Source organism: Melopsittacus undulatus, chromosome 3 (assembly GCF_012275295.1).
Source record: "Melopsittacus undulatus isolate bMelUnd1 chromosome 3, bMelUnd1.mat.Z, whole genome shotgun sequence".
NCBI lineage: Eukaryota > Metazoa > Chordata > Aves > Psittaciformes > Psittaculidae > Melopsittacus > Melopsittacus undulatus.
This window is the reverse complement of record NC_047529.1, coordinates 49840779-49912609: the sequence shown is the minus strand read 5'-3', so window position 1 is coordinate 49912609 and position 71831 is coordinate 49840779. Positions and strand designations below refer to the sequence as shown.

General features: G+C 40.0%; 3 protein-coding genes across 5 annotated transcripts in view; 1 reads left to right on the top strand and 2 right to left on the bottom strand.

The window, feature by feature from the left end:
* The window catches only part of SMIM8 (small integral membrane protein 8), a 2789-nt gene extending 39 nt beyond the window's left edge, over positions 1–2750 (bottom strand). Inside the window, exons 1-3 of one of the 3 annotated variants that reach the window (XM_005153126.3) lie at positions 2683–2750; positions 1586–1727; positions 1–600 (exon numbers count right to left, since the gene is read on the bottom strand). The exon at positions 1–600 is cut by the window's left edge and continues 39 nt beyond it. In XM_005153126.3, coding sequence (XP_005153183.1) covers positions 442–600; positions 1586–1705 — 279 coding nt within the window. In that variant the 5' untranslated portion in view covers positions 1706–1727; positions 2683–2750 and the 3' untranslated portion in view covers positions 1–441. The other 2 variants (XM_031052702.2, XM_031052703.2) reach the window with 2 other exon arrangements.
* A 12935-nt stretch (positions 2751–15685) lies between these two features.
* On the top strand, positions 15686–22737 carry GJB7 (gap junction protein beta 7). The gene is made up of 2 exons (XM_005153127.4): positions 15686–16396; positions 21839–22737. The coding sequence occupies exons 1-2, from the start codon at positions 15686–15688 to the stop codon at positions 21950–21952; spliced, it is 825 nt and encodes a 274-aa protein (XP_005153184.2). The 3' UTR covers positions 21953–22737.
* On the bottom strand, positions 22616–59265 carry ZNF292 (zinc finger protein 292). The gene is made up of 8 exons (XM_005153128.3): positions 58961–59265; positions 43830–43984; positions 43216–43294; positions 41762–41897; positions 36320–36522; positions 33362–33498; positions 31862–32003; positions 22616–30267 (listed from the first exon to the last, which is right to left on the bottom strand). Exons 1-8 carry the CDS (start codon positions 59120–59122, stop codon positions 23056–23058), a joined length of 8226 nt encoding a protein of 2741 aa, XP_005153185.3. The 5' UTR covers positions 59123–59265; the 3' UTR covers positions 22616–23055.
* Between the last annotated feature and the right edge of the window lie 12566 nt (positions 59266–71831).

Genomic DNA, 71831 nt, shown 5'->3' with positions numbered 1-71831 from the left:
AATGATCGCTTTATCAGATCTTTCTTGCCTTAAAATTATTTCACCTGTCAACTTTCAACAGATCAACTTTTTCTTTTCACACACAATGCATTACACTTCTGTTTAAAAATTAAGACAAAACCCTGTTTTCAAAGAGAGAAATGAGGTGAACTATAATGTGCATTTCTAAGGCATTTACTAGTCTTGACTGCATGTCCGAGGTAATTTCATGTCTTCAGACAGGCTGTGGAGTTTGCAGACAACAGTTCTTAAAGTCACTTTTATGTTCACATGTATCTCAATTGCAATTCATTTGTATAGGTACGGCATTTTACAAAGGAACTTAAACTGGATTGAACAGCAAGAGAGACATTTATCCATTATTTCAAGGGACAGAGAAATAAAAATAGTAGTTGCCTGGCAAAGTTCTGTTATTGATTTGCTGATTTCCTTCTTATGTTCTCAGTCCCACTTGGAAGTCTTCCTCCTCATATACGTGGACCCCTCACTGTCGACTGCTTCATAGAGGTCCTTTTTATTCTCTATTGTTGCATGCAAATAACCAAGGTAGGCCACACAGAGGGTAATTGCTATGAGCCCAAATGCCATCACAGGCTTGTTCTGACAAGAAAAAAAATAATTAGTATCTGTCTTTAGTCAAAACATTTCTTTGTTCAACACAAACATTATTCTGTCTTGGCTAAGAAAGTGAACAGTAAATAGCTATGATATCTCCAAGAATTATTGTTGCTTTCTAGCAGACTCATCTAAATGACTTTGATTAGCAGTAAGAAGGGAGACGAAATTTTCTGACAGGAAAAGGAATTCCCTTTGAAAAAGAAGCCTCTCTGGAGGAAGAAGATGGCATTGTCCAGTGCTGTGTCTTTTGCTGGTCACAGTGCTGCTTAAGCATGAATAAACAGGCCAAAACCTATCACTAAAGGTAACTAAATGCAAACTTCTAATTCATCTGAACATGCTACTGAGACAAGCAACTTGGTTTAGTGGAAGGTGTCCCTGCTCCATGGCAGGAGGGTGGAACTAGATCCCTTCCAACCCAAAATAGTCTGTGATTCTGTGTAAAAACACAGAATGTGTTATCACAGAATCTGCTTCTATTACATGCATAACATTTCATCCAGTCTTGCTGGGTTCCACAAGTGCAAATAAAACCTGAGTCTCCTCAACTTAATTATAAAAGCAACAAAAATAAAAAATATTGAAAAGGTATCAAAAATCCACCCCCCACCCCCCCACCAGAAAGCCTGCACTTTGTTTTGTTCCCTTTTAAACATTAAAGGGGACTCCTATTACTTAGCCTGTCAAATTACATGGGTAGTATGTCTGTAGACAGTCTTTCTGTTAGTAACTTGGCTAGGTATAAAAGGATTAGACAGTATAGCAGTGAAATAAAAGCTGGAATAAACAATGTAGTGTCCTGGGCTTGTGACAACCAGAGTGAAATAAAGTAAAAATATTTCTAGCTACATTACTGAGTGCTTTGCATAACAGACAGTTAAATAATGCGCACAGAATAGCAATGACAACTTTACAGCAACCGTGACTCTCCAAGCCTGTTTAGTTACCCTCAGAATGAGCCTCTTACAGGTTTAATGAAAAGCTCTGGGTTCACAGCTCGGAAGAGCATAGTTGTTTGAACACTTCTCAATCCTGGTTTTCTCCCTTTGGGTGTTTCGCTTGCATTTGGAGAGTTGGTGGAAGACATTTTAATTAATGTTGAATACTTCCTAAAAACAGAGTAAAAAGTAGATGTCATTATTATAAAAAAATCCGAACTACATTCACCAAGTATAAGCTCACACTCAGGATGTGTTCTTACAGCATGAGTTTTACTTTGTATATATGTATTAATGACTGCCTTTGGCGTTACCAACATTCCCAGCTTAAGCACACTGATTTTCAATCTTGATATCCTGATAATTGGAGTTTTTGCTTGCCTTTGCCTAATGTTTTAGTTACCCATAGATCATGTAGTACTGGCTAAAAAAGACAAAGGCAGCAAACACTCCTCCTTTCTTCTTTAAACTTTACGTGTGACAGGACAGCCCACACTCCCCTGTAGTGCAGTTACTCCGTCCACCCCATCCCCCCCCCCTCCACCAGCAGCTCTAGGACTCAGGTTTCACTTTTACACACAAGGTGCTCTGCAGGATGCCACCTGAGCGAAGGTGAACAAAACATACCCCTGGCTAACCCCGCTTACCGAGGAGCAGAGAAAAAGTGATGCTACGGACCCCTGTCCCGTAGCTCACACAAGCAGAGCACAGCCGGGGACTTACGGGCAGGATTCACAAACTCAACTCAGCAAGGCCCCGGGCACCGCATGGAGGGCAGGGCAGCGTGGAGGTCGGCTAAACATGACCACACGGGCACAGGGCACTGTCAGTCACCGCCAGCACACACGCGAACCCCAGCAGCCCAACAGCTCAGCCAGGCTCCGGACAGCACAGCGAGAGTAAGGACAGAAAGCTCTGCCAGGAAGGTCAGGGGGCTTTACGCCGCGGACGAATGGGCGAATGTCTCAGAAGAAAACCCCGGCTGGGCCGCCGAGGACACAAACACAAGACCAGACCACCGCCATGCTCCGCACGGCCCTCAGGAGGGGGAGGGTGACGGAAATCTCCCCGCAGACAGCGAGTGCTGTCCCACGCAACCCCTCACATCTTCCGCACCACAACTCACCCCTACCGCCGTCGGGGCCTCCCGAAGGGCGGGGGAACGGCATAGGACCCTGCGCCTGCGCACTTGTGCCTCCCCTCTGCGTTCCGCCCCGCCCCGCCCCGCCTCACCCCGCCCCTCTCCTGAGATGGCTGACCGGGGACGGGACGGGGGAGAGTGTTCTTCCCGGTCTGCCCCGCTGAGGAGTGTTCCAGAGGGTAAACCTGGGGTTGGGGCTCGGTCGCAAGACTTGTAGAATCACAGAATCACCTAGGTTGGAAAAGATAAGATCATCAAGTCCAACCATTACCTCAGGACTGTTGAGACCAACACTAAACCATGTCGTTGAGGGCCTCATCTACACAGTTTGTGGACACTTCCGAGGACGGTGATTCCAGCACTGCCCTGGGCAGCCTGTTCCAATGCCTGACCACCCTCTCTGTGAAGACATTTTTCCTGATATCCAATCTAAACCTCCTCTGGTGCAGCTTAAGGCTGTTACATCTTGTTGTATTGCTTGTTGCTTGGGAGAAGAGACTGACCCCCACCTTGCTTACAGCTTTCTTTCAGGTAGTTTTAGGGAGTGAGAAGGTATCTCAGCCTATTCTCCAAGCTCAGGCATCTGGAAACTCATGGTTATGTAAATGCCACTGCATCTGTGTTTTGTATTGATTCTAATGAGTAAAATCAATTACCTGGAGTCCAAAGGAAATGAAGCCCATGCAATAATATCTGCCTGCTCCTGCCTCCCTGTCTCTGCCGACTTCTATGCCATCAGGCAATTCCAGATTCCTTAGAAAGAAGAGTATGAATTTGAATTTTTGGAAAATCCAATACCTGGAGGGTAGGGAGAGACCCAGAGCAGTGCTCCTCTAGGTAATAGGCAGGCAGAGCTGAGTTGTGTTGGGCAGTATCACAGCAATTCAGCTGCAGCTGTCTGGTGGATTCATACATACGTAGTTCTGGACTCACCAACCGCAGTGCATGCTTCTTTGGATCTGGATGGTGTGTGAAGGGACGTTGGTGAAGCATCTGATTATTGCTGCTGTGGAGGCAGCGGGGGACAAACATAAATGTAGAGGTATTTTCTGTGTGTAAATATCACAAAGTGAGAAAAATAGGGAAGTAAATTTTCGTGTCAAGAGAGGACTGAGTGGTATGTCTGGGTTTTGTGTCAACATTTAATTCACAACATATCTGTTAATCTGGTAGCTATTGTTTTGGCAGCATATGCCACGCAGCTGATTTTGTTTGGAAACCTTTGAGTAGAAAGTAACTTCTTGAGTGAAGGTTGCTGCTCTGGTTTGTTTTCATGTTTGTGTAACTGAAAGAAGGCAAGACAAGGCTTTTGCATGAGCTTTGGTTTTTGGCAAGGTAGCTTAGTTTTCTTGAGGGAAGTGTGAGTTTTTTACAGTACTGTAGATGTTCCACGTACAGTTCCCAAGTAATTGACATATTGTGTATGGGAATACAAAACATTTTCATGACTACACTGAGAAGTGCTCTCGCTTACCAGCACATGCACCTTCTTCCCAGCAGCTGTCATTAACTGACCCCATCCATGTAGCTAAAATTTCTGACCCAAGGTCAGCCATGGTCATGGCACTGTTTTCCAGGTCATGGTAGGATGAGTTTTATACCAGAACACATTTGCTTGATAGTGGTGGCAAGGTTTGTCAGGTTGCTGCTAGTTCTCTAGCATTTCCCATCTTTCTTATGAGAGGTAAGCCCCAGGCATCGTTGATGGAGGAAGAAATCACACACTACAAAGAACACCACTGTCTGGAGAAAAAATGTTCTCCATACGAAGAGTTGCAGGATAAGGCTTTATGCATAGAAAAAGAAGCAGAGAGGGATGTGGAAGCAGGGTTGGATTTGAATGTGAATGCTGGTACTTGGTATATGTTGAGCAGGTTCTGGCTAACCATATAACTTCCAAGAAAAGCTTGGACTGTTTGGTGTTTCTAGTTGTGCTTTATGACTGTGGGAAAGTGTCTTATTTTATCTTTAATGTGAATATTATGTTGCTGTCATCTGACCCAACAGGATGTTGAAATCCTCAATCTGCCAAGGCTTATGAAGTAGTCAGGCATCTTTTAACAGAAGAGACTTTATAAAAGGGTAGAATTGTAAACACGTGTGGTATTTCTGAGTCACCTGTCCTCTTAATATCTGTGTACCTCTCCTGAAAAGTAACCACAAAAAAAATCTCCTTTTACAAACCTGAGGTTGTTACTGAGATTTGTTTTCCTTTTAAAGAAATTCCTTTGGGATTCTGCATTTGGTATTGTGCTGTATGCATTCATGGCCATTCAGAACTTCTTAGTAGTTTCTGCTTCTCTGGAGGCTCACATCCCCTTATTGTTTGAGCTGCACAAGAGCCTCCACTGGGGAACGAGGAAGCCTGATGCTGTGTTCCACAGGTGTCTTTAGCATGTGATAGCCTGATGCAGCTGAGGAGCAGAGTGTGCTTCTGCATTTAGCCAATTCACCTCACAGCTCCTCCTTATCTCAAATACTGCACAAGAGCAGAGCTTCACATTGTTTTCAAAATACACATAGAATGCCTCAAGCTACTGGTAAGCATATCCCTATGTTAGAGAGACAGTTACATAGCTGTTGTGAACAGAAAAAATAGGCTTTGCATTGACACTGGGACTTCAGCACTGCTTTGAATTGTAGTGAGGACAGTTTCCATCATGTGGTTCTTAGGGTTTTCATACATTAATCAGAGTCACAGAATGGGTTAGGTTTGGAAGAGACATTAAAGCTCATCTAGTTCCAGCCTCACTGCCATGGGCAGGGACACCTCACACTAGACCAGGTTGCTCAAAGCCCCGTCCAACCTGGCCTTGAACACTGCCAGGGACGGGGCAGCCACAACTGCTCTGGGCAACCCATGCCAACATCTCACCAGCCTCACAATAAAGAACTTCTTCACAGTATCTAGTTTAAATCCACCCTCTGTCAGTTTAAAGCCCTTTGTCCTATCACTACATGCCCTTGTACACTGTGAGTTTCACAACATTTTAATTAGATTTGTCAGTTGGGAATTTTTTGTCCTGAACAAGTCTGGGGGAGAAGGGAAAGCAAAAATTGGGAAGTACTTCCTGCACCTTGCTCATAGCTAATGGGGAGAGCACTGAAGCATGTGGAACAGTACTACCATATTTAGAACATAATTGCAGAAGAAGAAACAAACATCTCCAGCTAGGCAGAGGTGGCACTGAGAGCTTTCAGTGTTGTTGCTCAGCTTAAGTCAGTCTCAAGAGCCCTTACGATGCTTGCAGCTGCTGTTGCTCATTTGTATCATTCCATTGAAAGGCAGCAGAGCATACAGACAGCAGCATGTAGTGGCTGGAACCCTACCACTGACAGTTTTAAGGCAATTATAATTTAAAAAATGAAAATCTGTTAGAGTGAATCTTCTGTGTTTCGTAACATTGTGTGTATGTCTTCTATAGCACTTGTTAGCCACCTGTGCCTGTGAGAGACAAATCACACAGCCATGTGTTACAGGAAAAGATTAGAGCAATTGTTATTCTTCAAATACTGATAAGGCTTACAAATCTTTTTAAACTGAATTTATTATGGGAGGAAAAAGGCACTTTGCTTGGTTCTACTTTAATTAATGGATGGGCAAATTGTTTCCGACTGGGAACAGAATAATATCAACCCCCAAAGCATCCCTCTTGGAAAGAAAAAGCTAGTTTCTATTCAAAATGAAGAGCAGAGAAACACATGCAACACTGAATTTTCTCACTACAACAATACACAGCCTCTAAGACACTTTGGAGTTGGGTTTAAAGACCAACTTGAACTAATCTAAGACTGCACCTCCAAAAATGAGGGGTTAAGGGGAGACGTGTTTTCACTTGTGGACCTTCCATGAGGACTCAGAATCGCTCAGATTTGGCATATACCAGTTTTGCTCCCTGGTCCAGCTGAAAACTAACATTGCTAGAAAACTGAAAAGAGCAAAGTTTATGTTTTCAGTTGGCTGTGTGAGGCAATCTGGTGTAAGCAGCGCAGTACAGTTGGAAGTGGGGACACAGACCACAACTAACCTCTGCCTACAATACTGGATTTTTCAATCAGCTTAATCTGTGGTCAGTTAAAATCCTTCAGCTAGCCCCCTCTCTGATCTAGCACCCTTCAGACCTCAGGCAGGGAATACAGCTGCTGGGAGGACTCTGGAGGGTAGGAATTTTGCAGGAGATTTAACTCTGTAGTAAGTGACTCTGATGGAGTAATCTTGATGTCTTCATATTCTCTACACCTCACAGTCATCTTTCAATGTATAAATACCACCACGTAATGAAATACACTGGAGAGTGGCAGTGTCTAATGTTTATATACTAGATACAGTAAGGATATAACTGAGTGTCATAAAGATGCTTAAACAGCTTTGGTATTTAAGTGATTGGATTGTAACCACGCAGTTCCAATTATTAAAAAATGAGCTGTTGGGACTTTTTTGTTTTCCGTCTCTGAAGGACAGTTACAATTGCTCAGGTGCCTTTAATCCCATAATGAACTTTAGATCTGAAGTTGAATTTTAGCTTTCCCAGTACTACAGGTCATCACAGTATTTCTACAGTGATTTGGCCTTTGAATTGCTGATGTGAACTGAACGTCATTCAGCTGACTGTGGCTGTTGTCAGGCATTCAGCAGCAGTGCTGGGAGGAAGGTGCCTTCCTGGTAGCTCCATCTGGCAGGCAGCTGGGAGGCTCTGCAGTCCCTGCAGTCCAGCTCCAGCTCTGACACCTTCACTCACCCTCTGGAGGCATCAACTTCTCTGGGGACAGTACCAAGGTCCTGTTTCAGGCAGATGTTAGGCTGTGTGATACCCTCCTCTCCATAAAACTACTGAAGATTTGCATATAATTCCCAGCTAAAAACCACAGTAAGTTAAAGCTAAATAAAGTATACTGTGAATAAATTGTACCATGAAAAATTCATTTGAGGCAAGGAGTTCAGTCTTTCTGCTTTTTTGGTAACATCACTCAGTGTAAAGCTACATCTCAGGTAAAAATGACTGCAAAATGTTGATGGTAAAATGCACAAGGCAGGAGAGAAACTTATTCCATTGCTCAGTTATTAAAAATTCTGTGCTTTCTGGTGGGGAGTGGCTCACCTGCTTAGTGCAATGTGGGAATTGATTAGCATGTACAGCAGTGAAAATACAATTTAATAGCAAAATCCAGGCTTTACAGATTTCTATTTAATATAAAAGACCTGTCTGAACATTTGTGTAACGTATTGTTAGGAGTACTGTGTGCCTGAAAGAATATTGTCTTTAGCAGACAATTTACTTGCTGAAGAGAACCTGAGATACAGATCTGATGTAAAATGTCAAAGAGCAAACCTGGTGGGAGTTTATGCTCCTAATTATATGATTTCAGAAGGTTACAGTAATTCCATACAGCGTTTTCTAGTTTTTCACATGGAAAATGTTCTTCTGAAAAAACACATAGAAGCCACACTTTGAAGGGGTGCTAAGGGTCAAGAAGCATTTCATAAAGACCCTTCTTGCTGTTTTGATATTGCTGTAAAGTTAGTATCAAAGGGAGAGCATAAGTTGAATGAGATGAAAATTAGTAATGAAGCAGTATCTGAAATGGGGAGCTAGCAGGATCCTCCAGGTCATTCCTGTAAGAATGGTGTATGAAAGGCAGGCTCTTTGCAGGGCATCTTCTGCATGTCTTCATGGAAGATTGCCATGGTCAAGTGACTTCTTGACTTGCAAGTGCACAGGCTACATATGTCTCATACAGGGTCACTGATCATTAAGTTCTGTACTGTGAGGGTGATGAGGCAATGGAACAGGCTGTCCAGAGAAGTCCTGGCTGCCCCATCCCTGGCAGTGTTCAAGGCCAGGTTGGACGGGGCTTTGAGCAACCTGGTCTAGTGGAAGGTGTCCCTGCCCATGGCAGACAGGTTGGAACTGGGTAATCTTTAAGTTCCCTTCCAACCTACACCATTCTAGGATTCTGTGATTCTATAATCACTGCCCACTGCTTTGGATGCCACAACACATATATGTTCAGGTTGTGCTGTCACTAACATGAAAGCACGAAGTGTGCAGCATTAGACCTCATGCCAGTGAGTGCTCAAAAGATGCAGGCAAAGTCTGTGACTTTAAACAAATATTGTAGTTTCCTCATATCTTTCTGGTGATACAAGACATGTTATGGTTCTAGTTTGAACAGTGTGCCAGGAGAGATGATCAGGTTTCACTCATTTAGTTTGTATTACCTAGGAGACTAGCAGTTTCCATTTTCAAGGCTTAAAGCAGTAACTCCCTTTCTTGGAAATGAGTCACTGATTGTTAATGCCACTAGAAGGCTTTGGTCTAGGTGTAATCATTCAGTGAAGCACAGGTAAGTTAGAGTTTCTTGTTATAAAATACAGTTTTACCAAATGAAAAGTTGTTTTTCTAATGTCAAAGAGGCTTTAGAATAGTCTCATGAAATGTCCCGTCAGCCAGCATAAACCACAGATATAATCCTCTTTTAATTGCACTACTGCAATGCTTTATAACTAATAAGGAGTCACAAACTGTAAATGTGGCCAGTGACAGTCAGTTGTTCAAGTGTAAATCTTCTGATTTTGTCAATTCATTTTTTTATGAGCTGACTGAAGTGTTACGACAGTAGCCTGAATGGAGCAGTAATACTTCTTAGTGTTGAAAGTAATTTGCTGCAGAGGGAGTTTGTGCTTACAGTAGGAGAGCATGGGAGAGATGGGTGATTGGTTTGGCACAGAGGTGATAAGAAATTCAGTAGCAGTTGTGTAGTCAAAATACAGACATCATGACTTAAAAAAATAATAATTTTGGCTACTTCTGAGTTTATTTTTTTTGTTGTTTTTAATTACACAGTTTACCAAAGCAACAAAGCAAACTGTGTCTGCTCTCTCTTAAAACCCATTCATTGCTGTGGAGGAGAGACCACAGCAATTAGCAGCTGGCAAAGCATCTCATTCAGCAGCAGCTGGGTTATTAAGTGGTGTTTGTGGTTTCCCTAAATACAAAACAATGTGGGATTTTGCCATCACTGGCTATAAAAATGAATGCCAAGTGTACTTAAGGATATGAAGCCTACTGAAGATGTAGTTTATAAGTGATGTTTTCAGATAAATGAATGCTTGGCACCTAAGATTCCAAAGCCCAGAAAGGAAGGAGATTTATCACAAGCCACTGCAGAAGTCTATGAGAAAGTCAGGTGTAAAACCCAAACAAGCAAGCTCTGGTCTAGTGCTAGATGACCAGCTAAACCCTCTGCCATCTAGGTTTTTTTCTTTGCCTTCCTGTAGTCAGTTGTCAAATAAATACCTAAGCTGATGTTTTTACACACCACATGTATATTTTAAACACTATTGAATTGTCTGTGGAATTCTACTTTTAGTATCATCAAACCCATTTATCTTCCAGTGTACCAAACAGCTTATTTCTTGCTCCAAGGAGCTGGAAGATAATAATAGGCATGAAACAGTGAGAAGTTATAATCAGTAAGCTAAGGAAGAGGAAAGCAAGGGACAAAGCTATGAGATACCATGGGTCTTTTCTTGGCTTTGCCTCTGATGTGCTGAGTGATGCTGGATAAAGCACATCACCTCTCCAGTGGACATCTCCTCCACAGCACATGTTCTCTCTGTCTAGATTGTTGATGTTTTGAGGAGAGAACTCAATTTCTTATTAGCGTTAACAAAGGGTTCAAACTTAAATGAGGAAGTTTAAATTGGATATAAGGAAGAAGTTCTTTACTGTGAGGGTGGTGAGTCACTGGAATGGGTTGCCCAGGGAAGTTGTGAATGCTCCATCCCTGATGGTGTTCAAGGCCAGGTTGGACAGAGCCTTGGGTGACGTGGTTTAGTGGGAGGTGTCCCTGCTCATGGCCGGGGGGTTGGAACTAGATGATCTTAAGGTCCTTTCCAACCCTAACTATTCTATGATTTTATGATTAGTGACTTGCAGCAAGTTTTTCAGTTCCTATCACATATTTGAATAGCTGCTGCACATGTGGTTTGGTAGAGTGACTTTGAATGGAGTTATACTGAACCTTGGTGTTCCCAGGAGATTTCCAGCTCCCTCTTCTGTAGCAGAACACTGGAGTAGATGCACCAGTGTGGGGGCTAGTGGAGCTTCCATCAGTGTAAGAACAGACTGAACTGTCAGGAACAGTATATGCACAATGAAGCCTTATTAGAGTCAGAGAATGAAGCAAGTCAGTATTTCTCAGCCTGTGGACTTTACACCTCTGGCAGTCAGTAAGAAAGCAGTGGGCAGTTCATGAAACAAGCACGAAGACTCATCAACCATAAAATGGATGATGAGCCTTTTATCAGCAAACAAAGAAAATAAGGGGAAAATGAAGTTACTAAATGAACATCTGAAGTTAAGCTTCATTATTTGTTTGGTCATGGTTTATGGAAACCATTATGCCAATGATTTTATTTTATTTTTTATTTTCCTCATAACATTGAGATGATTCTTGGTGTGTAAAAAAAAGTGCTGCAATGGTGTTTTGGTTAAATTGTAGCAAAAATGGAGAGGATGAACTCTCAAGATTGTTACCAGCTCTGCTTTTTTATGATCCTATATCCTTCCCTGTGATTTTGCTACTTCTGTTCTCCACTTTAGCATTTTTGCTACTACTCACAGTTCTCTTTCTTCCCATCAAAAAAATCAAACAACAAAAAAGGGTAAGTTGTAGGTGCAGCAAAATACAGAAAAAGAAAGTTTTTCTGTCTCTCAGCCTATGAGGGTAATTTGGCTTGCTTGTACAGAATGCATAGATCCACCATTTCCAGGCTTGTCTTCTTTCTGTTAGTGCTCACTGTTCCATTTCCCATAATACCACACCTTCTTCCTGTAACTAGCTGCTCTCTAAGCTCTGAGCTGCCTGCCCTCTTTGTGCCCCTAACACTTTGGATTCTTTCCCCACTTCCTCTCTACTTGATCAGTTTGTTCTTGCATTTTCTTTTTTTTTTGTCCCCGTTCTCCTCTGCATAAAGATCCTTTTTCTGTTTTTAGAGTAATGACATTAGCAGAGCTGATGGAAAGTTAGGTGAATTAATTCTCTGAGCATTACATTGTTCAATGGATGCGTTACTCAATGCACATTAGCCAACCTCCCGCAGACCTCACTGAATGACAGAAATGATTATTTGAAGAATATATTCAACAACAATATCATTGTTCAAACAGTTCACTCAACAAATTACACTCAGCACACACAAATGGTGCATTCAGGTTGCTCTCTTTGCTCAGCAGAGCACATGTGTAGCCTTAAGTGTTGAAACTGAGTCACTGAAATGTTTGAGGGAAATAGGGGTGTGGAGGCTTTCTGGTCATTTGTGTCTCTAGTGAGCAAGACAGAGTGTGTGTGTATGTGTGGTTGGTAGTGGGGAGTTTAAGTCACATCTGGGGAATAAATGATGTATGTGAGGAGGAAGAGAGATCACCTGCCCTTTTTCCTGATGATAGCAGAAGCAGCACAGGCCCTTGTTTTCACACTTATCTTCAGCTTTTGTCCAAGTTGAGGTGTATGTGTGTGGGAGCAGGGGTTGAAGTAAATCTAACATTCAAATTTTTGTTGAGCACTCGGAGCAAATAATCTTTCTTTTACTGTTTAAGACTTTCTGATGCCTGTTTTGTAATTTCCAATACAGGCTAAGTTTTTTTTGTGGTCTTTATGTCCACTGTGCCAAATAGATACCCCTTTCACCTGTTTGTGGCATTTTTAAACCTTTGAGTCATTTCACTGTTAGGCTCAATATTGGCCATTACTGTCCTGGGTTTAGCAGTAGCAGTCATTCCTTTCTCCTTCTTAGTAGCTGGTGCAGTGCTGTGTTTTTTGACTTTCAGCCTGGGAACAGTGCTGATAACACTGATGTTTTTAGTTGCTGCTCAAATGTTTAGTCTGACCAAGGACTTTGTGAGTCCCATGCTCTTCCATGGAGGAGGGGAAGCTGGGAGGAAGCAGAGACAGGACACCTGTCCAAAACTAGCCAAAGAGATATTCTATACCACAGCATGTCATGCCTGGAATGTTACTGGGAGTTATCTGTGAGGGCTGTTTCACTGCTCAGTCAGGCTTGGTATCGACAGGTGGTGTTGTATGCTCTTCCCTTGTTATTTCCCTTATCATTGTAATTATTGGTGGTAGCAGTAGTGGTTTGTGTTATACTTTAGTTACTGGATTGCTCCTATCTCAAACTGTGGGAGTTACATTCTTTCAGTCCTCCTCCCCATCCCTCTGGGAGCCTGGGGGTGGGTGGGAAGAGAGCTGGGGGAAGGAGTGAGCATAAAGGCTGCATGGTTCAGATTTTTACAGCCTGGGCTTAAACCACAACACATTACCTTGATGCAACTTGATGTAATCTACATTTTCCACAATCTACTCAATTGCTCTAGCCGGCTTCCCTTCCTGACTCTCTTCCATTCATTCTGCACAAAACACATCTCCTCTGAATGCAAAGCTTGAGATCTCCCTTTGGCTTCAAGAATGTGGATCACATTTTCTCCTCTCTTGTTGTTACCTTAATCAGAATATAATTTTGCTGAAGTGCCATGCCCTGACGCTGCTCTTGGCATCTGTTTCCATGTGTACTGCTGCTTCTAGAAATGTTACAAAACCTCATACTACTGTTGTCTGTTTCTTACTGCTCAGTTGTGTGCTTACTTGAAGATTTCTCTTTTTTGTCCTCTGAATCCTCACCTTCCTCTGAACTTCATATAGCCCATATAATGTCTTTGTCTTCTCTAGCCTCAGCTAATATAACTTTTCATTAGTCTGTACTTGTGCTGTGCCATGATGGCAATTTTCTCAGCCTGTTGAGTAACTCAATATCTTTGAAATTATTTTTTTTTCTTGTATCATGTGTTCTTTGCAGTTCTTCAGTGAATTAATTGCATTTTCAAAGTTCAGTCTTCATTAATCTGGATAACATTTACTCTAATACCCTTCGTATGTCACATCTTGTGCATCTGTTCTGACTTGTTCAGTTGGAGGCTCAGAACTGGTGAAATTCTAGTCATGGATTGATAGATGATGTTAGGCTTTTTACATTAGGAAGGATGGTGCAACTCTTATGGCCATTAGCAAAAGCTCACTCACAGCTATGCTTTTTCCTATGGAATAACAATATTCAGTCTTCCCTTCTATTGTGCTTGTGAATCCTAGGAAAGGCCTTTTGAGGTTTTCCTTCAAACCTCCTCCAGAGGTCAGCTCATCCACAAGATGCATTCACACATGTTAATATTAATACTCACTGATGAGAATGTTTTGTTTCCTTGCCTGTACTTTATTACATAGCAGTATCTTTATGCTTTGAGACTGATGTATTGACTTACCTAGAAAGCATTAAAGCCCTAGTGATGATGTCTTAAAGAGCTTGATTTAAACTTCTGCTTGAGCTCTGATTGCAGACATAGAGGACAGAAATAGTTCTTTAATGACAAAGTCACCATCCTGCAAAACATATTTAAAAGCATATAAGCATATTTCTGATAGAATATAAGCCAACTGATATTCCCATTATTCTTTTTTACCTGCAGCATAAAGGAGTAACTTGGTAACCATTCTTTGTGAAAACATCTTTTTTCAACATCCTTCAACATAGATCAGTGAAATACTTGTTTCTGCAGCTGTCCCTCAGCTCTCCAAGTAAGTCAACAGCTCTAATGGTAGCAAAGCAGGAATACTCAAACAGGCAAATAACTTTGCTTTCTGGCAGAAGTCTGGCCATAAGCAGAAGTCATGATGGGCTGCAAAATCAAGGGACAGCAAAAGAAGTACTGAGCTTTCCATCTCTGACCTTTGTGGTGCTGTGGCCTGTTTACTACTTGTGCTCAGACTTACCAGTTGAACTTGCTCATCCTTCAGTGCCAACTGCAGCTACAGCAACAGCATTGGGATTTGCATGTGCCACTGCAGCCTCAAAGGGGTACATTTTCTCTCCTACTAGGCAGAACTTGCAGGAGCAGTAGATGGGATGAGGAAGTTAAAAGATAGAAGACACAAATCTGGAATCTGAGATTTGCACATCTGGATCTCAGATTTCCCTCCTCATGTCTCCCAGCCATTCTGTGTCCTGGGAAGACATCTACTTTTTGTTCTTAGAAAACAAAGGAGCTTCATATCCTCAAAGATCCACATAGACCTTCAGTGCGGGGCCTGGTGGGAAGGTGACTGTATGCTCTTGGTAATTATGTCAGGGCTTTTTTTGACATTGAGGAGAGTCTGCCTACCAGTGGCTCCTTAGACTGCTTTTCCAAAAGAAGTGTTGCAGAGTTAGGATAAAGACTTGTATGGAAAATAAACTATTAAAAAAATCTTTTTTTTTTGAAGGAAATCTTAGTGCATTTCTTACATGATAAGAAATGCAACAAATAAAATCCAGTGAAGCAGAACAGAATTTAAAATTAAATTTAAATTTAATTTAATTAAATTAAAAATAAAGTAAAATTAAAATAAAAAAACTGCACAAGTTTACCAGGAAGTTAGACCACAGACAAAAAGAAAACCATTTGCATTTGGTAGTCAACCTTTTGTGGGACACGTGGCTCCTATACTGAAATTTGAAAGTGAAATCTGATTTGGCTGTGGGTAGTATTTTGCATAACTACAGGGCTAAGCTGAGTACCTCAGTGGTAGAATGCTAGATTGAACTTGCTGGAGAAATCTCTGCCTGATGCTCAGGAGACCCCCAGGAAGAACAGACACATTTACTTTCAGAGGACAGTTTAATAGAAAGATCAGGCTTCAGCCTGATAGACAAAATCTATTTTAACAGCAAATGAGGTTTGTGTAATAGCCTCAGAAGGTTCAAATTATCAGAATTAAGAGCAGTTTGTTGTTGTTGGTTTCCTTTTTAAAAGCTTAATCATTCTAAATTGCTTCAGCTACTGCTTATGTTTCACCTTGAATGAACATCTCATTTTTCTTTGCCCAAGAGGAAGCTTCTCTCTGATCTTGTGTTTCTTCAGTACAGCATTTCCTTCTTTCCTTGAGCAGAAAAATGACCTGGGGATTCCTACGTGATCTGTTGAGTGGAGTGAATAAATATTCAACAGGAATTGGAAGAATTTGGGTAGCAGTTGTGTTCATATTCCGCTTGCTGGTTTACGTTGCAGCTGCAGAAAACATCTGGAAACATGAACATGATGAATTTGAATGCAATATCAAGCAGCCTGGTTGTGAAAATGTTTGCTTTGACCATTTTTTCCCCGTCTCCCACATCAGACTTTGGGCTTTGCAATTAATCATGGTCTCTACCCCTTCGCTCTTGGTTGTTTTTCATGTTGCTTACCGAGAGAACAGAGAGAAACGCCACAACCAGAAACTTTATAAAAGTGCAGGAGAGAGAGATGGTGGATTGCTGTGCACTTACCTTGTCAGCCTTATCTTAAAAACAGGATTTGAAATAGTTTTTCTTGTTCTGTTTTATAAATTGTACAATGGATTCAAAGTACCACGTATCGTGAAATGTGACATAAGACCATGTCCCAATACTGTAGACTGTTATATTTCCAAACCTACAGAGAAGATGATTTTCCTGTATTTTCTGGTGGCAACTTCCTGCCTGTGCATTGTATTAAATCTAAGTGAATTAAGTTACCTCATTTTCAAATACTCTGTAAAATGCTATCTGAAGAGATACATAAAGAAACATCAAGACACAGAAAGTGATTGCCACAAATCAGAAACCATCATTCACAACAGAGCAGAAGCTGCAGGACGGTCCCATGACAGCTCCCCGTCCCTGCCTCTGAATATGCAAGATGAATGTGAAAAAAATTCCCTGTCAACTTGAAAGAAGGCTGGAGACCACTTCCTGCTGCACAAACTGTATTTGGCCAATTGCTTTTCCAATCCATGCTTTACAGAACTGAAAAGATAGATATGTAGGAAATACTTTTTGTCTGTTAATTCCCCCTGACTTGAGAAGATAAATTCAGTTGCATTGTGCATATCATATGTAGAATCATATAAATCTTTTCATGGTGAAACAAGAGGTATAGAAATCTGAAAACTCCATGAAGCTTCAATATAAATGCAGATGCTTATGATAAATCACACCTAAACAGTTGCTCAATGAGCTGTGTTTTGAATATTACACAGGATTGCTTTGGTACAAGCAAAAAGAGGCTTTTTATATGGAGAGCTGGAAAAACTTGGGATTGATGAAGGCACTGAACAGTAAGAGGATATACAGCATTGGTTGAGTGGGTGGCTCTGACAGTGGTTGAAATAGTGAGTATAAGGCACTGGCATATGATGGCTGCTGGTGTCTGGAAGTGAGCTGGGTGGGCACAAGCCCATTCCACTGAACTACTGTAAAACATCTCAAAATAAAAAGAAAGAAAATAAGAAGTGGCAGACACATCTAGTTTAGCCCATGGTGATGAAGACAGGCCTGGTTATTAAGTTATTTGTGGAGTACTTCCTTCTGGAGGTATTTGAACCCTTTACAGTTTGTAGGGCATTTATCATCAGAGCGTGTACTGTGAGAAAAGGTACTTGCTCAAACTTGCACAGGCAGCATGTACCAGAGTTAACTCCTGGTCACCTGCACCAAGCAGCTTCTCAGTAATTTGACTTCTGCTCCATGGCTGTGGCATTTAATGGAAAAAGATCATTCCCAGTTCCCCAGGATCTGACTGGTGAAATGTAGCCTACACAACATGGCAAGCCAGGAGTCCTGGCATTCAGTAGCAATGTCTTCTAGGATCTAGTCTTCTGTTGAACCCAGACTTCTGAGATAATAAAGCTGGCACCTAAAAAGACATGTTTCAGGGTAGCTGAAATACATTTCCGTTGCTGGAATGAAAGACCTCTGGACATACCTCAGTACTGAGTCTGATCAAAATACACCTTTTAGAGAAAATCACTATCTGCAGTAAGCGGAGCTGCCTTAATGCTGAACTGATGTTATTGTTCATGCCAGGATAGAGAAGGAAACAGTAGTAGAAGCATGTAAACTAGTTATTTTTTCACTCAACACCCTCCCCCCCCCCATCTTTGCTTAAAAAGCATTACTTTTATGAGTCCTCAGGTAGCAGTTACAGAATTAACTTCAAGAACTAATGAATAAACTATGCACTATTTTTTTTCCCCCCAAAATAATAAACCTGCTTTTACAAAAGGTAAAAATACATTTGCTGCCCAGAGCTTGACAGGAGCAGCCTCAGGTACCAGCTTGCCAGCTTGTGGCCAGTTAAAGTTTTACATCTCGAGTGTTGCTCAGTCAGCGTGTGTATGGAGACTGTGCTTTACAGCACTCAGAATGTGTTCTGTTAAATCTCTAGTAGACAGAATATGGCTCATGGCAGAAGTGCAGCTAGAAACTCTTGTGCAGTGACTGGATAAGCACCTCCCCCCCCCCCCCCCCACATGAAGCACATGAAGCAAAACCACTGCCCCTCAACCCTGTATAACTGGGACAGCCACAGGTGGAGAATAAACCCCAGATTATCTTGACCTTTTTGTACCCTAATGCCTCATTTTTTTTTAAAGGGCAACACTAACCAAGTAAAAAATGCTTCCATAGTGACTGCTTTTTTCATTATTGAGGACAGATTTTAAGACAGCACATGAATGAAAAAGTATTTAGTCTTTTTTTTTTTTTTTAAAAAAACCCAAGGTTTATTTGAGAGAAAACAGAAGCAAACACAGTTTAGCCAATACAGGTTTCTGGTTAAATTTGTGCATTAGCTGCTGTCTGATATTGAAGTATACTAAGTCAGGGCTTGAAGGATTTTACAGCATCCCCTAAAGCTCTGTGGCTGGTGGAACTTCTCGCTTGGTTCCCAGATGTTCCTGTAAAACAAGAACTTTAATTCTTTGGAATGTTTAGGTTTTATTTCTATCTTTGACAGCCATGAAATGATAAATAAATTCCAAAAATCAACATTTCAAGTCTTGGTTGATACTTCAAGTTTTGACAAAGCCAGCATCTTACATAAGAAATAGTCTGAAAAATTATTATGGACTAACTCTGTGTGACGCTGATTTACCCACAGAAACCAAGCGGCATGTCCTACAAAATTAGAGTGTTTGATAGAGCTACTAAATAAATAAGCATCACACAAGGTGGCTCTGCCAGATGTTACTTAACTTGAGAGAACAGAAACACACTCACCTACTTTCTAAGCCCTTGCACTTGTCCAACATTTGATCTTCTAACGGCTCTTTCCCTTCCACAGCCTCTTCCCTGCCTTTATACTCCTTTGTGCTCCACTTTCACTCTCCCATCCATCCCTGAAGTCGTTTGCTCTTATGTTTTTGGTTCAAATAAGATTGTAGTCTCGGTCCCTAGCCTAAAGTTTTAAGGGCTTTTTTGTGTTTTCATATTCCAAATCAGTAACAACTAAAATCAATTCAAGTGCTATTTAAAGTGTGAAAGCACAGTCTCCTCAAGGACATAGCAATTGGTAGGAAACTGATCTGAGCCCATGCAATTGCTCCATGCACATTCATACAGAAAAATTTATGCTCATACTTCAAAATATTTTTGCAAACATTAAAAGATCCAAGTCTTATACAGGTACAGAATCATAGAATGGTTTGGGTTGGAAAGGACTGTCATTTCTCTAGTTCCAACCCCCTACCATGGCAGGAATGCCTCACACTAGATCATGTCGCCCAAGGCTCTGTCCAATCTGGCCTTGAGCACTGCCAGGGATGAAGCATTTGCCACTTCTTTGGGCAACCTATTCCAGTGCCTCACCACCCTCACAGTGAAGAAGCTCTTCCTTTTATCTAACCTGAACTCCCCGTTTAAGTGATCTCCTTGCCCTGTGACAGGAGAAAATATTTCCCTATTTGCTGGTTGTTTCTTCTCTCCATTTCCATCTCCAGCACCTCCAGCCCAATTTCCCATCTCTTCAACAGATCATCTCTACACCAAGGCTCCAGACAGGGGTGAGAAAGACAAAACCAGGAGCTTCTCTAGCCTGGGAGGAGGCTAAACCTGGGGATATAACTTGTCTCTGCCCACAGAGGTGAAAGCCCCAACCAATTCTTTGTCACAGGAACTAACTGTAAGAATATACCCAACTACTTTTCCTCACCTGGACCGATGACTGCAGCATTACAAACATCACTCCCTTAACTGTCCAACAGCCGCAGGCAGGACATCCCAGCAGAATGCTCTAGGACCAACAGTCCCCCCCATCCTGCTAAGAATGACCACCCCAAAACATGTGAGGACAAACCCACTGCTCTTACACTGACTCAGGGCTCAGACAATATCAGATTCCTTTAAAAACAGAGTTAACCAGAAGAGAGGCTGACTGCTAGTTTAGAGGTGTCTTTCAATCACAAACCTATGTGCTCTGTGCTCTGCATCCAGACACCCCAAATTGGTCACTTCCCCATCACCAACACCAACTGGTTTAGTCAGCACATTCCCGATGGTGACAAAGGGTTTAAAAGAAAGCACCTTTGCTCAATGGCACCACAGTTCATGGGTGGTGCGTCTGGAAGACTGAGACATAGAGGAGGGAGAGAAGACAGAGAAAGGCTGGGTGGCAGAGCAGGGGTGCGGTTCCTGACTTTGGAGGAGCAGTCATTTCAGGCACACTGCTGCAGCTGTACTGGGATGTTTTATACATCACTCCAGGTAAAATACCTAAATGCAAATACCAGACTTGCTTCCTCAGGTAACTCTGTAGGTGGCTTTACCGAACTACAGTGCTCTCTGCAGTCCATGATATCTTAAATCAGACCCTGCCTTTAGTCCCCCACTTTAACATGCTTTTTTAAAACCCTACCATACTGGCTTACTTTTTGGACACGTTGTCAGTACCCACTTAAAAGGGAGTGTGCTGTGGAGGGCACTGACTCTGCTGGTGCAGCACCCTCTTTAGTTGGATTAATTGGGATAAGAATGAGACAACAGTAAAAATTTTATTCTCAGAAATTCAGACCCAAGTTAGAAATGATTTCCTGGATATTTATAACATTGGCATTATTCCCCTCCCCCCCCCCCTTTTTTTAATAGCATTCTAGTATAGCACCATGTAGCTAAATAGTAGTATGCTGTTCTCAGCCTAAAAACTGCAACTGATAACAGTATCTATCACTGAGAATGTCAATGTTGAAACTATTTTATTTACACAACACAACGTTCTCCTAAAAAAAGTGAGGTCTGTCAACAGCGACTGCAGTGCCTGTGTACATCTGAAAACAAGAGATTTTGGGCAAGCTGTGTGGATCCTCTCCAGAGGAGCTCCTCTGACCTCTTCTTCACAGAATACAATCACAGAAGATTCACCTTCCTGCAGAAGAGATCTCCCCTGCAGCCTGTATCAGACAGCAACTCCATCCAGGGAGACTATGTGGTCTCTCATAAGTAAAACATGACATCATGCACTTATAACAATTTCTCATAGAGTTAAACCACAAGGATTTGGTATGGTTTTACCCCTCAGACCGCACCTTTGATTTACTCATTTGGCAGAATTACCAGTGTAGCCCCTCAGGAGGGATTGGAAGTGAGAGAAGCCAAACGGGTTCCGTTCAAATGGAAGCAGAGGCTTTCTGTGAAGGTATGCAATTTAGCACCAGATAGCAAACCAAGGGCTATGCCAAGCTGAAATGCTGTTGCCTTTCTGCTTTTTCACACATAATCCTCACCCTCATGACAAGTCACTTCATTTGGTTGTAGGAATGTGCCCTCTGCATTGATATTCAAGTAAACTGCCAAAGATTCCAGGTGAATAGCTTGAGAGCAATCAAGTGTAGCATTTAATGCAAAGCTTTACATGGCAAGACGCGTTTATAGGAAAAAAAAAATCAAGCCAATCTCTCCCAAGATAGACTATTTTATATTACTGAAGGTAGGTCACATCCAGTATGAGAAGAATCCAAGAAAAATTTTTGGTACCACACAATCCAGCTGGCATGTCCCATCCAAGCTAAGTACAAACACATGTGAAAACCAACACTGAAGATTCCTGGGTACTGACAGGTCCCACCAATGCATTCACGCTTTTGGTTACTCAATAGACCGGATACCTGTCATTTCGGTTAGCAGCAGAAAAATATATGGAGAAATTGCTCCGATCCTGGGCACTACACGTGGCACCACTTCCAAGGCTCATTCCAGTGTGGAAAAGGGAAAGAGGTGGCGAGAGTGCTGCCAGGTACAGTCAGCAAGAGGCAGAAGAGAACCAAGGGAGCCCATGCCATCTATAGAGCACACCCACTGAGTTTGTCTGTAAGATCACACTTCCCTTTCAGAAAGTGCCTTATTTATTCAGTTTTTAATGGTATGGCATAAGGACTCCCCTATTTTATAGATAGATACCAAACTGGTATTATCAAAATAAACCATCTGTTTTATAAACCAATTATTTACAAAAACGGTTTCTGAAGCTTTTTGTTTTGTTTTTTTTTAACAAAAATTAAACTATACACCCATCTAAGTTACAGAAACAAAAATAAGCTTTATAAGATCACATGTATAAAATAAGAAATGAAATGTGTTTTTATTTAAGGCAATACTGGGCTACTTCACAAATCACCACCTCAAATATAGATACTGCTCCACACTACTAATTTTCTATAACATTCACGATGGATTCTTTAATACCAAATACTGTTTTAGATCTCCAATGTAGCAAACTATTTTTATTCACATTTCAATTTTTATTACGGAACCATAAATGCTTTGTATCCAATTAAAAGCAATGAAAAATGTAGCTATAAGAAAACTATTATATTTCTGTGTTAACTACATATGAATATCACCCATAGATCCTGGATGTTAAAATTTTTGAAAATGAGAGAGTGTCAGTATGTTTAACTTATGAAATGTGGTCGTATCCAGCTCCTCTCCTGTAAATAAATGCTTTATGCAAAATAAAACTGGATATGGCAGACTTAGCTAATTTTAGTTTAAAACTTCTTAATTTAAAATGACTAAAGAACAGTTTCAAAAACTTACTTAGTTACAAATTAAAATTCCAAATATAAATGTGTAATTTAATAGTTTAGACTTATAGACTGCTGGTGGCAGCAAATGATTTACAATAATAAATATATACTAAAAAGAAATGTATCTACAAATAATAAAGAGTACTGTTATACATGAACAATAACCTGGTGAAAGAGAACAATCACAGACAATTCACAAAGATTTAGTTCATGGAAAGGACAATCTGATATAAAGCTGAGGTTTTGATGGAATATATACAAAACTGAAGCAATTACTCTGTTCTTCAAGTCCCATAGGGATAAAAAAAAATAAGACACTTACATGACTCATATCATGTTTTTTGCTAGATTTAATCACTTCAAAATCAAAGGTCCACAGTTACTAACATGCTTGATGGCTTCCTATTCAAAATGTTATTACATGTCACAGTTAAACACATTAGTTTTTCAGTATTTTGACTCCCCTTCCTTGGGACCCTTCACAGTAACTTCTGCAGCTAAAACCTCCGGATTATCCTCCCAATGTCCTTCGGTCTTTCTCAACGTGACAACAGGTTTCATTTCCTGAAGCTGCCGCAACATGCACTCAGTGCAGTCTTTAAAAGTCTTCTCTAAAACAGTCCTTACATAAGTCTTGTCTAAAACAATCTTTACGTTGTCACCGCAGGGAAGCTGTGATGGGTTGGCAAATGGTATGAGGGTTTCATTTTCAGAGTATGACCAAGTGACATTATTACTTGCTACAGAGGTCTTCTCGTTGTGTTTTCGGGCATTTGAATGGGATCCCTTTTTGGTTCCGGCGCTGTAGCAGTCTCTTTCTGTGGTTTTCTTTTGCTTCACAGCAGACTCTTCAAGAAATTTGAGAAATGACGCTTCAAATCCCATTGGCTTAAAGGAGCTCCAGTCAAAAGCTGCAGGTTGCTCTTCGGCTGTCTGTATGGCTACAGCAGTCTCCTCCTCCCTGTGCGTGCTGCTCATGTCAGCGGGCGGCACTTCCTCAGGTTTCTCAACTTTCCTCCTCTTACTTTGAGATACATTTTTTTCTTTGTTTGCTCTTTTTAAGTTTATTTTTTGCTTTTCTGAGGGGCAGGAGTTGGTCTCTGGCAAGTCACTATTTACATTGGAAGAGATTTTTGCTTGACTTTCAGCACTTGAACAGTCCTCATTAATCAGTTTAGTAATGAATAGTTCTGTCAGTTCATCCACTTCGTCCTTTTCATCTTTTTCAGTTTCCTTTTGTGGTAATGTATTTGTGCTTGAATCATTATTGCTCACAATCAGACTTGGTTCAGGCTCTTTCACATCTCTTTTTTTATCAGTCTCCTCTTGCTCACAGGTGTCTTCCTTTACTGGCAAGACAGAGAGCTTTTTAGATACAATAAGAAGATTCCTATGTTGTGAAGTAAATGCTTTGGATAGCTTGTGGCATTTATAATGCCTTATTATGTTACTTTCGCTTGTAACTACAGATGAACATCCTTTTATCATACATGGATACTGAGTTATGAACCTGCTCGTACATTCCAACAAGGCATCATTTCTAGCCTTTATGGAATACACATGCTTGCCACGTTTCAGTGAATAACCCTGATTTTCTTCAACTTGAATTCCTTTCAAGTTTTTGTTGTCCAAGTTCAGGTTTTTCTTTAGTTTTGTTTTCCCTGACAGCTTGTTACATTCTTTTCCCGATCTGTTTTTTAGTACTCTCTGTTTGGACTTCAGTGGTTTCTCCTGATTTGCTTTGCTTGAATTGTTTTCCTGATCTGGTGTCAGCCTCCTTGGTCTTATTAGGTGATCTTTATGCCTGTCGTTATGTTTGTTAAAAATATGCCTCAAGAGGTTAGACCTAGTAGCATAAACACGGTCGCAGCCTTCACAGTCACATCTGAATACGCCATCATCTTCTACTTTGTTTGGCTTTATCTTAATGCCATGATCTGCCTCAAGATGTACAACATAGTTAAGATAAGCTGTAAATGAGGACTTACACTGAGACTGATCGCAGAAAAACCTTCCCATTTCTGGAGCTGGTTTCATGTTTCCAATTTGCTCTGGGGTCATGTTATGAAGCTTCATGTAATGTTGTATCAAGCCAGTAACTTCCTGGAAGATGTGAGAGCAGTCACTCACCTCACACCTGAACTCTCTGACAACAGGTTTGGTTTCCACCTCATCACGTTCCTCTCTGCCTGGCTCATTCTCCTCCTCCACTTCAGCAGAAAAGGCTGGGAGGTCCGATTTGTGCACAGCTTGGTAATGAAGGATTAGGTTTTGCTGTATTGTAAAAGCCGCGAAGCAGCCCTGATGGACACATCGATAGGGTCTGTAAGGGCTGTATCTAGTGGGAAACTCCAGAGACTTTGGCACAGGCTTCCTACGTTTTCTGTCCTCTTTTTCCTTCCTGTACCTCCTAACCTTGTGTAATTTGGCTTCTGCCTGTGTACTACCGAAAGAGACTGCATTATGTTGCTCTGGTAGAACAGAAATCACTTGGGGCAGTTTTTCCAGTCTTTCGGGAATGTTTTCTGGTAAAAGTTTTTCCAAGACTATTACAGGCTCTGTGACTTCCTTTGTCTGAGCTTCTTTGACCAATGGAGCTGCAGTTTTGGTTCCTATTGTTAGTGGATGCAAAGTTTTTATTTCAACAGGCCGTGGGGCTGTGTTTACTGTCTCATTTTGAGATCTTCTGCCATAAGGCCGTTTAATTTTTAATTTCACCATCTCCTCTGTTGTAAAATGATGTACAAGCTGACAGTGCGCTCGGAGATTAGAGTTTCTTGTGAAGGTTTTTGGACAGGTAGCTACAACACATTTGAATGGGGCATACTTCAGTTGATGCTTCTTAATTTCTAGTATCATTTCTGCAGTGTACTGATGAATCTTGCCATAGTGCTTAAATAACGCGTCCTTTGTCATAGCACTGTAACTGCAGCCTGGATCCTGACATACAAAAGGCTTATTAACTTTATCACTGAACTGAATGTTACTTGCCTCTGCAGACAGCTGGATGAGGGTTTTATTTTCAGTCGATACGACAGAAACTCCTGGTGCTAGCGTATCTGTTGGAGGACACTGGGAAACAGTCTGGGAAACTGGAATGGGTGGATCCGCATCTAGTTTCAGTTTTTGCAAGCGCTCTGTAATTTCCAGTATTTGAGTATCATCCTTTTGAGACATCTCAGATGGAGCAGAGCTACTCTTTGCAGCACTGACATTCCCCACATGCACGGCAAACTGTGGCAGTTTTACACTATGTGCAGAATCTCCTAAAGAAGCCTGTGTGTTATTTATTTGTGAGTTCTGTCCTGAGGCATCAACAGTATCCTGAATTTCAGTTTTCACCTCAAGTATGTCTGTATTCAAAGCAGTTTTAAGCATTTCCAGAGTTTTTTCAAAGTTCTGCAGAACACTGTCTTTTGAAATCTTCTTCTCTGAATTTGCTTGCACACAAGAATTTACAGCCACCATTTGGGAATCCCCATTTTCATTTTTTACTGTTAAAGGTGGGAGTGTTGTATGAGCCTCGAGATCTGTTTTGAAGTTCTCTTTGATACTGGTCATTAATAACTGATTGTCAACATTGTTGAGTTTCTGTGTGAGGTTTTCCACCACTTGAGAGCCACAACTGGCTAGCAAGTTGGACTGAAAAACTTCTCCCTGTATTTGCACATTTTCTTCAGTGCTTTTGTTTAGAAGTCCTACTGCTGTATTATTTACTGCTACTTTCGGTGATGTGTTGGGTGCAAGCAAGGGCATACTTTCTTTTTTCTTCTTCTTTGAAGCACTGGTTCCTTTCTTATTCATGTTGCTTGATCCTGGATCCATGGGACTACTAATAGCCGAAACTTGTGAACTGTCCACTGCAATGTTTTGCTCTGCTGGAACAGGATCCGAAAATAAGCCAGGATAGAAGTCTTCAAACCTGCTTAGCTTTGGGTCCCCTTTTGAGAAAACAGGCAAACGCCTACACACTATTTCTCTGGGTTTGGTGTTGAGAGTCCTGTTTTGGTCAGTTAGCAGGGTACTAGGGTTACTACAGGCTGGCTGCACCAGAGGAGATGTGGTTGAATTGGGGAGAACAGCTGCATTTATCTGAGTTGTAGCAGTGATGCAACTTGTTGGAACTACGTGTGGAAGCACTTCCGTGTTATCAAAGGTACTCGGGATGCCTGCGGTTTCCAAGGCTTGCTTTATAATCTGATTTCCTTCCTCATTCCCACTGGTATTAAAGTTAGTCACACCGGCCCGTGGAAACACAGTCTTCAATAAGGCCGTGGAATGATTTTCAGCAGCAAGTAACTGGAGGAATGATGGATCTTTAAAACACGTCTCTGGATTGAAGGCAGATTCCTGGGGTTTCTGCAAGTTTAATGAATTTGAGGAAAGAATCATGCTGGCAAGCAGAGACTGTCCATTGGCCTGCAGAGCTTCAGCAGAAATTTCTGATCCTTCAAGAGGTTTACAATAAGACCTCTTAGATAAGTGACCACCAAGTGATCTAGGATTAGTGAAAACTCTGAAACACCTACTACAGATAAATTTGCCATCCCTAATTATTGCTGGCCACTTGGCCCGCTTGTTATGTTTTGGCTTCCTTTCTTTCCCATTTAGGTTCCGGATACGATCTTTTTTTACCTTTTCTGAAGATGGATCTTGAGAGCTAGTTTCAATGAAGTTATTTTCATTACCCAGTCGTGAGGGAAATAGCTGAACAACAGTGTCCTCTTTTGTGAAAGCAGAGCTACCATTTCCTTCTAGTTGTAATGAAAAGTTATTTGTGTTATTTTCTACTTGAGAGAAGACTGAATTCGGAGGATTCTCTGCTGTCGATGGAAAGAGAGACATTGGACCATTTTCTGCAGGTAAAGGAAGAAAAGGATCGGAACCACCGTCAATATTCAGAGGCATAACTTTTTTTGCTAGATCATCCAGCTGGGAAGGTAAAGTTGCACCAGACAAATTTTCCATTTGTGAACACAAAACACTCTCAGGCTCACTTTTAATAGGAGCAGACAAACTTGAATTTATGACACTTCCCACTGAAGGCAACATAGGATTGGCCAAATTTTCTAGGTGGGTTGGGAAAAGTGCACTTGAGACATGTTGCACTTGACTGGAACCGGTGGGATTCAAGTTAGGTTTGTTCTGCGTAATTACAGCAGTACCACTGTGATTGGCCACTTTTGTGGGCACAAGATACACAATCTTCCCATCATTCGACACATTTTGCATACTGACAGATTTTCGTGGTTTCTTATTTTTATACTGCATTTTAAAAGCAACATATTCTTCCGGGTGTGCTGCTTTCATATGTTTGCCAACACTCTGTGATGAATTGTATGTTCGAGTACATCCTTCGACTGGACAATTGTATTTCCGAACTGGGGCTGCTGGTGATGCAGCTGGACCCAAAGAGCTATTTATGTTAGGCTGTGAAGGAATAAATGCAATACTTTCTAAGGTTTTTAAAGGCAGGTTATATAGATTAACTGAAGCCTTCATGCTGCCTTCAATTTCAAGTTTGGAAATGGGTACAGTGTTTCGATATCCTGCTTGATTCTGCACACTGAATGGATTTACAATGCTCACTTGTCTTTCTAAGCTCTTTGATTCAAGGGCTTCTGGTTTTATCGTGTCTGAGGTCACAGAAATATTTTGAATATTGTGAGTCTGACTGAGACAATCTCCTTCCTTTCTCTCCTGGAAAACTGGAAGACAAGGGTCAGCCAACGTGCACAACTGCTGGGTTTCAGGTTTAGTGGTCTCTACTCTGCTGGCAGCAGCAGCCAATTTACCTCTTTTTACAAAGTTATCTCGGATCTTCTGGTTAACAGCAGGCACCTTAATGCTGCTTGCTGGAATCACCACTTCTGCCTTCACTGAACCTGTAAGAGACTTCTCAAAACTAGCATTGTTAGGCAAGGAACTGCTTTGCTGCAGCACAATTGCTGATGCGTTTATACTTTCATTCCCTGACGGTTCTGCTTTGACTTCGTTCCACACAATGTTTTCTCCTTTGGTAAAACTACTTGGGTTGTCAGCTGGAGGAGATGTCAATTCCTCTTTAACAGCAACTCCATCAGTATTTTCATTAGTGTTAGCATGTTGTCTGAGATCAGGCTGGTTAGTCTGGCTTTCAGGCTGCTGCACTGCTTCAGGCTGCTGCACCACTTCAGGCTGCTTGCTGTGATCCTCAACATGCTTTTCCAGTTCGTTCTGAGAACGGTATACTTTTCCACAGGTTGTGACTTTGCATGTAAAGGTATTATAGTGTTGTGCTTCATGATCATAGAGTAAATAGGCTTCGGAGAACACTCTGCCACATTTAGGAAACATACACTTTGCTCTGAAGACTTGATGTTCTTTCCTATGCGTCAGCAGCTCAGCATAACTATTAAAACCAGCTTTGCATTTCATCTGAATGCAGATATAAGGCTTGCTGCCACAGTGCATTTGTAAGTGATCATTCAGATGAGTAACACTCACAAAATGTCGCCTACAGTACTGGCAAATCACTTTTTTGCTTTGCATTTCAAGAAAACGTTTCGCTTCTTCATTGTCTTTGTGTCCCTTTGCATGTGCTATAAGGTTTTTAAAATATTTAAAACCTTTTTTACAAAATGATACAGGGCAGGTGAATTCATTAACAGGGAGAGGCTTCTGAACTGGCACTATATCTGGTATGTAAGGTTTATCTTTGTCGTTGTTTTCATCATCTGAGCCATCGTTATCATTAAACACAATGAAGTCTGTTGAATAAAGACTGTTCTTCTTAATGGGTCGCTGCTCCTGTTTAGATACAGGATTGGTTTTCTGATTCTCGTTGGCAGTTGCTATTTTAGGAGGTCTTCCCAGTCTTTTCAGTGGTTTCATAGCAGCCAATCTCTCCTTGCTGGAATTTTTAACATGCAGAGTTACATGGGGAACAAAGTTTTCTTTAGAATCGAAATTTTCAGCACAAATAGGGCAACTGTAAATTCCATCTTTATAATGTTTTTGTGCATGCCTGACTATTCTATGTCCTAGGAATTCTTTGTCACACAAAACACAATACTGCATATAAGCTTGCCAGTTCCTAAATCTAGCTGATATGAACCCCCTCTCTCTGAGTTTTTTAATTTCTCTCTTCTTCTGCTTTTCATCTCCAATATCACTAAGAAGACTTGTAGCTTCATCAAAAGTGCCAGCAAGTCCATTCATAGAAGCTTCTTTAGTCTCTTCTTGGCAATCCTCAAGCTTCTCATAAACCTCACTGTCGTTTAGTTCATCTATTGATGACACGATGGACGCCTCCTCTCCCATAAGTGCCAGACACTGACGCTTCAGAGTTTTCCAGTCCCAGAATTCTGGATCAAAAGGCCACTGAGTTTTCAGTACAAGTAAGAGTTCACAGCGCAAAGAATTTGGTATTGGAAGATTCTCTTCATCATACTTCTGGTCAGGCTGATTGTATAGCATTTCAACAGCGTAATATGCATCCACAGTGGGTTCAAGAAGAAATTCACTCAGCTGACAAGCACGTTTGACCTCCAAATCATCTGGAAGCAGGCAGGAGATAGTCTTGCAAATAGATATCTTGACATCTGCATTTTCACTGGATTCCAAGCGCAATGCTTTCACACACAGTTCAATGCAGGTTGCAAGCCCAGCATTATCAATCTGCAAAGCAAAACTCATTTTAGTAAGTCAGCTTAGTATAACCCTTTCTATATTTCCAAATAAGAGACACTATTATTCAATGCTGAGTGTCAGAAAAGATGCCCCTGGAGTATATAATTATACTTTTTACTTTAAGAAACATCATGGTTTGTCTTTAGATACTATTCTTTAAGTTGCATAATTTGTCTTAATGCTACTAAAACAATGTGAAAGTTTGCATACAACTAAACCACAAAATAACTGTATGTTCTGTCTAGCTTAAGAACTTTAGGACTGTATGTTAGAAGTGTTCAGCTTTTATTGAAGCAATATTGAGCCTTTTCCATGAAACAAAGCCTGCCAGTTGTGTTGCAGTTATTTGAAATGAGCTTCTATGGAGCATTAAGTTAACACTGTGTAATAGTAAAAGTGCTACAGCTGAAGGAAGAGAAGCATGTGATCTTCATAAAGAAATCACTGAAAGTATAAAAGTTTATTTTTGTTTTTAAAGATCATGCCACTTCGAAGTCAACTGACCTCAACTAAATGAGCACATGGCTTCATTCCAACTGAAGTAATAAAGCACAGTTAAATGTTCCATCATTTAAGTGTTCCAAAGGTCATGTGGTCTTTTCTCATACCCTCAGGCAACATAAATTACATTTACATCCACTCTACAGTCCCTTTATGCTGCCAAGGATGTATAGAGAGACTGTGGTATACATCAGAATAAAGTCTGCTGAATTTATAAATGTACAAGTCCACTACCCACATGGTCTCCAATTTCAGCTATCAATGAAATGATCTACAGTTCACTAGAGAAACATCAGTATGGCACAGAGCAGACAGAGCTCTTAATATCGCAAGACTCTGTGACAGCTATTTTTCTCCCCCTCTGTAACTACAATTTAGCTCAGATCTTTGGAAAAAATACTTAGAAGCCCATGATTAGCCAGACCAGAACACTGCAAAAGGAAAAAAGCAATGTTTATTCTTAGAATATACAAAATTACAGAAACCTCCCAACAAAAAGCTTTCAGAAGAACTCAGGGTAGCTATAAACATTAAATAGTCCAACTACTAATGAGAGGAATTTAGGGAAATTAGACCACAACGTTAGCTGAGGTAGATTAACAGAGTTTTTAATACAGTGTTGGATCTATGTCCAGAAAAAGCAAGTATTTAATTTATAAAAACCAAATTGCATTCTTAAAGCGGCAATTCAAAAGGAGGTTTTTGATATTTTTAAAACTCTCTGTAATTTTCTTATATATTAATATACAGCCTTCATTTCCTCTCATAACATTTTTCTCTCAATTTTCTGTAATATCTGAGATATGGAAAATAATGAAGAGGAATGTTAGGATCAGCTCTTGTTTATCCCCCACCCCCCCTTTTTTTTTCCCAAAGGAATTAAGACATTTTTATGATTCTAAATGAATCAACTTATAGTTTACCTGCAGAAGGAAGTTACTATGGCCATTCCAGAAACCACTTAGGATTGCCCCAAAGCTGATGCTACACAAGAGACAGGATATCTTAGCAGCTTTCATAAATTTTCCTGATTACAGTTCCATTAACAGTGCCAAAAATATTCTTTCCAGAGTATCCTTACCTCTGAATTAATTACTTTAATCAGGAAGAAAATGTGATAAACAGTCTTAGTTAACACAGAAAGTTGACGACATCTCTCTAGATACACTTGAATAGAAGGCTCTACCCTTTGCTGCAGTTTACTCCAGAAAAGAGTCAGTTCCCTAGAACAAGAGAACAGTATTTCAGAGCCAGCAATGCAACCACTAATCTAAAAATGCACGGTTGAGGACAGTTTCTATTTTGTCTTTGGAAAAGGAAAAAAAAAATCTAAATTTATTCACATCTTATCATACAGATAAAAGTTTTTATTAATATGGCACACTAATAGTATCTAATTTTCAAAATTATTACAGTGACTCAATTCCAGAAGGACAGATCAGAATAGAATCAGTATTATCACAATTTACACTACATAATTTACAATGTATTATGTGGTCTTGAGAAAAGTCTTGCAAAGTAGTTTACTCTTCACTCTTCTGAATTCTTAGTAATTATAACAGCTTTAGGAGAATGGCTCTTCTCTGTGGAAGATACATTTTTCTTGAGCTGCTCTGCTTTAAGAACTGAATCTAACTATGATTTACCAAGAAATTAGCCCCCAAAGCCAAACTGTTACTGTTCATTCACTAATTCATTCCTCCTTAGGTGCAAATAGCCGGAAGTATTTAGTACCCCCAAAACTTTAGCAGCATCTGTTAAAGCAAAGTTCTGCATCACCAGATGTGCTCCTGCTACTGCACATAAAAGGGAGGTGCACAAACAAAGCAAATTCTTCAGGAATTGTACTGATCTCTAAGTAAAACCAAACTGTTAGTAGCTGGAAATTCAGACCCTAGTGGCTCAAGTACTTGCCAACAAAGACCACTTACTTGTTCCCACATTAAGGAAAGCAAGCCCTAACCACTATTTACCTTTATCTAGCTTATTATTTTGGCTATAGTAATAAAGAGTTCCTTCTTTTCTGGAAGTCTGTTAGAGAAAGATATAAGGACAGATGGGAAGAATACTTAGTACATTAGACATTGGAGTAGGTTGCCCGGAGAGGCTGTGGAGTTTTCTTCTCTGGAGATATTCAAGAGCTGTCTGGACACAATCCTGAGCCATGTGCTCTAGGTGTCCCTGCTTGAGCAGGGAGATTGGACTGAAGATACCTGGTGATCCCTTCTAAACAAAACCACTTGTGATTCTTTGATTAAATATTGACATAATCCTGACTTGCTGCCTGCAGATAATGGATTCCTTATTTCTACAGCCTATGATTATGTGTCAAAAAAATTATTAACCAGCTAGTGGCATCTCTAAATGCCTCATCATACACTCAACCTCCAAATTCCCATAATGGAAGCTAATCTTGTCAAATACTTTTTCCTTATACTTAGACTTCTTGCCTTACCGCTTTCCTATTTAGCTCACAGATTTTATCAGCTAAAGAAAGTTAGCTTAGGGCTTATATATATCAGCTTTACCTTCCCCAAACTAAATTTTATTTCACTAGACAGAGAACCATTTGCAAACTCACCAGGCACAGTACATCTCTCCTTGCTGCAACTGGCGAGATAAAAATGCTGCACATAATATCAGAGCACTTTTTTCATCTCCATCGGATTCTAGGTTACAGATCATTTCTAGAGCATCTTTGCAATCCACTTCTGAGATCTAGAAGGGAGGAAAGAAAACAGGACCAAAACTAAGCAAGTGGTTTCCTTTTCAGACATATACTTATCTGATCCTTTGCAAAAAGACAGTAAATTAGAATTTCATGAATATTTCACTCTATCAGAGGTAACTTTCAAAGCAAATTAGTGCATTTCTAGAGTGTCAAAACTGATTAAACCACCAGAAAAAATGTTTTATTAAAGTGAATATAAACTTGTTTCTCAGATATAAGAATTATTTGTATTTACTGTCTCAGTCACCTAGAATTTTTAAGGTACATTAATTATTCATAGATATTACATACCTATAACAATTGTACTAGGCAGACTTAAAACTTGAAATTGCAGCTTCATAGAAAAACATTATTCATGAAATTTTAACCCAGTTCACTAGCCACTGATGTTACTGCTGCTTTAATACAAGAGCAGGTTTAATTTAATGATTAATGATTTAATGATTAATGAAGCTGAGGTTCAACATGACATCCTGTGTTTTTAAAAAATTGAAGATAAAAAGGGAAGCTGTACAGTAAGAAGTAGATCAACTGAATTATCTTCTAGAAATACATTACAGTCTCTTCGACATAACTTGTTTGTTCAAGCAATGATGGAAGCACTTTGTTTTGTAAGAAAACAAAGGGAAAACCAGTCACCCGGTAGTACTAGACAGTTGTATCAGTAGTGAATCACAGCACTTGTTACATCTACTGTCTAATTTGATTTTCAGCAGACTGGTTTGTTGACATCAATTAGCGCATCTGGCAGAACATGCTGGTATTTATTCTCTGACAGCTGAAAAATAACTTGACCACTGAAAAAGCACTGTTGGAAGTCTCTCTTGAGACACAACAAGACCACCCAAAACAAGAAACAGCACCGCCCACCCAAACACCCAGCTAGTTCACTACTTTGGATAAGGTGGCAGCACAGTTTGGTTGGGCACCATGTTATCCAGCTATTGGCCCCACAATCAAACTACTATTTTGAAGGGTACAGTAACTTGTTTTTTCCTCTAAATGGACACTGTAAGTGTACTAATAATCCTTCACTGAACATCATTTGAGGTTTAATAACCTCAAAATCATTGTCTAAAGAAGACTGCATTTCTGAAGACCTCACAGAGGATGGATTAATTGTGATACCAATTTAGACTGAAGGTCTACTTTGCTCAGTGCCCCATCTCAGACAGGGACCATCAGTTAAAAGCTTAGGGAAGAGTATGAGAAACTGAACTTACAATAAAAGGATTTTTTCCCTGAAATGCCTTTCTAGCATTTCACTGTTCCTAAGGGACCCAGCTTCCAGCAAAGGTCTGCACAGGTCCAGCCATTAAGACTGTCAGTCTAGCTTTTACATACTGCAGATTTGAATTCTTCACATTATTGAAAAAAATAGACTAATCCAAGACAAAAATTAGCTCAAGTTCTACTTTTCTGCTTATTCTGAACAGATATAAAAATTTCCATGCCACTAAAGAGTGAGCTATATTATTTACAGTTTACCTTTTTTCTCTCTCATTTTCTTACTGCTCTCCCACTGTGAAACAACTATGCTTCGCAGTTCTGACATCCACTTTAACATCTGCATTGTCTTGGTACACACAAACTTTCCAGAATGGCTAGTAATATTGCAACCCATGCTGCAGTTGAAGCTGCAAAGCTAAGTAACCCAAGCAATCCAAGGTTTGGAAATCTCTGTATTAGGTTCTCTGCAGTAACCTAGTTTGAACTTATCTGTTCTGAACACATTCTTACAAACCAAACTACTCCACTCCTTTTGTCCATGGGGATTCATGGTTCATTCACCGTCTGAGCCCATTCTGCTTTGGGAGCATGTTGGGGCTGAATAATGGAAGGAAGCATGTTTTCAGGGTTACAAATTCCAAGTTCCATTGAGCAAACACACAATAGATTACACAGCCCTGTCCCAGCTTCTCCTAAGCCTGTTCTGGCAGGGCCTGCAGCAGCCAAAGCTGGAAGGGTAAGACCAATCTGATCCTGAATATTGGAAGAACACACCCAATGAGAAGCTGTCATTTTAGAATTTAGTCTGTATCTAGGTAGGAAATTTTTCCATCTCTAGACACTGCTTAGTTTTCATCCCTTTAAGATCAATTTCAACATACTTATTAATGACATAAAAAGATGACAGAGAGAAAAAGACTGCAGAGAGATGCAGGCAGACAAGAAAACTGACGACTACGGTTAGTTTTCCTTTAAAAAGCACAAAAAAAGCTCAGACAGAACTTTGGGTTGGGGTGAGAAATGAGGATGTCACCTGAAAGAATTCAGAAAAGCAAAGCTGCCATCTCTTATTTGGCTTTTGTATTTAAATAAGGATTTTATGTTCCAAACGAGATCAAATATCTGATTTCACCTTCAATTTCACCCAGGCATTGGTGTCAAAAAAGGTTACATTTATTCTCTGAACTGAAAGTAGCATCTGAAGGGCCCCATCCTATGCATTACATACTACATAAAAGGCTATAGTTAAAATAGAAAGAATGGGAAAGGCATTACCTTCCTTCACTAAGAAGATCTGAGGCAGAACCTTAAAATACTTGAAGCAAATCAAAGTTTTGGCAGAGCCAGAAAATGCCCAAATAATCACACTTCCTCAAGTGTTTTGAGTCATTACTAGTCAGTTGAAAATAACTCACAAAAAAACCACCAAAACCCAAACCACCCAAAACCCAACCAAAATATTTCAGATCATATTTAAAAACAAAACCCAACTCTTCTACAGGAAAAACAACCTATGATTAGTGACTTTATCATAATTAAAGAAGTAAGTCTAAAGAAAGCTCTTAATTTTTCACTTACTTCTTCCATTAGCTTTTCATTTGGTGATCCTGAGCAAAGACAGACCAGGTAGGTTTGCTTGAAATTGCCTTTTGAACTGATTTCTGGATGGTCAGAGCAGAGTTTTGCCAGGGCAGTAGCTTGTGTTATTTGCTTTGTTTTCATCAGGTGCTTAATACGCATATCCAGCAGTATAGGGCCTTCAAACACTAAAAAGTCATTCACTAGAAAGAAAAAAAATCCAAAATATCACATACACGATTTACAGCAGGTTATAGAGTTAAGATACGACATTTACTCATTCATTTATACAAGTCAGGAAAAGTAAAAAAGATATGAAGCAAAGATGAGACAAAGCATCTTTTAGAACTGAACTTGTTTATTGCATGAATTCCCTGCTACAGACCTACAGATCTACTTGGATGTTTTCTTTCTAATTTCTTGGCAAAATAGCTGCACATAAAACAGATTTTGAAAACATACAGATATTAAAATATTCAGATACCTTTTGATTATAATTCTACAGAAAGACACGTAACACAAAACCGCTACTCTTACATCCTTCTTCGTACATTTGCACTATTTCTTTGCTAACAGTTGCCTTTTAAATACCTTGCCATGAAAGGATAAATGTGGCAAGTGTAGAATTATCTGAAGTCCCTTCCATGGGTGTTAAATATTTTGTATTACATACATAGAATGAAGTCAAACTCCTTTAAAAGTTTTTCAGCCAAGTTAAGTTTCCTACAAGAAGAGGCTTATCTTGTATACATTCGACTGTGTATAGTTTAAGACTCAAAGACACAGGACTGGTTGTATTTTATTCAACTGTATTTTGCAGATATGCTGCTACCTGAGTTACAACTCCATTGTCTACACTAACCCAACTGTAGGTGTAAGTGTAAGGCACAGGAATCCTATAAAAGAGGGAAGCACAGGTTAATGCACCTACTCTTACACATATATCTCAGGTTTCATCCAGATCTTCAAAATCAAAATTGTTTCAACTTTGAAGCACAAGGTTTAGTACTACCCAAAAATATTTAGTCAGGTAATAAAACTAGACAGACACAGAGATGATAGATTTTGTTTAATCCTTTCAACATCATTCCCTCCCTGTAACACCTGTTTCCACAAGCTAGTTACATATTACATGAAAAACCTTTTCAGTTTTCAATTATCCACACCTTAGGATCATGACACGTTCTCTCATTTTTAAAAACAACAGAATTTTCTACTGCATTTTGTTTCCACTCTGCGAGAGACTGATCTGAGATCAGACTCCACTGCCCATTGTCTCAAAGACTGGTCTGAGAAGCTGAGATGGAAATATACCTATCTTTTGTCTCAGAGACGGGTGGGAAGAGTTGAGATAAGACTCTTTCAACCACTGCCTGAGGGATGAGTGGGAAAGAGCTGAGGTAAGATTCTTCAATTCATTACTCTGAGGACTGGTGTGAGCTATTATCCCAAGAACTGCTGCAGACACATGTGTCAAACAGCTGGCTGCAAGACCAGGGAAACTGGTCCACGGTGAATGTGTAGTATATGACATGAAGAGCAGATGTACACTACCCCCACCCAGCTCTTTACAAAAGGGGTAGAAAGGTAATCACCAAGAGATACAGCACCAAGAGGGACATCGCCAAGGAGCCGTGGCCATGAGGAAACTGAATCATGTTGCCCATTCATCTAATTTATATTCTACTGACTTTCAAAGTCAAAGATGAAATAATAGAGTAATTTCAACATCTGCAAAATTAACAGCCTCTCTAGTATTGGAGTATTGGTATCCTGAATGTGAGGTTTACTGAAAGAAAAAAGACCATTCCATTTTATCTTTGCTTCCTTCCATTCTCATTAGTTTTTGATTCATGACTGTCTTTCATTTTATCTCATGATTTCTCCTTCTAGCTACTTACACAGGATATTACTAAAAACCCATCTTGCAATCAAAATTAGGTCAACCATTCTCTTTTTTATCATTTTAGCACACAGAATTTTAGGGCAGAAAATCCTGCCTTTTGGATAAATCAGGCCTGTTAGGCCCCAGCATTATCTTTCATGCATTTTTGGATTTATGGTTGAATTATCATTTCAACCAATGACTTTGTTATTCGCTTAGGATCCTTCTGCACTATTACAAATGCTCAGCTACAGGTTACTGACGTGTATTTGACTGAATATTCTTACAAGTTCTTTCTTCCTCTCTCCATGTCGATGAAGATATGACTAATTTTTATTTATGCGGGAAGAAACTAGGGTGCCCTGACAGACAATTAGTAGATAGTAACCATTTCTGTGTGTTAGAGGACATTTGCCTTTAAACCAGCAGAATAAATGTCCCTTTAATGTCATTACCAATGCTTTATAAAAAAACTCATACTCTTGTCAAACCACAAATGACCCAGTGATTAATTATGTTCAATAGTTTTAGCCTTGTTCTTCCTCCTACCAGGTACCAGAAATCCTTTCTCCCACAGCATTTACTCCCAGCTAGTCTGCCTGGAATAGCAATGGAACATTTTACCTTATTTCTGTAACAAGATACAGGAAGACCTTAGACTTTAAGCTATACTCGTAACCCAAGATGTTTCACTCTGATTTATTATTATAATTACTGCATTTAATATTTTAGAGACTGTGTTCTGTCTGCTAGTCCTCAATAATCCCCCTACTTTACTGTTTTCTGCTTCAGCCAGCCTACCTTGCATAATCATCAGAACATTTTTTGTTATCTTCTCCACCAGATACAGGAAGACCTCAAGGTTAAGGCTACATATTAGCTCTTAAGCTTTTATTCTAATCCAAGTGATTATAGTCATTACAGTTAACATTTGAAAGCTCATGCAAAACACAAGCTTTAATTATATTTATTTCGTAACTGAACTGTGCACGTCATTTTAAGACAAAAAACGGTACCAACGTTGCAGGAGCAAATCTATGGTGGGGAAGAGTCTTACAGAGAAGATTTTAGTTTGCTTTTAAAAAAAATATTTTATGAATACATTTTACAGTGCAGCGTATGCTGATGATCTCTGAATAGTGATGGTTGTATCCTTGAACCTCTTTTCAGTGGGACATACTTCAGAAGTCTGCCTAGCACATTTAAACTCACAAAAAATTCAGAAAATTAATTCTTGGCATCCAGGTTTAAATCTCTAAGGATAATCAGATAAAAAAAGGAGCAGCACCCTGGCTTTTTGTGGGGTTATCCTCAGATCCTTCTCCTCTAGGAAAATTGAGCTGTGCCCAAGGCAGTCAGAGAAAAGCAATTATTTAGTGACATGGCACTCAGAGAGCAGTCTCCCTAACATCTTAGGAAGTGAGTACTTCCCACTCATATAGAGGTAGTATCCATGTTACAGTCCATTCCCCGAAGTAGAAGAGCAACAGTCCAGTTCAGACAAGCCTGCATTTAACTTGATTCTATGATTCTATGAACTTGACTATAATCAGAACAAAACAGCTGTTCTGATAGCTGTGTGGTCAGAGAAAATGAACTTGTCTCTCACAATGTCCTGAGCTTGTACAATTTGAAAACAGACATTCAAAAGGATCTGTTTCTGAGATGAAACATACACCTAGTTGTGCTTCCTACAAGAGATGCAAAGAGGCAAACTGACCTTCAGGAGTCAGCAACAGAGGCCTTCAAGAACAGCTAACCTCTGATGTAAAATTCAGTGATTCTGAAGATTCTGAATAGATTGTCATTACTTTGAATAGGTCATAATTGTGACTAACAAAATTGAAATAAAACAAACCTGAAAAAAACAACTGAAACAAATACAGGCAACAAAAGGTTAAAAGCATTATATCAGGAAAAAAAATCAAAATCAACACCAAACCTTCTGAAATAGCAAACAGCAAAGGCCACTTTAAGAATAAACCCAAAATTTAGTAAGTGAGGTTTACAAATATTCCAATGACTGAAGTTAAGGCTGAGAGACAATTATCCACTGAAAGAGGTTAAGTGGTAGCCAGAGGGACTGCTGGATTACAGACAAGAAAGTCAGCTCTCTGGGCTATGGAGTTTTGGTATTACTGAAGTAGTTTTCAAATTACTAAAATATTCTTCAAATTACCAAGATGATGACACAAAACAATGCAGTTTTACAGAGGATGACAACAGCTAAATAACAGCTTGTCAACTGAGTAGCAAAAATCTGGGTAAGTAGTATGATAATTTTGCCACAGAAACAAGTAATAACTGTAACAGGAGTCAGTCAGCCAAGTCCAATGCAGAAGCATCTTGAATAAACAACATTCAGGAGCAAAAAAAGGAATCCCAAAATGTCCATAATTTTTTTTTTTTGGGGGGAGGGGGAAACACTGATAAAACGAATAGTCATCAAAACCAGGTTCATGAGGCAATTCTTAAAAACCCTCATATATATGGCAAGTAAAGCATTAATTAAGCCTGTCTCTCCGAAGTACCTTACTGTTAAGAGGGCTAGAAGGTGGTTGATATGAAGCTAGTAAGAGTACTCCGGGGCACTCCAGGAACTGTATACCAATCCAAAATCTGTTGCAGAAGCATAATAAATTATTTTAAAAAGCAGTAAAATACAAATCTTGTGGAAAAGTAGGCAAGACTTCTGTAAATAAATAATAAATCCCATTATATATTTACTGGACTTACCTGAGGAAGTTATAATAACATAAATAAAGGAGATCCAATTCATTTTCTAAAGGCATTTTAAAAAAGTCCCTCAAAACCCCTAAGCAAGCATCAGGCTAAAAGTAGGCAGACAGCAGAGGAACTGCTTTACATGATATAAGAACTGTGTACAGCCACAGATGCTTAGGTGTGATGGTTCATTCAGATTCTAAAACCTATCAGGCAAAGAATCAAAAGAACAGCTAAGACTTGTTAACACAATGATATCACTTCCGAATTGGAAATCCTTAACAGTGGAAATAATACATCAGGAAAACATCATTGAAAGCTTCTTTGGATCATATACTTTTCCTTATGCAAATGCTGGTAGCCATTCTCAGAACTCTGGTCTAAATGAATCTTTAATTTCAAATGAATAATGTCCCTCTTTGTGTTTCATCACTGAATGAATGCCATTCGCATTTCTATTTCATATTTTCTTGTTTTATGTTGAATAAGTTTTATATACCAATACTGAACTTACCCCATTGTAAAATACAGCCTGTACGTGATCTTCGTTCACACAGCTTATGAAGAAAATGGCAAGAGATCTCTGGGTATGATTACATTTTATGCAAAACACCAACATTAAACTCCTTGTATATTCCTAGGAACACACTGTTTTCAGTACATTTCTAGGAATATACAGCATTCAGACAATGCCAGAAGTATATTTTCTGATATAGCTTATAAATTACCATAGAAACTATATTAAACAAAACTTCCATGTATCATCATAATATTCCAATGTATTAGTGAAATATTCAGGCATATTTTATTCCAATCATAATTTTAAATTTTACCTTTATCTGGATCCAGCTGTTCCTGGGAAAGAATACCACACAACACTGGGTTCTTCCACGCTCCCTTCTCTTGGGTAAGAGTAGTTAAAATGTGCAGTTCCTGGCTGCCATTTTCCATCAAGCTTTTGTGAGCAAGCTGAAGGATGTATTTTGCAAAATGAAGTATTGTTAAAAAAAGATACTGAGGATTTGTCTTTTATACTTCTTTATACCTTATGCCAAATAAAAAAAAATAACAAGCGACCCTCACTGGATAAAGAATTAAACATATAACAAAAAAACTTAATATCCAGCCTACACAGGTTTTGTTTCTGCCTGTCTCCTAAGATTTAGGCTGAAAACCCAAAATTATTGAGTGTCCCGAACTTGCCTTGATATTTATTAACAGGACTATTTCTTAAATTTCTGAAACTAAATTTTGAATAGGCCTCCCTTTTAAAAAGGGATGAGTAAATTCTTTGGTTCACAGACTGGTCTGGCATCAGCTGCCTAAGCTCTAATTATTTTCAGACTCTTCAGCAGCTCAATTTTTATTCACTGAAGCACTGAAAAAAATATTTTTGTAAAGGTGAAAGATTTAAGCTGTTTCTACTGCTTTTAGATACTAGAATAAATTCTGGAAGCAGATGTATGCTTGGGAGCGCACTAAACACCTGCAAAAATCTGTGGCCTAAGTACCAATGCACAACTAACACTGGTCCTTAAAAAAAAACCCAGAAAGGGCTCACCTCTTTCTCACCTTCACTTTTAATTTTCTCCCTGCTCTGAAGGCTGTGGAATCTCCCAGCACCATGTACATCTCTTCAGAATTGATTCACATAAGGCAGTTACTAGTCAAAATTCACTCACTGCATCCCCCTATGTTATTTAGGCTGAGAATCCCAAGGTAACTCTATCTGGTCTTTTCCACTATTATTCCTTCCTCCTCCCTAACCCCCAACTTCATTGGGGTTTTTTTCCGTTTTTAACTGCAGGTAGGACTTCCTACTATGTATTTCTGATAAATACAGGGGAGCAGAACATGTTTCAACACCCTCCGTTAAAGAAGAGCTCTAATCCTTAACCAGCTAGTGCTCTTGTTAGTGGGAGATCTAACAATCCTGCAGTAATGACAGAGTTTCCATTCTTAATACATCTCAATTGTACAACCATAAATAGTAAAGAATGACTTTTATTTAATTTTTAACAGTGTTAATAGGCAAATATATTTTAAAACATGAGGTTCCTTTCAAGTATCTGAAAATATTTTCTCTGCAACTACTACATGAACTATGACAGACAAATGATATATACTCCGCAGTAATTGCTGTCATTCACAGGATTTCCAGCTAAAGGTCTTGATCTTTATCAGCCACCAGGACACAAGTCTTCATACATGCTACATACTTAATATGCCTAGGTTTCCAAACCACTCTTAAAAGGTATTAAGTCTTCATTTCATGAATCAAACTCACCTGCACAAAAGCCTGAAATTCTTCCCATTTATTGTCAGGAAAATCAATAGGCAGACACAGTAGAAGTTCAATACAGCTTCTGGAATTCAAATGGGAATATTATTTGAGAGAAATTTTACTTTTAAAAAGCAATTCTTTACTTGAGTATCCAAATAGTTATTTTTTTAAAATGCCCAAATCACAACCAGTTTGCTTTATTTGCATATACAAAGAAAACAAAGTCATGAAGACTCTTGCGGAAACTGCAAAAAATCAAACTCTTTAAGAGAAACATTAAAAAAACCCCAAATCAAACCCAGAAACGTTTATAATTGCAGTCCTAGCCTGTAACATCCTGAGTAAATTGATGCACTTTAGACTGCATGCAGACTAATAGCATCAAAGTGTTTCAAGCCAAAGATACTGGCTTGTCCTAGATGAGGAGTCCTCAAGACTGCCCCCTTTCCAACAACCAAAGATATTCTCTCTCACAAACAACATCTATCACAAGGAAAGAAAATACATCCCAATCTATTTAGAATTTCTATAGGTTATGAACTGGATTGGGAAAGCATTTAGGCAGTGAAAATTTAGCACCATACAGGCTGTTTTTAGTAACCAAAAAACATACTCACAGTGCTAAACGTTCGAGCACAAAGGCTACATTTTCACACTCAGAGGTAAGATAAGGTCGTGCTTTAACGTAACTTCGGATAGCCACCGTATATACCTCCAGCAGGGGGAGAGGGTCTTCTGATGTTTTCCACTTTTGTGCATATTCCAGCAAAGTCTGTTTAGGAAAAGGGAAAAACCAAACCAAACAAAAACAAAACAAAACAAAAAAAAAAAAACAAAACACAAAATTCAGGAACAAACGTAAGTTTTTTGTTTCATACTCCTCACCAGTAGACTACCTGTCTCCCTAATATGAATTACTTGTTCTCAAAGCATGACTGTTTTCCTTAAAATTTATTGTTTCATTAACTAGTGGAACTTAGACTCCACACACAACCAGCCTCTGATTATATAAAAATGTTATGACTGTCACTATACATGTACCTCCATACAATTCATTTCACATTCATATTTTCCAAATACAGAAGCCTGAAGAGCATACCTGGGAACATGCATACTAACTTTTTTCAGAAGTTTGCAATGGAGTGAAAACTCATTTCTTAGACATTCAGCCCTACAGTTCAGCTTCTAAAGCAAGTAAATTTGAAAGTATTAGACTTTAATTTCTCTACTTTGAGGACTAGTTTTACATTTATTTCCTCTTGCTGCCTTGCCAATACAAGTACCTTCAGGATCCTGATTATACATGGTCCTGAAAGGAATATTTTAAAGACACCATTTATACACCTAAACCTCATTAGTCAAAAAGCTGATGGAGTAACTACCATCACTCAAAGTATGAAAGTCTTCTATTCATTTTAGTCAGGGCCAGGAAACAAGGACTCAAACACACATAAAGGTGGAGTAGTTAGTAATGTTCTCACATCAACATTCCAACCATGTCCCCCTTGGATGTCCACCTTTGCTAATATCCTCTTTAGAAGACTGCGACAAGCAACAAGACTACTGCAAGCTTTGGCAAATGAAGGACATTCAAAGCTAGCTACCAAGCCAGGCCAACATATGCTGAAAGTCTCCAAGAGTTTTAAGTTGAGCAGAAAAGGGAAGAAAGGGATGAGGAAGGAGAAGGAAGTGTGTAGATGTAACTAAGCAACTGATCATCTGAGAAGCATGACTGAAGAATTATCAAGAGGATTCTCACCAGCTGTTTGAAAAGACAGCAACACCTAGAATCTCAAGAAGAAAAAGCCTCAGTAGAGACACACTGATTCATAAAGCAAGCCACGACAAGTGACCATGGAGACCTGTAACAACTAGATCAGAGGATCTCAAGTTTCACGGGGCAGGAAAGAGGTAGTTGCCATGCTAAAAAACCCTCTAGCTAGGCAGTATCCAATCTTCACAGGGAAGGATACTGAATACCATAGGCCCATTATGAAGGAACCCAGCTGGAATTCTCCCACATAACTAGGAACTTTATAGAAATACCACTTAGAACTTATGAAAACCTAACCAACACTACATCAATCATGTCTAGATTAATAAGGATAAATTGAAGCAAATGACATTTGATTTTGAAAATACAAGGTTTAGTAGTAGTTAATCAAAACCAAAGTAGATATAATCAGCACACTGGAAAATTCTCAGAGTTTACCACCTAACAAAAAATATTTGGTGAACTGTTACTACCAATACTGAACTTTAAAAGCAGTGTGTACAGATGCAAACACACTGTATAAAGCAAGTAGTTTGCACTATAACATAATGACACTAATTTCAGCATTAAATAGTACTATTTTTACCTCATATATGTAGATCAGCCACTTCCAAGCCATTAGATGAACTATATTAAGCACTTATACCCACCACACCCTTCAAAAGTATTCATCAGTTTGTCAAATTTCCTTGTCTGTGTGTCCCTAGACTATACAGCACTGCCACTGTACAAAGAAAATCAAATTCATTCTGCTTTGCTTAATGAATCATTGTTGTGCTCTACTTACAACCATAAAGAGAGAGAATTTTACCCCCAGCCTTGGGCCTCTTTAAGTTATTTATCTCCCTAGTCAGGGCATGCTTGTTAATCAAGCCAAGTCCTGTACTCAGAGCACAGCAGCAAGTTTTGTTCCTCTGTGAGGCTGAAACAGGCATATATATTTCAGCAGCTGCTTACACAGTCAAGAATGCACCAAAAAAGGGAATAATCTCAATTTGTGCACTAAAAATCAGTAAGTATTATATCTGTGATTTAAACTGTATAAAATATTTAACCATGGGTAATACTCAGACAATACATTTTATTTTTTCAATCTTTATCAAAACCCTTACATGAATGGTGCTGTAGCAATGCAACCACTGGAGGATGTTTTGCTACTTTCAAAAGTTATACTGAGCAACCCTCTTTGCTAAAACTAGCCCTACAATATCCAAGCTGTGTTAAAATACATTTCATACTAAAACAAGGTATTATCTACTATTAACTGGAGTTTTATATGTACAGTCCACATCCACATGTTTCTTCAGCTCTTAAGATCAGGTTCTTACACCTGTAGGTACCTGGGTAAGAGCAAGCTTACTTAAGTATGTTAGAACATGACTAGGACTGCCATTTCCATTCCCTGCTCAAGGAACTAAGAGACAGGGTAAAAGACAGCAGTCCCACAGGTAAGCTGTACCTCCCAAATTACTCTAGTAACTAGCAAAACTTCTATTTCAGTGACTTTCCTCAAACACATCCATACAGGAGAAGAGTCCAAGCAACAAGCTTGGTACAATCATCTGGAGATGAGCCTTTAGAAGGCACACAAAGGGCAGCTGCAAAAACTCCCTCCATGAAATCAACTTCCACAGCAGCAGCACAGGTAGATAAGTGATGACAGGTCCACAGAAATAGCCGGGCTCAGGGGCAACAGCCTTTAGATAAAGGAGTCAAAAAATTCTGAACGTCCACTGTACAAGACACTGTTTTTCTAATAAAGATAACAGGATGAAATGACATCTTAGTTCATGAAAAAGCCGTAAGAAATTAAATACAAGAAACATGATGACTTGATCAAGTTTAGGTATACAACTGTGACATTGATGATGTGTCTTTTGACTTTACAATAAGGGAATTCTTTTATTTTTTTTCTGGGAAACACAGCAAATATGCTGATTCTTGGGCTGGAGCTGGACATTCATCTCAGTCAAATTAAGTACATTTTTGAGGGCTGTGTTTTTCAAGAGTAAAACTCTGTGAGCCTGAAGCATAATCGCACTGGCTGCTGCAACCATTAAAGAACTGAGCATGTGATGAAAACAGCATTGCTCTAATTCCTGGAAAGCTGGTAACAGTCTGCTTTCAAGGTGCAATTTATGATCATTTACAAACTAAGTTTGACTTGTGGCCTTGGCTCTTGTGTGCAGCCAGGCACTATGCCTGTACCATTACAGAATCAAAAGAAAAATCAATCACAAAACTGAACTGACAAAATAAAAACAAACCTGTAAATAAGTAAACAAACAGATCACTCCTTCCAAAGAGCAGCACTAGTACTGGTTTGCAATGCTGAAGTCATCCCTGCCCCAAGAACCCATTGTAAATTTCTAATTTTGATTAGATTATTAGGATGATAATAGGCACTACCAGTGAACAAAAGAAAATGCACTGGGCAGCCATGTCCTCAAAGCCCCAGTGTCTAAAAAGGAGTTGGTTCAAGAAGCATTTACAGACCATCAAAACTTGATTAAGTGAATGCAGCAACATTTCCTGTAATGCTTCTCTTCTGTACCATGAGGAAAATGGACTGAATGGTTGAGAATACCTTTGAAATGTGTTCTCTTTTTAATTAAGTAGTTGGGATACTAAAAATATATTAGACATCTCTCGTAATAAAACCTCTTGACTCCAGTTCGTCAGCACGAGATGATCTCTTTGTTGTGGGACTTCACAAAGTTACATTCTAAAGGAACACCAAAACAACCTTTGAAGGTGTTGAAATTGTTGAAATACCATTACTGTCAGCCTCAATGATACAGAGGTGAAGATCACTTTTTTTGCGTGTGTGCGATCTCCTTGTTGTTCAGCACTTAACCAGAAGATGGAGAACAAGCCTTTCATCACAAAAAAAAAGAGAACTCTTTTGGTAACTGCTCCAACTTAAAGAAAAACCTCAAACCCAAAAAAGTTGCTAGGTTAATGTTCCCATGAAAGACATTTTAATCAAGAGGGCTAGAGGTAGCTAAGGAGTAGCTGGGAGGCAACCAGCATTTATGTCCACACTGTATGAGGACAGACTACCCAACTAAGATGCTGATCAAATACAGTATTCAAGTAAAAACTTGAACAGTTCTTGAACTAGTTCTGTATGCTAAAAGAAAAAAGCCCTTTACTAAACAATGTCTAATTTAAGCCAAGCCTACCTCAGATTGCCCAAGACTTCATTATCTAAGACATCTGAAACTAACACTATGACAGATGATTTTTAAAGCATTTTAAAGAGTAAACTACATGCTTACATACTCTATGAACCCCACTGTATCTCCTGCCCAATTCAGAGATCACAGAGGAAAGGCGGGGGGGAAGGACAGGGAGAGAAAGATAAGTATCTATTCCTTTCTCTGTGATATTACAACCCTCTGATCAAAGCATTTCTCCCTACCACCATAATCCTAATCCATCTTTGTTGGAGGCAAAGGTGAAAGGGAAATAAAGAACCTCAAACATAAATTACCTGTTTCCAACTTGTTGGTTTGGGGGGTTTTTTTTGGTTAGTTGGGATGCTCTACAGGCAAGCTGATTCTTATACTAGAACAAAACTTACATAGGAAAGCATGGGTATTTCAAACCTGTCCACCGCAAGCATCAGACAGAACAGCACCATCTGAAATATTGCTGACCTCACAGGTGTGCCAAAATTACAGAACCAGGTTATATTGATGAAAGTCAACAAAATCAATTTCTGTTTATTTAGAACTGTGCACTGAGAGGTTATTTTATATCAAGTTAACACAGTGTTGTATTTTTAATTCATTGCCAAAGCAGTGTAATTAGGCAAATTAAAAATGGTATTAGTTAACTGATTCAATATTTCTTTACCAAGGCTTAGCACTGTTGACTTGATTTTGTAGCCAGACAAATGCTGCAAGAGTATTAACTCTTACATATTTGTTATTATAATACTTCAGCAGGTACAGAACATGAGACTGCATTTACAACGGATGACATAATCAAGTATGATAATTTTTGCTAATGTACTATTTAAATAATGGTTATGATCAAAGAACATCAATCCCAATTTGTACTCCATTTTAGTTTTCAAAACCTTTCAAGATTAGGTTGCTAATGTGCTATTTTTACTTTCAGTGTGCCTTCTGAATGGTTTCACAATGAAGTTGTTAAGCAAAGTATAGCTTCAGAAAGCCAAGATGCCTTTGGCTGAAGTCAGCTGATTTTGCTTTAATTCTTTGAGATACTGACTTGTGCCCAGAGGAGAGGACTGAAGCCAGACTCTTAATTCCATCACTTACTACAAGCTTGTATTTAAGAAATAGTTTTCATTCTTGATTTCTGCACACATGGTGCAAAGCTATCCATTTTTTTTTCCCATTACTACTCCTCCACTGATAGGCTGCAGTTCCAATCTTTTTCACTGCTTTTTTCTTTTCCTTCAAACAGAAAACTGCAGCTGCTTTTACACTTCACACCCACATCCTAACACCATCAGCTTCTCTATACTGTTGAAAGTAAAGTCAAGATTAGTAAGTACTGGATTAGTGAGTCCAAGAAAAACTCATGAAGTCAAGACAGACTTCAGTGCGATGTATGGCACAAGGAGCTTCTAACCATACAGCAGAAAGTGGTGCTGAGAACCCAAATCCCCAGTGTATCCATCACAGGACAACTTGCTTCAGTCTAGCTTTCAGCTTGTTCCATTAACTGGATAGCCATTACTGGCTGAAGTAGACTGCTTGCAATCCCTTTTGAAGCACAGCCTATGGTTTAGTTTCACCCAAAACACATTCAATTTCCACACTGTGAAGGAGCTTCATAGGGTACAACAAAGTGTGGTAAGCAGGGACGATCAGAAGATCACTTCTGAAGTGAACTTCTTGTCTCATGAGTGCACATCTCTGGTAAAGAAAGTTAAGACTAAGTGCAGGAAGAATCTACGTAACGATGGTCAACAGTATAAAGAAACTCATTCCTTAAGATTAACTTTTTGAGGGTTTTTTAACTATTGTTATGACTCAATTTGTAAGGACATGAGCAGCCTGCACCTTCAGCACACAGCGTAAAAAGTTAATCATGCTTCTCACCCAACTATTTCTACTTCTATTTCTATAATGAAGTTACTCATTAATACCTCACTAGGCAGATAAAGTAACAAGAAAAAAATTCCACATTTGCTTTCTAATGCATGTAACACCAAATGGCAGGGAAGTACCACTGCCCACAATTTACAGATAGAAACTCAAGTCAGATTTAAGTGTGTGACTGAAAAATACATTTACATTTCTAAAGCAGAGCCTACACTGGAGGAAGGTCTGGGGAAAAAACCCAAAGCACCTCAGCAGATATAGCAGAGCTTGTAGGGGACTGCTACAACTCCCCTAGTAGTAACTATACCATCTACCATCACCAAGAAAATACCACAGAAAACACACCAGGGAAGAGACATGAATGACTCTGGAATTACCAAACACAGAACCTTCTGTTAGAATTCTCTCCCCAAATTTAAGTCCGATGGTGCAAGCAGTTTGTATGTTTTTCACCTGGGCATGCTGAATATACTGCATGAGCTCAGATTGCTAATAATTAAATTGAAAGAGGCAAAACAAAAGAGAAATTACCTTGGTGCTATTTCCTCCTGTTATTCTTCAGTCACTATTTTGCTTAAAATTCAAAACCCAGCTAGTTTTAGAAAAAGAACTAAAAAACCCGCAGAAAATAGTCTCTGCTCACACCCACAAACTGTTTTAAACCAATTATTTATAATACCAGGAAAAAATTAAGTCTCAGGCTTTGCCATATATAATAACAGAAATCATCCCTCTTTAAGCTTCTCTTCAATATTTCAACGTTTTGCATTCAATATGCTTTTTCTGACCTTGCCAATAATATCTGATTTCTCTCTTCCATCCTTATGTAAGAAGTGAACTTGTCATAGTCCTAGGCTACATTTCTCTCATGCAGTTTTTCATTCAGGTCTCAAATTTAATGTTGTCATCCTGACCTTCGTATTTTAGTCTGTTTAGTTAAAAACAGTATTCAGCAGCTGGCTATTAAACTGGCATTTCAGGAATGCAATGGGATGTTCATTACAGCAAACTTTTATCCACTGTCAGGAAATCTAATTTACCTATTCTTTTAATTATTAGACTGGCATATGGGCAGATTAAGAATAGGAAGATAGTGAGAAATAACTGTCTAATCTGAAAATACGTGCATTTCCTTCAATATAGGTGACTTGAACCTGCTCTCTCAGTCAACTAAGGCATTACAAATATTTCTGTAGGTGATCTATGCTATATTTTTGTATTAGCTGTCTATCAGCTGAATGCAACTTCTCCCACTGCTACTTCAAACCTTTTTAATTCTGATGAGAACATAATTGATAATCTTCTTCCTCAGCAGAAAGGTTACTTAATTGCCATTTTAAGCCTGTCTATTCAGGACAGTCAAACTGGCATCCCAAAGGATGCTTCTATCTGAGCTGTATTTCCTGTGAAAGAACCAAGGCGATGCCCACCTGATTCACACAAGAGTCTAATAGCAAACGGTATCCTTACACCAGTGTCATGGTACGGCCACTGTGTCCATGTGCAAGGAAGGAGAGGAGCCAAGATTATGCTTTCTCCTGAATATGTTAGCAATCCTGAGCAGAACTCGGAGTTCCAGCCATCACAGTGACGTGGTTCATGAAGTCTGAATGGGTATCCAAAAGCAAGGTTCAACTGCCAAGCCAGTTTCAACTAAAACATTATGCAAGTTCCAGGTCTGTAGAATTGGGATATTTAAGTTTTATCATCTTCAGTATTATGGATTCGTAATCAGAAGCTACTCTCTATCTCAGCTATTCTCTTCATGAGAGCCATCCTCCAATGATTAAAGTAAAAATGTTCAGATTGTGTCTATTGTGATTCTGAACATTTAATCTCTTCTTGTCCTCATCTTCTTGTGCTCATTCTGTTATAAAACAGTGTGTTACCATGAGCTCCTGAGACAAGCAGAAATCACAAGACTGAGGAACTCCTTACTTGTAATTTGATTTAATGCCTGATCACTGAATGTACTTTACTGACTCATCAAAACAGTATTCAGTGTATTAGGTACATAAATAATCAAACAGGATTTATCTATTCACTAGAATAATTTCTCTCCATTTTGCATAACGGAAGACAAAAGAAGTCTTACCAGATTTTGTTCTTTACGATATACAGGAGATTGAGAAAGCAACACCATATTTACTATCAGCTCAAATAAAAACTCTGTATTCAACCCAAATTATAGTAGCTATGAAATAAAGACTGCTCTTTATCCTCAAGAAAACCTAAAGAATTTTACTCCAGGGAGTCAAGTTTCTCAATGTAACAAATGCATCTGTCCATCACCTAGGAGAGAATGAACACTACGAGTCAGTATCTGAGGCCGGATGGAGCTTTGGCAGAAGTTGCCCATGTTACATGAGTCGCTTTACGGACAAAGAACTCTCTGACGAGCTCAGAATAATTAACAAAATAATCAAATGAGAACTACATCAGTTAGCACAGAATTTTGCTGATTTTCTGATTAAAGATTCACTTACCTTAGCTTCCTACTGGGAATCACAAAGCCAGAAAATATACACCAAAAGACTGTACAATAGTTACAGAAGAGAAGATGAAAGAAGAAATTTGTTCGAACTATTCCTAACCAAAACCTACAGGCACATGTTTTTGCAAATTTAATCCCGTTTCCTATTGGATCAGGCTTATTTTCAGAGAATAATTTTATAAATCTCCATTGTCTTTTTGATGTTACATACACCTTCTTTCTAAATGTCTTTGTTCTGCCAAGTACTAGGTGTTATTAGATTAACTTTTCCCAAATGAAAACACTGCAGTTCATCCTTAGAGCTGAAAAATCCCAGAAAGAATAGCATGGAGCTGCCTTTAATGCACAATTGGAAAGATAAAAAGAAAAAAAAAATCCACACCTCCAAAAACACCTGCACACTCCTTAAAACACAAAGCATCAAGCTAATAACATACACAAAAGCACAGACCTAAAAAAATAGGGGATAGTGTTTCGAAAGAGTTTAAAGTCACAGTTTACCTGCTCTTTAAATTTAAATTTGCAAGTTATTGTACATCACCATTTTAGGGAAGCTGATGGCCTAAGAATGTAATGCTAGTTTCTCTCATGTAAACCAAAGAATTATACACACTGTACTGTAACTGCTCAAGGATTTATATGGAGGCCTTTAAAAAAAACTATGCTAACAGAAAGCTTTTGATAGATACAAATCAATACCTGGAACACTATTTCTTGAAGACAGTCTCTGTATATACATGAATTTGAGTTAATTTCTTTGGCTGAAGAAAGAATATGTTATCTCTTATCAGTTCCAGCTTGATCCCTAATTTAGGGAAGTCTTATGTAGAAACCACGTACAACATATAGTATGTCTGCATAAAGCCTAGAGTAAAAAAATATTATGACATTTAAATGGCAGAGTAAATGGTAAAGGTCAGATGAAATTCCCTGATGCTTAGTCACAATGGAAGCAAAGATGCCCCAGAAGAGCTTTTTAGCTCCTTTATTTTTCTTTGCTGCCTTCCCTCAAGATCTGTGGTTTATGAGATACTCATTCTCCAACAACCACCAAAAAGATATATTGAGATAGAGGAAAAAACTGGACTGAATATTCAAATAGATGTATAATTTCCTTATCAAGGAACTGAGACACTAATGTGTATATTTTAATAAAATGAGATGCCTGAGTATTAACATAGGTATATATTCCTTGTACAGTCCTGCACAATAAGGAAGGTGTTTTCCATAGTCAGTGTTTCATGTTTTTTAAACAGTGAATCTTCAATAACCATATTTTTTAAAGCAGCCTAGACATCATTAATACACATTATTCAAAAGTGGGGAATAAAGTTTGGATTTGTGGGAAAAAGTAAAGGCAAGAACATATGTGCCAGCACAGAAAGTATCTAAAACATTTAGATACTGAGCTACTTACACATAGAGCTGCGCAGCTATTGTTTACAGCCAGCTACAATGGGTGAATTGAAATCTACAGTGAAGTCTTCAGATTTATTTATTTATTATGGCTGAAAGACTATGGAAAGCAGAAGGGCTCTCAGCCTTTGAATGGGCAATAATCCCCAAGGATATTACGGAGGAAAACTAACTGTAACCACACTTCATACCCTGGAAGTACTACCTTTTGGCTAAAAGCATTTCTCAGCAAAATGGTAGTTTGTTGATAGGTTTTCCTAATTTCAGTAAAAGCATAATCTGTAACCCAGCAAAAACTGTGCATCAGGGTCCATCAACGTAGCTATGATACTAAATATCTATTTGCCAAAGTGCAAGCTTTTTTCTTTCCCAGGGTAACTAAGTGGAATGCTTGATTTTAGTATTAGGTGGAACACCTTATACAAAAAAGTGAATTTTATCAAAATTCTAAAGTTTTATTAATATTAATTCCTCCATCTACACTGTACCATCTTCTTAACTACCTTGATTTCTTATGCTTTGGAGAACTACCACTCTTCTCTGGACTCTTTGTACTAGGAAGGAAAAATAGTACATTTTACAGGAAAAGTACTTAAATCCTAAATCTTACATAAGTTGTCACCATCTTTCCAAACTCCTGCAGGTACTTACTTCTAAACCATTATAAGGGTGTAGTAACAAAGCAAAAAGGGGAAAAAAATTAAAAACAAGGACTTTAAAAACTGTTCACAAAAGTGAAAACTAGAGGACTGAAAATAGCCTTGAAAATCTAAGGTGCTTCCGACAGAAAAGGCGTGTGCTACTTTCCACATCTACATGGGATAGGACAAATCTCCACAGCCTTAAATTGCAGCAAGAGATTAGAGATCAAGTTAGACTGCAATGGGTGCGAAGGAAGATCTGAAGGCAAAGATAACTGAACTGAAAAGTATTATCCAGGGATGTTTTTTAATGTTTCTTACTGGAAATTTCTGATAACAGGTTAAACAAGCATTTGTAGCTATGGCTTACAATAATTAATCCTATTAATTATTAGGTTAGGAATCATGGTCTGGCTGACTCACTTTGATACAGGAGAATTAAAAACTTACAGTACAGAGCTCAGAAGTTCTAATGAAAACCAGCTCTGATGTGGCATGACACTGAAGCTCACTGCCATTACTGCAGATAAGGACTAAACCAATTTTGCTCATTTGGTTAGACTTACCCTAAACAGTGAGGGTGTTTTGCTAAACATATACATATTATACCCAGACATGCATGCATACTATTTTACTTGAAAGCAAGATAATTTCCCTGACTCCCCATAGTTTAACTTAAAAAAAAATAAATCAGGGGGTGTCTTTTTCTCTCCCCCACCCCCGGTCAATAAGATAATGACTGTTTGACACAGAAGGTCTTGCAATGATGAAGGAACACAAAACTGCCTGAGGCAGCTCAAAGTTTGCATGAGATGACAGAGTGATGACAGTTGTTTTTCTCCATGCGTTTGGGAATCTCTGTGGTATATACTGCATTTTAGCAGATTCCTTGTGATTTCTGGCAGCTGTACATCTCTCCCTGAATTGCAGATCATCTGGAGGTCACACATGGGAATGCAAAATGGAAAACTATTAGAAGTTATGACGGAAATCTTACACTTGTGGTAATGTATGTAGAAAAAAAGCTAGCAACTGTGAAACCAGGAAGAAACAAAATGTGGTAGAGACAAATGTGCAAACACAGAAATATAAAAACAGAAGCTTTTAAGGGTTGTCTCAGTGTAGAAATCACTCACTGGACTCAAAAGAGTACACTTTTTACTTAAAAAGTAGAAGTTCCAGAATTTGCGTGCACTCAAAAAAAGAGACGGAGACCTGGTTACACCAGAATTTATTGAACTGAAAGCTAAAAAAAATACCAACCTTATCAACATTCACATTCCAGCACTTTGTGACTATATTACATACTTGTAGCTGTTGAGCCAAACAAAATTAAGGGTGGATGTCTACACACTCAATTAAGAGTTTGATAAATGTTCTTTGGAGTAAGAGAGCATGTGTGATACCAAGAAAAAGAGTCAATGTCTTCCTTGTAAACACCAAACAGTTCAAATTGAGATTTTTCAAAACCAGATAAGGGATTTGGCTGTACAATTCCGACTTAATTTAATGAGCATAGAGTACTTAAATCCCTTATTCACCTTTGAACCTGATCTTTCAGTGCTCTGCTGCATATTCTTTAGCTTCCTTCAGTATGAAAATATGCTTATATCTTGAACGTTATGCTATGCACTTCATTAAAAGCAATTAAATTAAAAAGTTGATTTGTGGCAACAAGGTGTGTGGTTGCTGGGCTCCAGAGTCACTACCTGGCAAAATAAAGACAAGACTTTCCAAGTTCTCTGCAGTTATTTTATACCTAGAAACTAAACATAAAAAAAAAAATTAAAAAGGCAAGTGAAATCATACTGAGACAAACACTAAAATATGCTTTCAGCAATGCACTTCCAGGCTTAGGATATAAATAAGACTCTAAGTTTTCTATATATGACTAACCAAATCATTCTTTCATGCATATATATGCAAAGACTTTATTCTAGACATCATGGCAGGTGCCTTTAACCTGCTACTTAAAAGATTTCTGAGATGGCTTTCACAATTACATGGATTTTCTATAACCTCTGTCATGCAATGCAAGCTAAACATATTATCTGAACCATGAATACTTTATTGCTTTAGGCCTAATAAAGTATTAACACTGCAGAAGAGGTGGAATAAGTATTTTGGCACCATCAGCACAGGTGAACAGATTTTTAAAAAGAAATCTCTGTTGAACTAGTATAAAACCCCATCCATCCAACATCACCTCTATTTAATACACAAACCAAGGTCTGAACAGACACTTCACCATTTGAAATCAGAATCTTTCAATTTCAGTCTTCAGCCTGCAAAAACAGATACAGCCTTCTTACAAATCTTGGTCTAGAAGAGATAATAACATTTCAAAACCACAGATTTTTTTGTCTAATTCAGTTTCTACACAACTGTTTCCTTCAATGAAACTTGTTTTTAAAAGGTTTATGTTTAAGAAAATGAGTGAACTTGGGCCTTGCAACTGACTTTTTGCAACAGCCATTAAAATAAAAAAATTAATTTTTGTTAAACTTTAAATCAGTCAACTACTGAAGTGCACAGTAAGCACATGTACCCATAATTTCAGTGATAAATCTGCTTTAGACCAGTAATCTATTTTGTACATGATAGTGTATTCATTCCCACCTTCCCAACTACTTCAGCTCAATGAACAGCTCATTCACAAGCTAGAGTCAAGCCGGAGCCAGGAAAGTCAGATTTCCACCTCCCAGTGTATGAAGTTAAGACAGCAGGCACAAAGATTAGACTGAGAACACAGTGATATGAACCAACATAACCCAACCTTGTTTCTGTGCATCTACATAAACATTCTACCCAAATAAAGCATGAGAAATTTTGACCGAAGAGAAATCCAGCTCCTGTATATATGAAACAAGAAAGGAATATGCTTAAAATATTTAGCAGCCAATCTCCCTAGTTAGCAAAAAGTAGACGCCAGTTAAATCCAGAAGTGACAGACATGTAAATTAGCAGGGTACAATGGCTACCACCAAGAATCAGCTCTTTGAGGAAAGAGATACAAAAATCACAAATCAAACACAATTCAAACCAACCATGTGAATTCACTCTTATCCCTTCCACCTTTTAACAATTTGCCTACATTCCATAAACGGATGACAGAGATGTGTAAACAAAATCATTGCTGTTATCAGACAGACTGCAGAAGTAGCTGTTCCTGTGATTTTCTGTGGCCTAAAATAATTAAGGACTTGCTTTATACATAGCTGAGAAAGGCCACCTAAGGGAAATCGGGGCAACATATAGACACATACATGACTAAAATGGATCAGTTGGTTTGAAGTGTGGAGCTAGCACCACAAAGTTTGTTTAGAAAGGGATACTCAGCAGGGTCACCAGTTCAGCAGACACACCTGCCAGCATCCCTGCTTTAGGAACAGGACAAGCCCTCGGGAAGCAGGCCTTTCCCCGAGGCAGTCGCAGCCAGAGTAATTACACACAATGGTGCTTCCAACGGTGCCAGCCCAGGAGTCCTCTCCTGAGGTGTAACTGCGCTCTCTTGACAGGGCGAGAAAACGACGAGCAGCATCGCAGACCTACAGACCTGCCCACCACCACCAGAGACTTAATGTAGCCAACCATCACTTCACCGCCCCCTCTTGCCCAGGATGGCAACAACTCTGCTATCCTTCCAGGGTACGAGATGGGGAAGGGAGAGGGGAAAGGCCGGGGGGCACAGAGCGGGAGCCCCGTGCAAACGGGACCCGGGACGCACTTTCAGCTCCTCCGCGACCCCTCGGCGGAGAAGCGGAGCCTCCATCTCCCGGACTGCCGACTCCCTCCTTCCCCCTTCGCCTCCAAGGGAGGAGGGGTGCCGAAGGGAAGGGGACGGGGAGGGGGGGGCCCTCGGTCCGCCACCGCCAGGAACAAAGGGCCCTTCGATAAGCCGAGCTGCAGAGCACAACAAAGGGGCCTAGAGACCGCGAGAACCGGGGCGGCCGCCGGGGATGGACGGGGGGGGAGAGGCGGGGGAAGGGGATTACAGGCCGGGCGAGAGCGGCCCCGACGCAGGGGGGCGGGCCGTTTCATCTTAGCCCACAATGAACGGCTGCGGCGGCATTAACCACCCCATGGAGCCCAGCCCGGGCCGGGGCACTAACTCCCAGCGCAGCCCCCCCCCCTCCCCTTAAGCCGCCCGGGCCAACCGCCGCACCGGGCCGTTGGCTGCCGCTTCCCCCGGGGAGCCTCGGCGAGGGCGGCGCTGCTCCCGCCCGGCCCCCCGCACTCCCTGTCACCCGTGCACACACACACAGCACATACACACACCCCGCGGGGGAGGGGAGACCGCGGGCGGGCCCACGGAAGGGAAGGGAAGAGGCGGCCTGACCTGACAGAGCTGCGTGCAGTACTCGGTAGCCGCCTGCACCGCGGGCTCGGGGCTCTCCCGCAGCCCTGTCTCTAGCTCCACCAGCCGCTCCCGCAGGCGCTGCATCTCCAGGAGGTCGCCACCTAGACTGCCGCTCTCCTGCTCGGCTTCCTCGTCCGCCATCTTCGCACCCCGCTCTGTCGCGTACGCAGCCCCCCCTGCCGCCTCGGCCTCTCGGCCCCCACCACTCCGCTTCCAGGTCACGTGATTACACAATGCCACGTTCCAGGGAGGGGTCACGTGCCTGGAGACGACGCGGGGGGGGGCGCTCTCGCGTCCCCCGCGGCGTAGAACAGGGCAGGGGGGCGGGGCGAGAACGCGAAAGGGGGCGCGTCTCCGTGCGGCACGTGACCGCGAGCGCCACGCGCCAGCCGCCACGTGACGGCCTTCCCCACCCTCCCGCCGACGGGTTTTGGCGGCAAACGGCAGGAAATGGCGGCGATGCCGGTGTGTGCTTGTCGGTCCGCTATGGCGGCCATGGCTGCCGCCCCTCCAGCCGTGTGGGCACTGGTAGCGCCAGGGCTGCTTCCCTCACGCCAGCTGCCACAGTGTGGTACAAGGCTGCACCAGGAGATCCAGCAGTCTGGCCGTGCTGTTTGCTCTGTGCTCCCGCCTGAGGAGGCTACATGGCGCTGAGTCAGCCGTGCTCAACACTGCTGGGGTTGTGTTGTGTGGTGTTCACCTTCTTCCTCTGCAGGAGGTAACGGAGTGTGTTAGCCTTGAGGATGCCGCTGACTTATTGTCTTCGTACGTGCATTGGCCTGCTTTTAGTATAACTGGAAGTGAGATGCGTGGTTTTTCTCTTCAAGTGAAGTAGATGAGATCTGGAGGGCTTTGTTGCCCACACCACAGCTGGTGCTGTGCCAAGAGCCCTCTCACACACTGCTGATGTCCTCAGAACAGTGGAGAGCTCCAAGGATGGGCATTAACTTCCCCTGCATCTGCCAAAGAAGAAGCAGAGGAAACTCACCCGTCACAATGGTTGGCCTGGGGTGTTGACTTTGATGAGGAGGAAAACATGGACCTGATGGGCACTGAATTGGCATGGATACATGTTTTTTAGTCTTCTGTGCTGTATAGGTTGACACAGGTTGATGATTTCACACTCTTCGTGTTGCCAGTGTTCACTGTGGAGCAGAGGAAGAAATGCGTTACTGCTGCAAGAGCGTTGGCTGTCAGGACTAAATTGTTTCTCTTAGCCAGCAGTGTTAGAATGCATGCTGTGTTGAGTGGGGCATTTCACATTATCCGAAAAATGAGGAATGCACTAACTTCACCTGGCTGTACGGTTTGTTGGCTGTACAGTTTGTTGGCTGTAAGAGACTGTAGCTGCAGACTCCTAAGTATGGCAGCCAGTCTTGCTTGGACCAGATCTAATACAACATCGTACACCAGCTAACTTTTGTACCCGTTGGACTGATTTGATAATTAAGTACTCTGTCACAAAGGAAAAATGGGGCTGCCTACTTCTTGTGTACAGTTGAAAGCTGGGCTGTGTGATGGAATGAACGCTGAATCTGAGCTGGAAAGAAAAGAGTTTATTCTGAGATTGCAGAAATGTTATTCTGTAACTGTAGACATTCACAATGATAGTATTAAATATGTAACATTTTGGAGATGGACCTGGGGGTCTGGTCCAAAAATGGTCACATTTTGAGTCATAGCAGTAAACCCAAAGTGGTGTGTTTCTAGTTTTGCATACAAGTAACCAAGTAAATATTTTGTTTGCTGTTGTAAGCCTGAAACCTAAGTTTCTGATATTTGTTGTATATGATACCCATTCTGTTCTAAGCAGCAGAAGATAAAACTTTCAGCTTTCCTATTTAAGGCTTAATGTAGTACCAGAAAAATCTGTGGTCTGTATGTATTTCTCACCACTAAACTGCTTGTAGCACGAGTGCTAATGAGTGATGCAAATACTAGAAACAATGCGTGAAGACCCATTTCTTCTTTCTCCGTCACTTACTTTGTCTACAAGACCTCAGTTGCTCCCATGGATAACTCTTTCAGTCCTATGTTGCGCTATGTGTAATTATTTTCACTTCAGGGTAAACCACAAAAGCCAAATTCATATTTATAGTCCGTCCTTGTTTTAGCTTGCTGTCTTGTTTCCTCCTTGCCCAGAGAGTTTTGTGAATTGAACTCAGGCCAGGAAGTGAGGAGAGACATGGAACATGAATTTCTTGCTCATGCAAAAGGTTAGCGCTTGGAGATGATAGGGTGAGGGTCATTTGTTTTGTTTCATCAGGGTCAAGCAGAAAGGACCCTGCCTTTCTATCCTGGAGAGGACTTGCACTTAGGCCTCCAGAGGCTTTGGTCAATGAAGAATCATGGTTCACAGGCAGGTAATTGCTAAGCTTACACCTGAGGGACCAAGGAAGGAATTAGTAAGTAGAAGGAATAACCAAAACCAGCAGTGAATGAAAGTATTATACATTGTGGTAGATAGAGCTCATGAAAAAGAAAAACTGGTGCCTGATGGTGACAGGAGAGAAAGAAATTGTGCAGAGAAAACAGTCTGTTCAGATACCTCTTTTCTCCATGGATTTGTGAGGCAGGCTGTGAGTGAAAAAATGAATGGAAGACAGGAGGCTTACTACTGCAGGGGAAATAAAGTCAGGGAAGGCATTTGCTGTGCTGGAAAATACAGAGAAGAAAGAAGAAGGTGAGGAAGATATGCATATGGGGAAGGGCAATGAATCTGGGGAGGTGGGGGAGCAGGGGGAGGAAAAGATGACAACAAACCAACTGAAACAGTATAAGGAATAAAAAGAGGGTGGAGACAGTGGCAAAACAAAAAAAAAGATGGCAGACTGGAAGGGGAAGGACATGGGTTTTACACCACTACAAAGGTGGCATTTCCTGTTAAAAGGAATTGACGGGTTTGTTACTAGGGTGTGCTAGAAATAAATATTTAAGATAAAGGCTTGTGGCAATAAAGATTCCTCATAATCAGAAATTCCTTTGGGGTTTAGATACACTCTTCCCCACTCTTGTCACTTCCTTGATTGACTCAGTATTTCCACAGTGAAGTCTTTTCCTAGCTCCACATTTCAATTCTCATGTTTCAAATAAACCTGTAATTAGGAGGAGGCATATCTTATGGCTCTTCAGATACTCTGGTTGTATGTTTTGGGATGCTGGGTCTGGCTATAAATGTGTAAGAGAAAAAGGAGTCTTCATGATCTAAGATCCCCTGTATGTGGGTTATTTACCTAACAGTTGCTTGAAATCACTTTAAAAAAAAAAAAGAAACAATTTATATGATGTCCCACTACTGGTTTTAAGATGCTGGAAGAGAAGAATCCTCATGAATAGCAAGAGGAGTACCAGAGGTTAGGATGACAGACAGCAAGGAAAAAGAGTTGGAATAGTGATGAAAGTGTTGCTTAGACTGTAGGTACCTGGTAGTTGGGAGAAGGACTATAAACTCTTCCAGGGAAAATGTCGTGTTAGCAAGAAACGACTGTGATGTTTGTGTATCGTTGGAGCCCTTGCAACAAAGCTAGATCTTTTAGGCATAGAATCAAAGAAGAATAGTATGGATTGGAAGGGACCTTCAAAGGTTATCTAGTCCAACCCCCAACATAACAGAAGATAGGACAGAACAGAACCTGGGACAGGAGCACACCAGTATTAAAACACCTATGGTGTTTGTGAGGCAAAGGGGATTGATGGAGGATTAAAATTTGCAGTGTGATAGATCTTAAAGAAACAAAAGAGAGGAAAGATGAGGTACAACTTGTTTGAATCAGTGTTGGGGAAATACAGCAAAGAGCTTCTGTTTGAGAGCATGAAGATGTGTTGGAGATGTCCAACATCAAAGGTTCAAAGTCTGGAGAAAAATAGTTTTCGTAAGGTATTAGGAAAATATTGGAGCAAAAGTAGGTTGATAACTATAGTTCTTAATTTCAAAGGTCAAATTCTGACAAATTAGGGGAATGAGCTGCTGACAACAGCTACATCTAGGTGGTCAAGGACTTGCATGTGGAGAAGGCTTGGTATCTGTCAGGTCTCTCTGAAACAAAAACAAGAGGGACAGTCAGCCCCAGCTGGGTAAATAGCCACTTCAAAAGGGTTATTGGGAACAATCAAAAGCTAGAAGGGAATGGAACAAAATGATTGCTTGAAAAATATTAAGAATGGTAAGGATAAAGTGAGAATTGCCAGGAGCCCAGCTGAGTTTCCTTACAAAGGAAATTACAGCAGCGGCTAATGAGAAAGAAGCTATGAAAACAAATGTTTCCACATTTGAGATGAAAGGAAAAAATAGATCGCATACCCATCTGAAACATCAGAAGACCTTTATTCAGCCAGAAATTTCCATTCATGATGTAGGTACAAAAACATGAGCTGTAATAATGAAATGTGCTGATGACACAAAATAGTGAGACACTTTCAATATGAGAAAGATCAAGACTAGGTGACCTTGAGAACCTAAATAATAGAATGAATCAATTTTAATAACACAACACGCAAGGAGACCGATAGCAGTACTTTCTGCTAGGGGCGAACCTCATTAGTTGGAAGTGACAGTGGATAGAAATTACTCATTGTATTGGTTGATTATGACCAAGTCACAGATATGATCCAGCTACATAAAAAGTCACTGAAATCACACAACGTGCCAGGTCAGCTATTTGCATTTGATACTGCAGATAAAAACGTTGGTCTCATCTCATGTGAAACAATTTGTGTGATTCTGGTCACTGTTACTCAGAAAAGGTGAGCTCGCACTGCAGGAGGTACAGGGAAAGACTCAAAGGATGATCAGTAAAATGGAGATGCTGTTTTATGAGAGGAGAAATAAAAATGGTTCACATAGCTTAGTGAAACAAAAGGTGAAAAGAAGTATAATTTCAGCCTAGAAACACTAAAAGTCAGCATCAGTTAGGACAAAAGCTTTTCAAGCTAAAGGATGGTGCCATGTGAAGAAAATCTTATGTTAACTGATTGCTGAGTATGTTGAAACAGACTTAGCTATCACGTTAGTCAATAAACAGTGCTATTTCTAAGCCACTTGTGTGTTCCTCCACAACATTACGAAAGAAAACAGAAAAATGGTACGTTTGTGGAAGGGGATCAGGTCCTGAAAAATTATTGCGAGTGAAACATTAACTCCAAAAGGGGGAAGAAAGTTACTCTCATGTAGTCACACCTTTTTTAACGATACTGCTGGCTTTTGGCAAGGCTGAGGCCATTTTCACCCATATTCAAAATCACTGATGTACGTCTGTACACATTATTCAGTAATCAAAGTGGTTTAATTGTCTGGCAGCAAGGAAACAAAACAACTGTGCAGAGTGTGGTCTGTAGGTTGTCTTCTGCATGAACTGGGAGGAAGAAAGAAAGTTTTGTGACATCCGTTTTCAGACCACATGGAGAATCTTCTTATTCCAGAGGGAGCAAATTAACAACGGAGGGCAGCCCATTTGAAAATACAGCCTGTGTCATGGCTTGAGCTGTTTTCTCAAAAGTTTTTGTTCCTACAAAATAGTTTCAGAGCTATCTTAAAAGCAAGGGAGTGGTTTCATTCTCATTTTACATAGAATCATAGAATCATAGAATAGTTTGGGTTGGAAAGGACCTTAAGATCATCTAGTTCCAACCCCCCTGCCATGGGCAGGGACACCTCACACTAAACCATATCACCCAAGGCTCTGTCCAACCTGGCCTTGAACACTGCCAGGGATGAAGCATTCACAACTTTCCTGGGCAACCCCTTCCAGTACCTCACCACCCTTAAAGAACTTCCTCCTTATACCCAATCTAAAATTCCCCTGTTTAAGTTTCAACCCGTTACCCCTTGTCCTATCACTACAGTCCCTAATGAACAGTCCCTCCCCAGCATCCCTGTAGACCCCCTTCAGATACTGGAAGGCTGCTATGAGGTCTCCACGCAGCCTTCTCCAGGCTGAACAGCCCCAACTTTCTCAGCCTGTCTTCCTACGGGAGGTGCTCCAGTCCCCTGATCATCCTCGTGGCCCTCCTCTGGACTTGTTCTAACAGTTCCATGTCCTTTTTATGTTGAAGACACCAGAACTGCACACAATACTACAAGTAAGGTCTCAGGAGAGCAGAGTAGAGGGGCAGGATCACCTCCTTTGACCTGCTGGTCACGCTTCTTTTGATGCAGCCCAGAATACATAATTCAATACAAGTCACAGTGCTATTACCTGTAATTAATGGTGCCTTTTTTTTTTTCTTTCCAGTTGTCTTTTCTGCTTATCATTTTCCTTTGTTCACTTCCCAGTGCACACTGCCTGAATCCTTAATAGTTTTATTCTCATTGAGACGATCTTAACAGAGTTCTAGCTGTACTTAAATAATTAAAAGAAAGAAAGGGTATCCTGGAGATGGAAATGTGTTCCCCTCATTGCATTCTTCTCTTCATTCCCTCCCCGTTTGACAAGATAAGCATTTAAATGGGGAGGATTCCACACTAACTCTTTCTAGTTTTGTGTGTTTAGGAACTGGATCATTTTTCATGAGTGCAGAAAAAGGGATTTGGCATCAGGATAGGGCAGGTTTTGTAAACAGCTTGGGGAGGGAGTTTATTTGAGATAACTACTGTGAGTATCTTGCTAAGAGCTAACGGGAGAATTCGCTGGTAGGTGTGAGGTAAATGAAATAAAGACTTTTTTTTCATGTTGGATCAGCATTCTGCATTGTTGATGCTCTGTGATTTAGCTGTTTTATGGTCAGTTTATTACTTAATCGTGGCACACAGCTCTTTGCTGTGATAAAGCATAAAAAATGCTTCCCAAGAGTAGGTTTTACAGCAACGTATTTATTTAAAAAAAGAATATTTCATGGATTTCTTTTTTCAGCAAATTAGTAGTGAAAACCTTTGGTGTAATACAGATACCAGTGCCAATAGATGGAAAAAAAGGTACAGCCTGCAAAGGGCAGGAGGAAGTAAGGGACGGATTTTAAGCATGGGTAGTATAAATGCTCTGTAATCCCTTACCATTCTCTGACTGCTGATGAACTACATGTACTGCCTGTTACAGCAATATTGATTGCAATCAGATGATAAAATCATTGCACAGAGAAAGAAACCACTGCAGCAAAAATGAAAAGATGGAAATGTAATGAATTCTTGATTCAAAAATGATTTCTTGGAATAAAATGAAAACCTCATTCTTATAGCTGACAGTGAGTCATGGGAATAACAAAATGCTGAAAAAATACAACTATTTTAAAATTTGTTTCAAATTATGTTTTTATCTTCAGCAACCATCCCACACTTTCCATCAACATTCAACATTCCTTATGCTGCAAATTTTCCTCACTCCTAGCTTTAGCTTTACTTACAATTAATCCACTGGTATTATAGAGATGGAGATTCTTGCTGGAATGCATTAACTTCCTCTGTTAAATCCCCCTTCAGGCAAACCACTTGAAAAATATTTCCTTTGTCTAGGACACACAGTTTAGTAGCTCTCCTCTTACTGTGAGATAGCACTTCTTTTGCAGTGATTTATGCATACTATTCAAATACAAAAACTGCATTAAATTGTGTTACATTAAAAGATCTGAGACACACATTCCATTACTTAGGCCCTATTGTATAAGGAAAAATGTAGGTCTGATCCTGTTGCCATTCAAGCCCATGCTTACAGAAACGTTGAATCATTGTGATGTATAGTTATTAGGAGCTGGGTGACTTTTGGCTTGCAGAGGCCAAACAGACCTTTCAAACTCGCTGATGACCACATACACCTTTAGTAGTATTATTAATCATACAAAGTTTCTATGTGCTATTTCAAAGGAAGTGGGATCAGGGCTTCTGGAGGGAAAGATTTCACAGCCTCTGAAATAGCCTGTTTCAGTGCTTTGCAATCCTAACTGAATTGAATCATAATACCCAACTTAAATCTCTGCTGCAAATATGACTGATCTTTGTCCTTCCTCTAGTTGTCAAGGTGGAACAATGGCCATCAAATCTTCTGTAGCAGCTTCCTACATTTTGGAGTGCTGCTATAATGTTCCACCTTAATCTCTTAATTTCTTAATTTACTGCTCTAAGTCATGCAAACCTCATTCCTTCACCTTTCCTCACAACTGGTATTTCCTAAACACTCCTTGGTGTCATATGGCTCCCCCATGGATTGCTGCTATGTTTCTTGGAGTACAGTGACCAATGCCCAACCCAGTACTATGTTTGCTGGGGCTTTGCCAGAGCTAAGTGGAATAATTACTCTTTGTGTCATCTGTTACATTGTTGACTCTTTAATTTGTGATCTCCCACATTGTTTTTTGCCTACACAGTCATTTCCTATTCTATATTTAACTTTCTGCCCTCATTAGATTTCTCTTTCCAAAACATTGTCTGGTTTCTATTTTGTCTGGCTGATTTTAGGCTTCTGCTTCAGTCGTTGAGGCCCATTTTTAACGCTGTTTCCATCCTTAGAGCACTTTGCCTCTTTTCCCAATCTGATGTCACCACTGCACTGTGGCAGCACACCCATGTGCCATCACCCAGGCTGTTAATGGATGTGGGGAATAAAACTGGCCCCAGAACAATGTCCCGTGGCTCTTCTCCAGAGAAACCTTCCCAGATTGACAGCAAACCACCAATTACTGAACCTTGAGAACAGTTTTTCAAATGCTGTGTGCACCTACTGGGTTGCTGCTTACCCCGGAATGCACTGCCGTGGCTTATTGGGAAAATGCTGTGTGGGACAGTGTCAAAAGCTTGTCATTGTCAATATGCATCATATCTGCTATTTGCACTTACTTGCTAGAGCAATTATCCTGTCAGAGAAGGAGATTATCATCACTTGATAGAAGTCTTTTCATGACAAACCAATTTCAACTGTTTTTTTAATAATTATCATCATCTTCCAGGTATTTACAAGCTTGTTGTTTAATAATTTGTTCCGTTTCAAGGGATAGAAGTTAGGTTGACGGGTCTAAAATGCTCTGCGTCCTCCACCCTCTCTTTTAAAAATAAGGATTGCATTTATACTTTCCTAGGGTTAGAACCTTCCTTGCTTCCTGTTATTTCTTAACAGCAGTCATTGATTCAACATTACTTCAGGCAGTTCTCTGAACTTTCATGGTGAATTCTGTCACAGCCCACTAACTTAAACACCTCTAAGTATCATGGGATCAAGGGCTGGTCTCTCTAAGCTTGTACTTGACAATCCCGATACCATTCTGCAGTATGTGTGCTTAGTGTCAAAGAATTGTTGTAATCAGCAAAGCATGTGTGCTTATGTACACCCCTGCTCAGGCAACGTGTAAGTGCATGATTAAATGCTTCTGAAATCACTGGGACTTGCTACATTACCAAAGTTAATGAGACTTCACACCAGTGGCTGCTCTGCAAACAACTGCAGACTGCTCGGCTGGGGACCAGTGTGATCCCCTGCCCTAAATTGTATTTGAATGTCTGCTTGCTGTTGGAAATGATCTCTCTCTCTGCATACAGGAATAGAAGGAAAGAGTATGTTGGTGGGAAAGGAGAGCAGAGGTGAGCATAGTTGCTGCTGGGCATGAATGGGTTGCGTGCTGAGGTGTTAAACTAGGATGTGTGTCAGCCTAGCCTCAAGCACCGAGTCTTGTCTTTGGCCTCGGGCACATTGATTGGGTGAGCTCCAGGATGAGCAAGGAAACATATATAGAGGCACCAAAGCTGCGCTAGTCCTATGTACAGGCACAATGCGGTTGCACTGTAACTCTGTGACTTCAGTGACAAGCCTTGCTTCTCAGCTGAATGTACTAATTCAGGTGTGGCAGCACACTGCTGTGTCTCTACTTCTTTTGTAGTCAGTGTGTTCATACAGAGCCATACCACACTGGTGGATGTCCTGGTGCCATTCAGTGCCTGCAGAATGCTTCTAGATCCTGTGCCGATACCCTTCCTTGCCCTTTTTTAACTGTTTTCAGAACCTCAGTATCTGTAACGATGTTCTAAGAAAAGCTGTAGTGGTTGAAATAGGCAATAGATGGAGTAAATTTAGCCAGGTTGCTAAACAGCAAGTCTTTTTGGTGTTTTGGGGTTTGCTGTCAGCTTTATATGCCCAAATGTAAGTGCAGCTGTAGATGCTTGCATCTGAGATAGTTGTGTAGGTTGCCATTATAACCCAGGAGAGTGGTCAGTTTATCTTGTCCTGAGCTGCTTGTCAAAAATAGTTCTAAAAATGCAATTTTTTCTCTTTTGATTCAGAGGGGATCTAGACATCCAGCTCAGGTATCTGTATGGCATTGCAGCTGTGTGCATCCAATCAGACAAATCTCAGTCTTATTCAAGGAAATTCTGCAGAATACGTGTAGCCGTACCCTCAAGGATATGTACCAGATATGGTAAATAATGAAAGTATCAGTTTGTATCAATTCATATCCATGCCTGTTTGTTTGTTTGTTTTGATTTCTCTTCCACTCTCTTTCATCTGCATTCAATTTTATTCTGTTGGACTTTAATTTGCTAGACTGATGAATCACTTTCCTCATGGTTAGTGCTTGCTCATTACTCATTTGTAGATGGTACTGATTGCTACTCTGTATGAAGGATTTAGTTGAGTGGGAGGATTTAAACGTCTTCTTCTAAACATTTGCTAGACCATCACCCAGATATTCTGTGACCCAGCAGTGGTTCACAGACAGCAGGATTAGTAAGTAACTTAAATTGAAGGTATGCACAGAAGACTCTTTTTGTACACCCCAGGAAACTGAATACATTGCTCACCACCTTTCCTATCCTGCCGATTTGCACAGAGAAGTTATGCTCTGAGGACTACGGATTATATGTCTGCAAGTCTTATTTACTTAATATAGATTTTTAAAGCACACTAATGGGTATCAGGGCTGCAAAAGTTCCCAGGGACATTGCTTTGCCTGTTTTGTTGCACATTAAAGCAACATTGGTGGAAAAACTAAAGCAGAGAGCCAGGAAACTGTTAAAACACAAAGACATTGGCACTGAGCTTTCCTTTTCCCTGTCAGAGTGAGCTGATTTCACACACACGACCCTTTAAACCAATAAATCAATGGCAGACTCATGACCTTATTTGCTATAATGAATCAGTTGTATTGCCATGTTCTGCAGCACATCAAAGAGCAGCAAATCTGTTTTCATCGGTGCTCTGCCTGCTTCAGTGCTGCAGCGAACCTCTGTTTAAAATTAAAGATGCATGTTTCAGCTTGATAAGGCATATCAAATACTAACATTTGTTACCTAGTCATACTTCAGTTGGTGGTATTTGATACTAGCCAATAGAAGTAGCAAAGTTGTGCTGTCTTTTGAATTTCCCATCTAACATTTCGATATGGCATTTAAAATGTTGAAAAAATACCAAAAACAACTCTAAAGGATATTCCCAGGGAAAAAATACAGTCAGTTAACAAATGGTAGCATTGAAATGTTTTTATTAGCTTGGTAGCAAAAGGCTCTGGCTGCCTTCATTAAAGCTGTGTGTAGTGCACTCCTGAAAAAGACATCAATATCCTGAGGTTGGAGCTGAGGTTTGCTTGCAGGATCATGTGTGTCACCAGCACAGTTTTTCACTGGTCTGTGTGTATCTGTACCAAAGACTAGAAGCCAAAGGACCTCAGTATGTATTTCTGTGTATTATCAAAACCAGTGCTATTAAATGCACTTTGTGTTAGTCTGGGAGTTTCTCTATGCAGGCTCTAGCTTTCTGTGAAGTTATCCCTGCCTGTATATACCTGGGAATAGCTGTGGGAAGTTATGTTGCTGAAGGTCTGCTTACTGTCATCACAGCAGCTGCACTTGCAGCACCATCCTTTAGAAGGATACGATGCGTTCCCTTCTTCATATCAAGCAAACAGAGTGTTGGTCTTTAATAGTTACACTGTCTGGGAGCCCTCATCATGGTTAAAAATAGTTTGAATAAAAGGATAGTCTTTGCTTCAGAGACTTTTAAAGCTAAATACCAAACAAGATGAAAGATGACAAATGAGCACAGGCAAAGGGAAAGAATCTAGGAGGCAATTAACAGATAAGATCAATTTTCACCTTCTTTCCCTTCCTAAACTCCTGGATCAGCTGTAGGGAGTTACAGAGAACTTGGGAAACAGCATGGACTTCAGATTGTATAAGTGTAAAAAAAAAAAAAAAAAGCATGATTGTATCTATTCCTGGCATATTGGCCACAAAATTTAAGATTCTTTGGGCTGGATTCATCTAGTCAAGGGTGGATATCTTAAAAAACTGGATAGGACTGTCTAAGCCACTTTTCTTGGCCTGTCTATAACCAGTGGAGAGAAATAAGCAATTGTAGGGCATCACCCACTTCATTCTAAGGAGAATGATAGAACAGGTTGGATGAACCGCACCCTGAAAATGCCTGTGTCTTGCCATTGACCGTAGAGGTAGCCAGCGCAACCAGCTTGGTCATTGGCCATCTGTACCTCTGATGGCTAAAGTGGGGGGGAATTGAACTCTACTGTGATATTTTTTTCTCCTTCCGTGCACTTGTGCAAGGGGAAAATATCAATAACCTGTAGTTCTTGACAGCTTATTACTAAAAGGCACATGGAAGTTTGCATGCAAAAATAGTTCCTGAGTGTTGAAGCAGAGAGTGATCCCCTGAAGCATTTTCCACTGCATTTCTTGTGTCTGGAAGGAGGACACATGCACCATCTAGATCATTTGAACTAGGAGATTTTATTTAGTTTTCTCTCAGCTCTTCATTTTACAATTTAAGCTTAGCTTAAGAAATAGGCTGGACCACAAAATAGTATAAAATAGAATCTTTTACATTTTCACTGGTTTTCAGACCACCTTCCCTGCCCTCTCCCTTTCCCCAAATTTACAGCTTAGACCTTTACACTCTGCTTAAATAAACATTTAGCTTAAATT

What these genes read in the sequence shown, in the direction of transcription:
- GJB7 (XM_005153127.4), top strand. Translation starts at nt 15,686, where the DNA reads ATGACCTGGGGATTCCTACGTGATCTGTTGAGTGGAGTGAATAAATAT. An exon ending in TCATTCACAACAGAGCAGAA is followed by an intron (nt 16,397 to 21,838) that starts GCTGCAGGACGG and finishes AAGAGGCAGAAG; the next exon opens with AGAACCAAGGGAGCCCATGC.
- ZNF292 (XM_005153128.3), bottom strand. Translation starts at nt 59,122, where the DNA reads ATGGCGGACGAGGAAGCCGAGCAGGAGAGCGGCAGTCTAGGTGGCGAC. An exon ending in GTGCTCGAACGTTTAGCACT is followed by an intron (nt 43,295 to 43,829) that starts GTGAGTATGTTT and finishes TTTGAATTCCAG; the next exon opens with AAGCTGTATTGAACTTCTAC. An exon ending in TTAAAGTAATTAATTCAGAG is followed by an intron (nt 30,268 to 31,861) that starts GTAAGGATACTC and finishes TTTGCTTTGCAG; the next exon opens with ATTGATAATGCTGGGCTTGC.